Below are 72089 nucleotides of genomic sequence, written 5' to 3' on the forward strand. Positions count from 1 at the left end.
AATATGAGAAGTTGAGCTCCAATCTTTGAACTGCACAGTAGTTTGTATTATTGAGCGCTGGTATAGAGACACAGAAATCCAACACGTAGTATTATTATTGTATGAAAAGGCAAAATCATACTGCAGAACTACTTCAAGGGGTGCTGGATCATGCATTTATATCAGAGAAGGAACACAGTTCAAATCAAGACATGACCTCAGTACAGTAAGTGAAGACAAACGCTTTGAAATATTCGCTGTTGAATTAACAGGGCTTTATATCACCAACAAATTAATCATTTTGTGTGTGTATAGATCTCCCAGTAGTAGTGTGGACACTTTTTTCAATAAATTAACAAAAGTTCTAGATAAATTCTCAAGTACAAAGGTCGATATAATTCTGTATGGGGACATTAACATCAACGGTAATATCATAAATGAATCCAGCGGCACCTTCATAAACATCCTTCAAAGTTTAGGCATGTCACTATTGGTCAATAGTGCAACAAGGGTTACTACAACGACTGCATCAGTAATTGACCATATGGCCACAAATATGGACAGGGAAAAATGTGTCATAGCTGTAAAAGATCTCGGACTATCAGACCATCTAGGTCAAATAACAACAGTAAAATCAGGCATCGAATCATTCCCTAAACTACAAGCCTACAAACGACATCTATCAGAAATCAAAATAAAACATTTTTCAAAAGAGCTAGAAAAACAAAGCTGGGATGAACTGTATAAGGAAATCAATGCGAATATGAAATTCTCTAAATTCTCCACATTGTCTAAACTGAACTTAGAAAAGGCATCTCCAAAAGTATGCATGTCTGTATCAACAATCACAAAAACAGAAGGATAACAGCAGGTATTAAGAAGTACTCCAAAACGCTTAAACACCTCAGTTCCATGTAAAAGATTCGCAGTGATCAAGAATTCTTAAATTTCTATCATAGATACAAAAAGATCTATAGGCAGGTGACGATTGCTGAAAAAAATTCATTTAATGACAAAATAATATATATTGCAGAGAATAAAAGCAAAGCAGTCTGGGATGTTAAAAAAAAGGAAACGGGGAGAGGCAAACAAACGCAGAATAACATACTGCTAAGGGAGGGAGATAAAGTAATAAATGATCCACAACATTCAACAAGCTATGTAAACGAGCATTTTTCAGGTTACAGCAAAAATTCCCTAAAACATATATAACACCTGTAAATAACGTTGTACTAAAGACAATGATGTTACTTCCAACCACAGAGAACGAAGTCAATAAAACTGTTCAAAAACTAAAAAATTAAAAGTCAGTAGGCTTAGATGAAGTACCAACGTGTGTACTGAAACAGTGCATAGGGATTATACAAGGCCCCTTAATAAATATAATAAATGGATCGTTAAAACAGGCAAGAGTTGTACCTTTGCATAGGAAAGGTAATGCAGAAGACATAGAAAATTACCAGCCTATTACCCTGCAGTTAGCATTCTCGAAAATAATAGAACAATTATGAAAGACAGATTAATGAATTACCTGAAGAAATATAATCTTTTAAGCGAATTACAGTTTGCTTTCCGAAGTGGCAAAAACACGGAGTCAGCCATAGTAGAATTCACAAAAGTTGTACTTGATGCTCTTGATAAAGATGAGTGTGTCACAGGCATACTTTTGTGTCTTTCTAAGGCATTTGATTCAGTAGACCACAAGATTCTATAAAATAAATTAGAAGCATTAGGAATAAGAGGGGAAGCTAATGACTGGTTTCGATCATACGTAACAGATAGGGTAAAAAGAGTAGAGATAACACATACTTCAAATAGATCTAAACATTTAGTAAAACACTTATCAGAATTAAAATACATTAATATAGGGGTTCCATAAGGTAGCATATTAGGACCAATGCTATTACTGATATACATCAATGACTTTCCTAGTAGTGTTACTTATTGTGAAAAAATTCTCTTCGCTGATGACAGCAATATTATAGTCACACAGAAAACAAGAGAGCTCCTTGCTGAGAAAGCAAATGAAACTCTAAAGGAAGTTTATGATTGGTCAATAAGCAATAAAGTGATATTGAACATAAAGAAAACTAATGCCATGAATTTCAGTTTGAAGAGGAAAAATGACAATGTTAAATGAAATGTAGATGGCACATCTATAGAGTGTAACAAATGCAAAATTTCTAGGAATGAATATTGATTGTCAGCTGAAGTGGTGTGAACACACAAAGGTACTAGCAGACAGTATGTCATCAGCATGTTATGCTCTCAGAATCCTATCATCAGTGTGTAACATGCAGTGTCCTTTAGTTACATATTATTCATATGTACACTCAATTCTTAGCTATGGCATTCATTTTTCGGGAACAAACGCATGAAATATGAACACAATTTACAAACTCCAGATAAGAGCTGTGAGAATAATGTCCAAAAATAGTAGTAGAGCTCATTGTAAAGACCTGTTCAAAACACTGGGGATTTTAACTGCTCCATGTGAATACATTTACCAGTCAGTTGTACACGTCAAAAATAACATTGGTGATTACTGCACAAACAGCTCTGTCCATGACCATGCAACAAGAGACAGACTCAACTTACATTTACCAAAAAAAAAAAAACATACAACTGAAAACAGCATTTTCTACCAAGGAATAAAATTGTATAACAAATTAGCAAAGGGGATTAAAGAAATTGCAAAAATACACTTATTTAAAAAGGCAGCTAAAATGTACCTGTTACACAATACATTTTATACATTGAAGGATTACTTCTATAAAACAGAGTAGTAGTTTGATAAAAAATGTTATACAAATGAAAAATAATAATAATGATCATAAAACATCCAACATTCCACACAACACCTTCACTTTATGTTTTTTTCTCTTCTTTTTTTCCTTTCCCGAAATACTTATCCCCAAGCTAAACTTAGCACAATACCTTCTCCTTTTTCTGAGCTCAACATCTGATTCATTATGGAGCGATACTGACTCAGTTTTTCAGGATAGCAAATGGGAATGGTACAGAAAACGTTCCAGGGATCACCAGTGTGTGTGTGTATGTTTGTGTGTGTGTGTGTGTTTGTGTGTGTGTGTGTGTGTGTGTGTGAAGTGCTATGAAACAGTGTGTGTATAGTGTGTGCAGAGACTGATAGTGAGATATGAGTGAACAGTATGGCATTACATTATTAATAATTTATTTATAAAAAACGTTTTGTATACCAGGAGTAAATCTAATGATTGTCTCTAACTAGAAGTCTGTAAATACATGTGTGTACGAATTAGCTTATTTTAAATTGGTCTAAGCTTGTAAATACTTTGACATGTCCTATATCCTTGTGAAAAGAGATCTACGGTTGAATAAAGCTGCTACTACTACTACTACTAAGATCGAAAGTTCCCAACGCCAGTGAATGAATATGTGTGGACGCCACGGAGTGGGAAACATTTATGCTTGCCAGGTGATCCAGTGTCACGTGTTAGCTTGCCGGCCATGAACTCCCCGTGTGCACACGTCAGCATGAACGCCGACGCAACAGGGTGTACCGTCCAAACACGGACCCTTTCAGGCGGCGGCGTCGCTTTAAGGGGCGAACGTCCATCGATCACGTGTCTGACTGGATAAAGTGCCTTCACTGTCTCAATTGTTTGCCATAGCAACCATGTCTGTAGGGGCGGTACAAGTAGCTACTGCATGATTTTATACTACTTTGACAAAGAAAAGGACTGAATACCGATTATAGGTCATGGTTCCTCCGAATGCAATTTGTTTTATCCTCGAATATGCAACTTATGCTTATCAACGCTGATTAATATTAAGATAATTGCGAAGGTCGCACTCTAGCGATAGAAATACTACAGAGTGACAGATAAGTAACTTTTTCAAACCGAAAAATTCTCGATGGAAACTGTTTTATTGATACTAAATACCAGTTCAATGGTTCCATGTTGCTCGCTTATAGAACCTGGTGCTAAGAATACTAATTATAACTCGTGGTTCTTAGAAGTCATTTTCGCTGCGTAGCTTTGTTGCTCTCAGATGTATACGGCTCCTCATTTCAATTATTAAGACACCATCTGATCACTGTAAAAAAAGAAAAAAAAACATTGTACAAAAGTAAAGTATCTTTTGCAAAATGAAATATAAACAAAAAAATAAACTAAGCAATATCGCGCCCCTTCTGAGCAACAATAATTGAAACTATCACTGTGTGAAAATTGCCTAATATTTGTTGATGTAATCAATAAAGAATGTGTTTGCCCAATCCGACGTTCAGGTCTGTGTAGTAATTGGTGCTTCTTACTGTTACGATTGCCCACTTTTCTGTTTCAGTCTTTGCTTCTAACCGTAAGCGGCAAGTATGGCGGCACCGCTCCGTGCTTCATTTTACGAGACAATTCTGTTGCCTGCCTATTCTTGCTATGAACACTGACGGAATTTCAACGGTAAACAGTAAACAGCGTTGCATAAAACCTCTGTTGTAGCGTCTGCCACTGGGCCTTCGCCGGCCGGAGTGGCCGAGCGGTTCTAGGCGCTACAGTGTGGAACCGCGCGACCTCTACGATTTCAGGTTCGAATCCTGCCTCGGGCATGGGTGTGTGCGATGTCCTTAGGTTAGTTAGGTTTAAGTAGTTCTAAGTTCTAGGGGACTTATGACCTAAGATGTTGAGTCCCATAGTGCTCAGAGCCATTTGAACCATTTTTGAATGGAATTTATGTGTGTTGCTTGATGTAAACCCATCTCGATTCTATTTTTACATACCATAATTGCACTCCTTTAAGAACGACGTGCTGTTTTGGTACTAGGGTTTTCCGTACCCAGTCACTAACCTGGAACACTTATTTAGACGCCAATTTTCAATACGTCGATCTGCTGGTATCTTCGTCCTCGCTGATATTTTCTGTTGTCGTACCGTTGATCGGGCGGAAGGGACTTGATTAGGATGTTGGTCAGTCCTTCAGCCGTCCCTGGGTCGGGTTGCCATCCGATTATTTAGTCTGATCAATGGTGCAACGGTTCATTGACTCAGGCCCAAAGAGTCATATTTTGCATATAGATCTGACTCATTTCCGCAAAGCACTGATGGCCCATGCAAGATGACTTGGTCGCCTACGTAATTATTGGTAGCAGTAGAAATGTTGTCTATTCCTTTAAAAACTGTAAGATGCAAACGCGTACTCCTCCTAAAATAACGAGACATAGCTAATCTGAAAAAATGGTTCAAATGGCTCTGAGCACTATGGGACTTAACTTCTGAGGTCATCAGTCCCCTAGAACTTAGAACTACTTAAACCTAACCAACCTAAGGACATTACACACATCCATGCCCGAGGCAGGATTCGAACCCGCGACCGCAGCAGTCGCGCGGCTCCAGGCTGTAGCGCCTATAACCGCTCGGCCACAGCGGCCGGCAACTGATCTGAGACCTCGACGTTTGGCAAGATCAATGTGTAGTTTTTTTAATAGATAAGGATTAAGGATAAGGAAGGGAAGTTTATTTAATTTCTATAATAATTATTCAGATCACCAACGACTGCGATCTTTTTACTGTTGTCAGTACCTTTCACCCACAGTGAGATATATTCCGATTCATTTATTTTGCGATGATTCCTGGTCCTGAGAACCAAAGGCATAGTCGACATGTAATACGATGAACCGTTATCTCTGTTGTAAACTGCACAAATGTGAAATGTCCGACTTTGTTACGTAGACGCCAGTGCGATGGATCGACTGTGATCATCTCTGCAGGTTGTCGCCGGCAGCAGCCGCATAGAAGACGTCCCATGGCGCTACGATGTTATTAAGATTCCGTGTCACCGATGGCGGAGATTATCTCTTGCACGAATTCGAAATAGCAGTACCTGTGTTATTAAGAAGTACGAAGCAATATTCCATCGGATACGTATGCATGTCCAAAGGAAGAGGCACTGAGTAGCCATAGCCATCAAGAAATACATCAAATGTACTCTCAGATGCGAACATGAATCACCTTCAGCTCTGTATTCGAATAACGACCAATGAAAATTTGTTCCCGACCGGATGCTCAAAGCCGTTTTATGCGAGCGGTCGCCTTAACCGCTTCGGCCATCAGTGCGCGAATCACAGCCAGACTCAAACTTCCATACGTCATCGTCTACGTGTCGCAACCTGCGCTCGTATGTTACTTATATTCCCGTCCATGAAGGACATATTTATTGAGAGTCAAGGGCCTGGTATTGGCGAATAAATACTCAGTTGCAGTGTCTGTGGTATTAAGAAGTAGGATGCAAGTACGGGTTCCAAACTCCATCCTGCACAAATTTTCATTGTCGTCGTTCCAATATACAGCTGAAGGTCTTTCATATACGCAGCTGCGAATTCATTTCCCGTCATTCTTACACTCTCAGCCGGAAGTTGGTCTGATGCCTAACCCCAGACGACTTAACACGGCTGTTCTGAGTGTCGGCGAGTGTTAAGTGGTGCCGCAGGAGGTCACATACCTGCAAATTATGTAGTGACTATTTGGACTGAAGTTCCCCAAGTGTGTCAAATGTAGTGTTCAAGTTCTGGCGACAACTGCGTAATCTGTCCTAATTACAGTACAGCCATGTCTAGCTGGCGTGATTTGGTCTTTTATGTAGCAGGACTGCGGTCTAGCAGAGCGAAGAAAGTTGCGGTCGGCGCGAGGTATACCCGCGTCAGTGTGCATCGATTTGATGCTATTTACGATATGCGGCACCGAAATCGGTACGGGTGATGTACATGTAAAGACAAACAAATAATTACACCTTGAGAAAACCGGATGATTAACTCAAGAGAAAGAGCTCTACTAATTGAACAAGTCAATAACGCGTTGGTTCACCTCTGGCCCTTTCGCAAACAGTTATTCTCTTTAGTATTGACTGATAGAGTTGTTGGATACCACCCTGAGGAATATCCTGCCTAATTCTGTCCAATTGTTGCGTTGGAGGGTCCTGCCCATAATGCTCCATACTTTCTCAACTGGGGAGAGATTTGGCGACCCTAATGGCCAAGGTAGGGTTTGGCAAGCTCGAAGACGAACAGTAGAAACTCTAGCCGTGTGCGGGCGGCCATTATCTTGCTGAGATGCAAGCTCGCGATGGCTTGCCACGAACAGCAACATAACCGTACGAAGAATGTGTTGACGTATCGCTGTGCTGTAACGGTGCTACGGACAACACCCCAAGAGGTTGTAAGGTTCATTTTAAAAATATTTCTTTTGCTTGTTTTGAATGATAGTGTAACGTTCTTTAGTAAATAATATAATTCTTTAGATTATGTCGAATAAACTGAACACATAACAAATAAATGACTTTCTTTAAATAAATTTTTGAATGAATGTCTGAACTGTGGAATGGATACTAAACTCGAATGATCGTGTAGCGTGTTGTAGCTGCAAGCGGTGTGCTTACTGTTAGTAAAAACTTTATACGCGTTGATCGGGCAATGCAACTCCTAATAACCTTTAGGCATTGAACCCTCTGGGCCTTTTAAAAACTAATAACTTTGGTCCCTGTGCACATAACAAATAAATAAAATTGTCTTACCTCTGAAGCAGCAATGATGGAACGCGATATATTGTGGTCTCTCATTAGTGGCAGAAAGTGAGTGGATAGTGAATAACATGCTGAAAGATCTGAATGAAGCAAAGAAACACACCAAAACCAAAGATTATGGTCATCAGTACAAGACGCAGACTGTCCAATATTGAAATAGGACAATCTACCATTAGCGAAGTAAAAGCATTTAAATATCTCGGAAGCGCAATAACTGAAGACTTGAGATGTCACCAGGAGGTGAAAACTGGAATTGCCATAGCAAGGAGGTATTCAACAGAAAGAGGAGAGTCTTATCTGGCAAATTAGACAGAGGTCTAAGGAAAAGGCTTGCCAAATGTTTTGTCTGGAGTGTCGCACTGTATGGGGCAGAAACATGGACGCTGAGACGAGAGGATGAGGAAAGGTTAGAAGCATTTGAGATGTGGATGTGGAGGAGAATGGAGAGCATAAGGTGGGTGGAAAGAGTGAGTAATGAAAGAGTATTAGAAATGGTTGGTGAGAGAAGATGTCTGTTGAAGGGAAAAAGAACTGGTAATACTTGAAATGCACATGAAATTCATTCGGCTGATAAATGAAAACATTTGAGAAAAATCAACTTCTTAGAAAAACATATGACCTGGACAGGGAGGCGGTACTGATTGTGCTGAGTTACTAATTTTTCTTTGCGAAATTATATTGCAAGTGAAGTTTGGGTTTTCGAAAGCATTTGGCAACTGAAGTTACATTGGTCAAAACAATCATATTTAATAATTGATCCACAAGCAATGAGATTTCTACAGCAAGCATTATCTAACCTCACTAATCCAGCATAAATGCAAATCATCAAATTGCATATAGCTATGTTAACAAATCATAGAAAAATTACAAAAGTGAAATATCAAACTAGCCATTTTATCAAATCAGTTTACGTACATTCAGGGGTTACTCAACAATTACAAATTATCAGCCAACTCATCTATACTAACCCGCTGGCAAAACAAAAATCATAAGTATTTAACATCTTTACCTTACCTTGCTTACAAGAAGACTTCTGCTATCATGTTCAACAATGCTGACATACCTACATTAATCTATAACTGCCTACTCCATCCTCTTTCTCTCACAGACAGCTACCTACAACTGTGCACCCAGCGCTCTCTCACTCCAATACCACAGCCTCAGACCAGAAGCAGTATCCTTGGCTCTGCAGTCATGCACAGTCAGCGATCCGCTTTATAAAACCTATCAGAGACATACATCGTTTATGATATCAGTTTAGTTTAGATTAATATCCTTGTCATATTCGGGTGCCACATACAAGTGTACCCCAGCAGACTCCTTTCAAAGTCCTGCTATGAAAAGATATAACACCCCAGACCATCATTCTTGGCTGTCTGGCCGTATGGTGGGTGACAGTCAGGCTGGTATCCCACCACTCTCCCACGCATCTGCAGACACGCCTTGGACGTGGAATCTCATTGACTGGAGTATAATTGTCTTCAGTGACGATTACCGTCGAGTCCTGATGCCCGGCGAAGCTATGTCAGGAGACGCCTTGGACAGTGTGGGATACCGACCTGTCTGTCACATGCCATACGGCCAGACAACTAGGTATCCTCGCTAGCAGTTTCAAGAAGTTTTCCTTTATTCAATCCATAGTAGAAATTTAAATACGCCCAACGTCCTCAATTATTTTTTGGATGTATTCCAGTCTCTGACCCACAATTTTTGCCCTCAACAGTTCCCGCTAGTACCATAATGTCTTCATACACATCCTATCATCCTGCCCCTATTCTTGGCAGGATTATCCAAATGCTCGTTTCTTTGCCGATTCTGTGGAGATTCTCCTCATTTCTTGGATTACTCGTCCACTTAATTTTCAGCATTCTGGCTGACCTTGTGGTCTCGAAACGAAATCAGCTGGGTCCAGGGTCCATCCATGCGGTCCAAAGGTCAGCATGGCGGCGTCACAGTCCCGCTGAGATAGTTGTCCTTTTAGGACACTATCTGGGCAAGCACCCACGCCAGCAAAAAGTTGGCACGAGCGTAGCCAAGTAGAAATAATAAAATACTCGCCTTAGCAACACGATCGATATTTCGGTGTATAAGGGAGAGAAATTGTAGGTCCGAACGTATGTAGTAAAAACCTAAGAAAACCTCACGTTTTCGTCATTTGTTTTTGTATTGACGTAATGCCAGATCGTCACATTGGTCGCTTTTCTCTCGGAAACGTTTACATTTATCGTCTGAACATCTACGTCGCGTGCTGAGGCATGCAGTCGCACCACGGGAGAAAAGCGACCATTGTGACGATCTTTCATTACGTCATTACGAAGACAAATGACGAAAACGTGAGGTTTTCTTAGGTTTTTAATACTTATTGACACTTTTCGCGTTTTCCCGTGTGATGTGGCTGCCAGACCTCTGTTCATGCAAAATCTTAACGTCCTAGGTCAACTGCAAGGCACCAAAACCGGACAATAATTGAATTTACGATAGCTAAAACATGACTTGTACTACTTCTTACTTGTGTATTGCATCAACATAGAAGCTACTATGTTGTACTGAGTTTGGCAACTGCATATCTCAGCACGCGACATTGATTTTCAGACGATAAATGTAAACGTTTCCGAGAGAAAAGCGACCATTGTGACGATCTGGCATTACGTCATTACGAAGACAAATGACGAAAACATGAGGTTTCCTTAGGTTTTTCCTACATTCGTTCGGACCTACAATTTCTCTCCCTTATATACCGAAATACCTATCGTGTTGCTAAGGCGAGTTTTTTATTATTTCTGCTTGGCTACGCTCGTGCCAACTTTTTGCTGGCATGGGTGCTTGCCCAGATAGTGTCCTAAAAGGACAACTATCTCAGCGGGACAGTGACGCCGCCATGCTGACCTTTGGACCCTGGACGGACCCTGGACCCAGCTGACCTTGTGGTCTCATGAAACATGAAACATGGCACTGCGTTTCCCATGGTCAAACATTTACTACCATACAACTCCTCAGAAGTACATACCCAACAACATCTTCTTCAAATTAAGACCTATGTTTCATACCAGCAGACTTATTTTGGCTATTAACGTTCTATCTGTGCTAGTATGCTTCTAATGCCCTCCTTGCTTTGTCCTACATGCGTTAAGTTGCTTCCTTAACTTCGTCATCGCCAATTTTGATATTAAGCTCCTCACTTCTCTCATATCTTCAACTTTTAATTACGTTCATGTTTTTTCAGTTTACTCTCAGTCCATATTCTGTACTCATTAGTCTATTTACTACATTCAACAGCTCCTGTAACTCTTCTTCACCTTCACTAAGGATAGTAATTTTTTCAGTGAATTCCAGCATTGGTATTTTCTCATACCAGATTCTAATCCCACTCTTGATGGTTTTTTGTATTCCCGTCGTTGCTTCTTCGATGTATAGACTGGGTAAAAGAGGCGTTTCTTAGACCACTTCACTTCGTTCTTGGTTTTCCAATTTTATTGTCCACTCTTGCTTCTTATATGAGAAGCAGTCAATAAATAATGTAAGACATTTTTTCTGAAAACAGTTCTGTTTTATTTAGGATTCGAATAAATTAAATTATTCCTCATTATTTTGGCAACAAAACCGTATTTTTCAACGTAATCGCCGTTCAATGCCACTTTACTGGGGGGACCCGTATACCCGAATGGTACCATTCCACTGGTCGACGTTGGAGCCAACGTGTTGCTTCATCAACAACCTCCTCATCTTCTACGCGTTACGTCCTGTGACGTGCATTCTTCATTGGACCAAACAGAACGAAGATCTTTATGGTTTCTGTTAGGCAGTGAGGATCCCAGTGGCACACAGCACTGAATACCACAACTGGTGAAAGAGTGTTTGATTGTGATCCGTCGACCACCTTGAATGAGAGTGCCCAATGTTGCAGGAGTGACAGCTCTGGGGCGGTGGTGCGGGGGAGGGGGGGGGGGGCAGCCGGCACGCGGGAGTTTGAACCGGTTTGCGGGAACTTGTTGCAACAGGCGCCTCGCCAAACGACTCACCGTGCTTTTGTTCATTGCCAGGTCTTCATAGACATTGTGCAAGCGCCAAAAGAAACTCAATGACAGCGCTCTGCTTGAAACGCACCACCGTTACAGACGTCGTCTTCAAGCCTACAGATAGCGCTGCCATCCGTCAGAACTTAATGAAACTAGAGGGCCTCAAGCTGGAATATTTCACCATGTCCCACAACAAATTCTGTCATTTTTTCAACCTAAACCGACGGAGAAAAACAATATGTTGCATTACGTACTGAACGCCCTTCATACAACTTGTATGATACCCGTTGTTCTCTATAGTTTACTCCAATTTTCGCAGATATTCGAACATTTTGCACCATTTTACATTGTCAAAAGCTTATTCCGACAAATCCTTTGAACGAGTCTTACTTACATTGACAACTCATCGTCATCTAAAAGATTCTCATTTTTTTCCGTTCTTTTGTAAATTTTTCTTGTTAGAACTTGGATGCGTCAGCTATTAAGCTGACTGATTGTGCTCTTCCTGTCTTGAGAACTGAAGGGATGTTATTGTTCCCGAAGTCCGATCATTTGTCACCTGTGTCGTAGATTATACATACCAAATTGAACAGTCTCTTGGTAGTCACTTTCCCCAGTCATTTAAGAAAATTCCTGAGTAATGTTATCTATCCGTTCTGGCTTATTTCAAGCCAAGCCTTCCGTAGCTCTTTTAAATTCTGATTCTCTTATCAGATCATGTTCATATTTGAAGGGCTTATTTCAATAGTGGTACAAGTCCATTTTTGTTCATTGTGAGATACAGAGTCCTAAAGTTAAATGAACGCCGCAGAATCTGCAGTTGAGATACCAGAAATATTCAGATATATATACTTGAATATTTGTGGTATCTCAACTGCAGATTTTGCGGCGCTCATTTAACTTTAGGGCTCTGTATCTCAGAATGAACAAAAATTGACTTGTACCACTATTGAAATAAACGCTTCATTTGTTAGTACTGCAAATACATTTTTTGCTATTACGTTGTATGTCTCTACACTACAAATAACCATTAACCATTGGCATAAAATACCATTATTTTTTTCTAGAGACTGAAAAGCATATATATATATATATATATATATATATATATATATATATATATATATATATATATATGGTGTAAATTTTAACTTGACAAACCAGAATAAATCGAAAAATAGGCTTCACACGAAAAGATGGGTGGAATCCAAAGTTGATTATTTTCGAGGGGGTCATCTGGTGGCCCACCACCCCAGCCCCCGGGGGATGGGGCGAGAGCCAACTTTAAAATTTCAAATGGAAACCCCCATTTTTTATTGCAAAATGAGATTCTACATAAAAACTACATACATTTTGTCTTATACATTTGTTTTGATTCTTGGCAGTTGGCGCTGTAATTCAAGAAAATCTATGTTCTCATTTTTGCGTGGAAAATGGTTACGGATAAATAAAAAATACTTGCGTGGAAAATGGTTACGGATTAATAAAAAATACTTATTTACTTCTTAAATTTTGATTCGCTAAAACTAAAACTCTCCCTCTCTCCCCATATGGTGGGGTTTGACAGAGAGGAATTATTCTTACAAATGCTGACTCAAATATTAATTTATTCCGCAGTTTCGGATAAGTTTTGTTTGTTTCCTGGTCATGAGGCCACACAACTTTTAATTATCAAACAAATCATCTGACTAGCTAACTAACTAACCAAAGATCCTGCTTACTAACGAGTGAACTCATTAACTAAAAAACTAACTGACTCCATAACTATTTTTCACCCCCTCCTCCCCCCCCCCCCTCCTTCAACGTAATTATCCCTTACAGGCGCTGCGGACAATATTTAGAAAATAACAACTAACACAGAAGCCTACTAGCGGTAATTCCTTCCACACCCCATCCGTGAATGGAAAGAAACTTTATCATATGGTACCATAAAAAGTACCTTCTGCGAGGCACTTAGCCTCTCAACGGACACAGAGTAATAAGGCCACACGCTCTAAACGTAGACGAATGTCTCTTGCAGTGTTTAAATGCCGTTCACGTGTTGTAGTCCGTTCAAGCCTCGTGACCCGACAACGCCACGTCGCTCACAAAGACAGACGCCTACCGCCCGCTCTCATTTATGGCCTAGACTTCTCTTCAGCGGCTAGCCTGCGTCCGCTATAACCCACAAAGGAAAAACGCCTCTGACGTCACACGATTTGCATTATCAGGTCAATGGAGTGTCGCGCGGACGCAGAACGTAAGACGTGAGCGGTAATTCTACAGTGTTTGATTTGTGGTATCTATCGGTCTGCTGCAGCTATGCTTATTTTACAAGTTTTTTTTTAATTTTTTTTTTTATCGAGGGAACACAAACTAACCGATAGCCTATGACTAGGTTGTAAAGGCCACCGTGTGCCCAACTGTTGAATATATACCCAATGCGGGTAAGCATTTGAATATTTGAAAACCCGGAATTATACGTCGTTTTAGTTTGGCAGTTGCCGTTCCCTTTCGTGTCTGTCTGTGGTCTCTGGCCAGCTATGTTTCTTCCCCTGGTTCTGCGCATGCGCTGCTGTATTTTATTCCTAGTACAATGCCTGCTTACTCAGTCTATGTTGCATTCGTTGTGCTGGCCGCGGATCTTGAGAAGAGGTACCATATGTGTTCGCTACGCTCGATTACCTTGGGGACTGTTTTTCACGTCTTGTGATGCCGGTTCTTACCCGACGCTTTTAGTTTCTGGGATTACGTCCTTCTTAGTTCCACTGGCTGTTTCATTCATTACAGTTGCATACTTTATCAAGCCAATCTTTTGCGGTGAGATAGGGAACTTCTATTATTTACCGTTTCGGAAATTTTAAGGGCGTTACTGTTTGAAGGTCCGTATACCTCAGTTTTAATATAGTTCTGATTACGATTTTTGTATCTTCTTTGGAACAAAAGTTTGCCACCTGAAGATGTAACTACACTACTGGTCATTAAAATTGCTACACCAAGAAGAAATGCAGATGATAAACGGGTATTCATTGGACAGATATGTTATTCTAGAACTGGCATGTAATTACATTTTCACGCAATTTGGGTGCATAGATGCTGAGAAATCGGTACCCAGAACAACAACGCCTGGGCATTGAGTCAAACAGGGCTTGGATGGCGTATACAGGTACAGCTGGCCATGCAGCTTCAACACGATACCACAGTTCATCGAGAGTAGTGACTGGCGTATTGTGACGAGCCAGCTGCTCGGCCAACATTGACCAGACGTTTTCAATTGGTGAGACATCTGGAGAATATGCTGGCCAGGGCAGCAGTCGAATATTTTCTGTATCCAGAAAGGCCCGTACAGGACCTGCAATACGTGGTCGTGCATTATCCTGCTGAAATGTAGGGTTTCGCAGGTGCCGAATGAAGGATAGAGCCACGGGTCGTAACACATCTGAAATGTAACATCCACTGTTCAAACTGCCGTCAACGCGAACGAGAGGTGACCGACCGTGTAACCAATGGCACCCCATACCATCACGCCGGGTGATACGCCAGTATGGCGATGACGAATACACGCTTCCAATGTGCGTTCACCGCGATGTCGCCAAACACGGATGCGACCATCATGATGCTGTCAACAGAACTTGTATTCATCCGAAAAAATGACGTTTTGCCATTCGTGCACCCAGGTTCGTCGTTGAGTACACCATCGCAGGCGCTCCTGTCTGTGATGCAGCGTCAAGGGTAACCGCAGCCGTGGTCTCCGAGCTGATAGTCCATGCTGCTGCAAACGTCGTCAAACTGTTCGTACAGATGGTTGTTGTGTTGCAAACGTCCCCATCTGTTGACTTAGGGATCGAGACGTGGCTGCACGATCCGTTACAGCCATGCGGATAAGATGCCTGTCATCTCGACTGCTAGTGATACGAGGCCGTTGGGATCCAGCACAGCGTTCCGTATTACCGATTCCATATTCTGCTAACAGTCATTGGATCTCGACCAATGCGAGCAGCAATGTCGCGATACGATAAACCGCAATCGCGATAAGCTACAATCCGACCTTTACCAAAGTCGGAAATGTGATGGTACGCATTTCTCCTCCTTACACGAGGCTTCACAACATTTCAGCAGGCAACGCCGGTCAACTGCTGTTTGTGTACGAGAAATAGGTTGGAAACTTTCCTCATGTCAGCACGTTGTAGGTGTCGCCACTGGCGCCAACCTTGTGTGAATGCTCTGAAAAGCTAATCATTTGCATATCACAGCATCTGCTTCCTATCGGTTAAATTTCGCGTCTGTTTCACGTCATCTTCGTGGTGTAGCAATTTTAACAGTATGTTCGGTACGCTCGATTACCTTCGGGGCTGTTTTTCACGTTTTGTGATGTCGGTTCTTATTCAACACTTTTTGATTCTGGGGTTACGCCTTCCTTAGTTCGACTGGCTATTTCACTCAAGACTATAGCATACTTCGTCACGCCAACCTTTTGCGGTAAGATAGGGGACCTGTTATTTATCGTTTCGGAGATTTTAAGGGCATTATTGTTTGATGGTCCGTATACCTCACTTGATAGTTAACATTAAGTAGCTTCAGATTTAATATAGTTCTAATCACGATTTTTGTATCTTCTTCAAAAGTTTGCAATCTCAAGATGTAACTATGACGTCATGAAACTGGTCGCGATTAATAAGTGATTTTGGTGTAGCTGTTGTGAATTTCATCATTTTAAACGTATAATCACAACTGTGGTTGCCCAACACACCAAGTGATTTGTATTATGTATCTGTTATGACATAATAATGTATACAAACAGATTTTGTATTGTTACTCTTGTTCAGGTATTAGAAAAAACTATAACTACATGATGTAACGATGAGAAATTGATCTGAGATTAAACAGCCTTGGTCGTGAGAAACATCTTAGTCACGAGTGCTGGGTGCTCATGAAAGTAAGGAGAATCTATTGCAATAAGTTAGGCCTAGCTGACGTGGAAGAAGTAGCCTCAGATTCTGTGAGGCTATGCATACTTGTATTAAAGCCCGCAGAGAGACTGGAATCGGAGCATAGTTCTGAAGAAAATGACTCTATACGTACTGTGGGTAATATCAGTTACCCGGCGGTTATGGGCCAATTACAGGTACTTACGATGAGAGTTTTTAGGGGAACTGTGTGTGCTGTACTAGGACATGAACCACTGGGATTATTAAGTGTGTGAATGTGCTGCCTTCGATATTCTGGCCTTCAGCCCGAGGACTGGTTTGATGCATGTTTCCAGGCCAGTGTGTTCTGCGCAGAGCTCTTCATTACTGTAAGGCACTAAGATCGTTCAGTAACTAACACCTCCAAAATTTTTTTCCCTAAACATATTTACACTCAATAGTTAGAATTTAGAAACAAAATCATTCAACAGTTGTTTTACGTGTACTATATTTCTGCACAGTCTCCATCATGTTGTGCAGCCTTACGCTAGAGTTGTGTAAGATCAGCATTTCCTGCTGGTAAGAGCTGGTGTACTATTCTCATAGCCATGTGTTCATTGAATCACTTTCTCTCAGTATCTTCAAAATGTGCCATACGTTGAGAATCCTCAAGTGTTCCGAACAAATGGGAACCTGAGGGTTCCAGATCTCTGCTGCAGGGTGGATGAAGGAATAAGTCCAACCAAATTTGGAGATGTGCTCCCTCGTTCTGACATTGTGTGTGGCAGTGCACTGTCGTGTATGAACAAGAAAGTTTCGATTCTTGCCAGATCGAACACTTGGGAAATGGTTCTTTGTTGAGAGTCTTCACACAAGCCTCCGACTTAATGGTTGACCTCTTCGGCTACGCATCTATCGCAAAGACTGTCAGCATGACTGTTACGACCAGACGAAACTACAGTCTTCCAGCCATAACTGTAGACTCTGTGACTGCTCTGGAAGATGGTTCATTGAACTATAACATAGGAAATATTAGTCCAACTTCCTGGCAGATTAAAGCTGGGTGCCGGACCGAGACTCGCAGGCATGTGCTCTAGGTTCGCAGAAGAGCTCCTCTGAAGTTTGGAGGGTAGGAGACGAGATACTGGCGGAATTAAAGCTATGAGGACGGATCGTGAGTCGGATAGCTCAGATGGTAGGGCACTTGCCCGCAAACGTCAAAAGGTCCCCATTTCGAGTCTCGGTCTGGCACACAGATTTAACCTGCCAGGAAGTTTCATATCAGCGCACACTCCGCTGCAGAGTGAAAATCTCATTCGGGAATATTAGTCCAGTTAACATCATCAAAGACAAAAAGATTTATTTAACTTAACAGAATCCTTGATAATTTACAACTGTCATTGTGTCTTAAAGGGAAAAGGAGACTTGAGCGATTTCTCGACTTATCGCCCTATTCGACTTCTCTGCCATACTATAAAGATCTTTGAACGGGTACTTGATAGCAGATTCAGAAGTTTTGTCTCTGTAACACCAAACCAGTGTGGATTTGTTAAGGGATGTAGCACCATCGATGCTATGCATGCCACGCGCCTTGATGGGAAAACACAGAGAGAGAGACAGAAGAGTGTACACATGGCATTTCTAGACCTAGACAAGGCTTCCGATCGTATGCCACACAACCTTATTTGGCGAGCTCTTCGCTGCCATGACGTCCCTGAAGAGTATGTAAGCTTGGTGCAACTTCTGTACCGTGATACCACTAGTTCGGAGTCCTGCTGGAATTTCTCCGCCCTTCGAAGTGACTTTGGGTGTTCATCAGGTTTCTGCCCTTTCACCATTGCTAGACAACATTCCATTAGAACTACTGACGCCCTTGGGAGAGCCAGTCCTGACAAAACTCTACCATCTGGTGAGCAAGATGTATGAGACAGGCGAAATACCTTCAGACTTCAACAAGAATATAATAATTCCAATCCCAAAGAAAGCATCCTGATTTAGGTTTTCCGTGATTTCCCTAAATCGCTTCAGGCAAATGCCGGGATGGTTCCTTTGAAAGGGCACGGCCGATTTCCTTCCCCATCCACCCCTCACCCGACCTTGCGCTCCGTCTCTAATGACCTCGTTGTCGACGGGACGTTAAACACTAATCTCCTCCTCCCCAAAGAAAGCAGGTCTTGACAGATGTGAGAAATATCGAACTATCAGTTTAATAAGGCACAGATGCAAAATACTAACGCGAATTCTTTACAGACAAATGGAAAAAACTGGTAGAAGCCGACCTCGGGGGAGATCAGTTTGGATTCCGTAGAAACGTTGGAACACGTGAGGCAATACTGACCCTACGACTTATCTTAGAAGAAAGATTAAGGAAAGGCAAACCTACATTTCTAGCATTTGTATACTTAGAGAAAGCTTTTGAAAATGTTGACTGGAATACTCTCTTTAAAATTCTAAAGGTGGCAGGGGTAAAATACAGGGAGCGAAAGGCTATTTACAATTTGTACAGAATCCATATGGCAGTTATAAGAGTCGAGGGACATGAAAGGGAAGCAGTCATTGGGAAGGGAGTGAGACAGGGTTGTAGCCTACCCCAAATGTTATTCAATCTGTATATTGAGCCAGCAGTGAAGGAAACAAAAGAAAAATTCTGAGTAGGTATTAAAATCCATGGAGAAGAAATAAAAACTTTGAGGTTCGCCGATGACATTGTAATTCTGTTAGAGACGGCAAAGGACCTGGAAGAGCAGTTGAACGGAATGGATAGTGTCTTGAAAGGAGGATATAAGATGAACATCAACAAAAGCAAAACGAGGATAATGGAATGTAGTCAAATTAAGTCGGGTGATGCTGAGGGAATTAGATTAGGAAATGAGACACTTAGAGTAGCAAAGGTTTTGCTATTTTGGGAACAAAATAACTGATGATGGTTGAAGTAGAGAGGATATAAAATGTAGACTGGCAATGGCAAGGAAAGCGTTTCTGAAGAAGAGAAATTTGTTAACATCGAGTATAGATTTACGTGTCAGGAAGTCATTTCTGAATGTATTTGTATGGAGTGTAGCCATATATGGATGTGAAACATGGACGATAAATAGTTTAGACAAGAAGAGAATAGAAGCTTTTGAAATGCAGTGTTACAGAAGAATGCTGAAGATTAGATGGAAAGATCACATAACTAATGAGGAAGTATTGAATAGGATTGGGGAGAAGTATGTGACACAACTTGACTAGAAGAAGGGATCGGTTGGTAGGACATGTTCTGAGATATCAAGGGATCACCAATTTAGTATTGGAGGGCAGCGTGGAGGGTAAAAAGCGTAGAGGGAGACCAAGAGATGAATACACTAAGCAGATTCAGAAGGATGTAGGTTGCGGTAGGTACTGGGAGATAAGCTGGCACAGGATAGAGTGCATGGAGAGCTGCATCAAACCAGTCTCAGGACTGAAGACCACAACAACAAAAACATTCATCCTTTGCATGGATACGGTAACAACTTGCTACATATCCTCCATTTCTTCCTGGACCCTTGTTTATGTAGATGATGTGGTACTTGCCGACAGGAAGAAATGGAGGATATGTAGCAAGACAGCAGACCCCGCAAGTCGGGATTAATGCTTGGAAAGATTGTCTCTTAAAGTATCATATGGTGTACTAATTAACAAACCCTTCTCTTGAAGTAAGATGTTCAATATCTGCAAAAGCATATTTCCGTCTATAATTAAATGCACACCCTAGCTGCAAACAGGCGCTGATGTACTTCATTAGGGACATGCTGAAAGTGTGTGCCCCGACCGGGACTCGAATCCGGGACCTCCTGCTTACATGGCAGACGCTCTATCCATCTGAGCCACCGCGGGCACAGAGGATAGTGCGTCTGCAGGGACTTATCCCTTGCACGCTCCCCGTGAGATCCACATTCCGAACATGTCCACACCACTACATTCGTAGTGCGCCTAATAGATGTTTGCCCATCACACTCATTACTCGTGGCAGATTAATCTACCAAGTCCCGTACGAGTTCGGGCATAGCGTGTGCGATCGCACAAGAAGGTCAATGGCCGGGAAGCCATATTTTAACTATATATGACGGTATTATCTGTTCCAGAATGTAGTGGTGTGGACATGTTCGGAATGTGGATCTCACGGGGAGCGTGCAAGGGATAAGTCCCTGCAGACGCACTATCCTCTGTGCCCGCGGTGGCTCAGATGGATAGAGCGTCTGCCATGTGAGCAGGAGGTCGCGGATTCGAGTCCCGGTCGGGGCACACATTTTCAAGATGTCCCCAATGAAGTACATCAACGCCTGTTTGCAGCTAGGGTGTCCATTTAATTATCATTTCATTTCTAGCAAAGCTGCATGGTCATCCACAGTAACTGTTCTTTCTGGAACAGATACTACCGTCATATATTATATTTCCGTCTGCTACTTGGGTAACTCTTTAGTCCTACTCGATCATGTTTGCTACTTCGCCTGAGACCACGAACTAGGCAGAGCACTTCCATGTGCGGCTCTATATTGACCTCCGTGCGAGGGTCCTGCTGTGCTGAGAAAGAGGGCGTGGCTGCTTCAGCGTCTCCCTGTCGTCATCGCGAATTGCAGTGTGACATCATTAAAGCAGTGTAGTGTGACACCGCGAGCTTTGGACGACACCACAGTGACTTTGTCATCAGAGTGAGCTGCCTTGAATTTCTTCTGTTTCTGGTGATTAGCGGTGGCGCCACTCTGGTGACTGCCTTTAGGCTTCCAGATGAAAGCGAAGCGCCAAAGCTCCATCCTGTAACGATCCTTGACAGAAACGCCTCTCCAACGGTCTCAAACTCCTCCAACAGCTCAGATGAGATGTGATCTGTTGTGGGCTCTCTTGAGGCTCATCTGGACCACACTTTCGAACATCTAAGCCTCTATCATAGCACATGTCCTTCCAATGTTCCCTGACTGTAGAACTGTGATGCACCAGTCTGCATGAGTAACGATATGTACGGGATTTAGTGGCAGAGGCTGTGACAGAACTTTCCAAAGAGGCTGATCGTGGAGCTGAGTTTCTATACTCACTGATGATTTAATTCTCTGTACTCATCGCCCAACACTTCTCCTGTCAACTGCATCATTACCATATACAATACACGAACGTTTATGGATGTTCATACTGATTTGTTTTACCGTAACCAAGAATCCAATTGAAGCGCGTTGCTTGTAACGAGTGTCTTGCTTGGGCGCCATTTTCATCGTTACATCTCTACCATCCGTCTAAACTGTCCAAAACTTCGCATACGTGCGAAAGAAAACACAAATTTGAAGCGCGTCAATGGACGTTTTCCTATATACACTACTGAGCGAGGTGGCGCAGTGGTTAGACACTGGACTCGCATTCGGGAGGACGACGGTTCAATCCCGCCATCCTGATTTAGGTTTTTCGTGATTTCCCTAAATCGCTCCAGGCAAATGCCGTGATGGTTCCTTTGAGAGGGAACGGCCGACTTCATTTCCCATCCTGTGCTAATCCGATGAGACCGATGACCTCGCTGTCTCGTCTCCTTCCCCAAACAACACAACCCCAACCCTATATACACTGACGGAAAAAAATCCTAAAACCAAGGAGTTGCGCAACATAAATGAAAGCTGGTAGGCGCGTTGCTACATTCCTATTGAGATGTGGTGCCATTCGCAAAAAGGCTATCGCTAGTAGTGCCAGTATGAGCATGTAGATCAAATTTGCTTTAAATACACACACTGTAACGGTCGTGGGCGTTAGTTACCTTTGAGACTGCACGTGGTGAATCGATGTTAGTCACGAATACCTTTAAGGCGACGAAGTCGCCGTTGGCCACTGCGTCTTCCTTGGTGAAAGGCAGTGCTTGAAATCTGATGTTATCCGCGCGCTCTTGACTCTGTGGATCTCGGAATACTGAATTCCCCAAAGATTTTAGAAATGGAATGTCCCGTTCGCCTAGTTGCAACTACCATTCCGCATGCAAAGTATGTTAATTCCCTTAGTCCGCCCGTGATCACGTTTGAAGTCTATTCGCGTGAATCACAAATGACAGTTCCGCTAATGCACTGCCCTTTCATACAGTTTCTACGCGGTGCTGCTTCCATCTTTATATGTGCATTTAGCTATCCCGTGACTTCCGAGGAGATCAATTTGGGTTCGAGAGAAGTATAAGCGATACAACATTGACCATAAGTTTTGCCCTAGAGCTTGGTTTGAATATTTAGAGAAATATTTTCACAGTGTAGGCTGGATTACATGCTATCTGAGGTAGCAGGGATAAAACACACGGAGCATAAGCTTATCATCAGTTTGTACAAAAACTGAACTGCAGTTAGAAGTATCAAAAGGACACGACAAAGGAGCAGTAATTGAAGAATTACTTGTAGCGTGTCCTCTATTTATTGAATTTGTTCGTTGAGGAAATTGTTAAGGACACCAAAGACAAATTTGAAATGAAAATTAAAGTACAGGGAGAATTAATAAAAGTGATAAGGTTTTTTCGTGACATTGTAATTGTGTCGGAAAGAGCAAAGGAGAAGGGAGATGGACTGAACGAAATGGATAGTGTCTTGAAGAGAGATTACAAGGTGATGACGGAGACCAGCAGGCTGATTGAAGTGGATGTTGAATTCGGTAGCTACTCCTAAGTGAAGAACCTGGCGCAGTATGGACCCGTGTGGAACGCTACAGTCGCCGGGCTGAGTAGCGCAGCCAGTGTTTACTGAACAGGAGTCTCTAGAACGGATGGCGTTGTCCTGAAGAAAAGCTTTGGGAATAAATTGAAAGTTTTCTTAATTACGTTCAGAGCCTAAATTATGTCCAAATATTTTTCTATGTGTATAGTGAACTCCATTCTCAGCCCCTGACAAGTTTAGAAATGCGTGAAAAACGTCACTTTTTCATCCTGGTGCAGGTAGCTATGGACATAACTATAGTTATAGAATTGCAGCGGATTATTAAAGACAAATTTCCTCAGCAGATACACCACTGGCCATTAAAATTGCTACACCACGAAGATGACGTGCTACAGACGCGAAATTTAACCGACAGGAAGAAAATCCTGTGATATGCAAAGGATTAGATTTTCAGAGCATTCAGACAAGGTTGGCGTCGGTGGCGACACCTACAACGTGCTGACATGAGGAAAGTTTCCAAACAGCTGATGACCGGCGTTGCCTGGTGAAACGTTGTTGTGATGCCTCGTGTAAGGAGGAGAAATGCGTACCATCACGTTTCCGACTTTGATAAAGGTCAGATTGCAGCTTATCGCGATTGCGGTTTATCGTATCGCGATATCGCGACATTGCTGCTCGCGTTGGTCGAGATCCAATGACTGTTCGCAGAATATGGAATCGGTGGGTTCAGGAGGGTAATATGGAACGCCGTGCTGGATCCCAACGGCCTCGTATCACTAGCAGTCGAGATGTCAGGCATCTTATCCGCATGGCTCTAACGGATCGTGCAGCCACATCTCGATCCCTGAGTCAACAGGTGGGGACGTCTGTGAGACAACAACCATCTGCACGAACAGTTCGCCGACGTTTGTAGCATGGACTATCAGCTCGGAGACCATGGCTGCGGTTACCCTTGACGCTGCATCACAGACAGGAGCGCCTACGATAGTGTACTCAAAGGCGAACCGAAGTGCACGAATGGCAAAACGTCATTTTTTCGGACGAATCCATGTTCTGTGTAGAGCATCATGACGGTCGCATCCGTGTTTGGTGACATCGCGGTGAACGCACATTGGAAGCGTGTATTCGTCATCGCCATACTGGCGTATCACCCGGCGTCGTGGTTTGGGGTACCCTTGGTTACACGTCTCGGTCACGTCTTGTTCGCATTGACTACTCTTTGAACAGTGGACGTTACATTTCAATGGTGTTACGACCTGTGGCTCTACCCTTCATTCGATCCCTGCGAAACCCTACATTTCAGCAGTATAATGCACGACAGCATGTTGCAGGTCCTATGTGGGCCTTTCTGGATACAGAAAATGTTCGACTGCTGCCCTGGCCGAAACATTCTCGTGATCTCTCACCAGTTGAATACGTGTGGTCAATGGCGACCGAGCAACTGGCTCGTCACAATACGCCAGTCACCACTCTTGATGAACTGTGGTATCGTGTTGAAGCTGCATGGGCAGCTGTACCTGTACACGCCATCCAAGCTCTGTTTGACTCAATGCCCAGACGTATCAAGGCCGTTATTACGGCCAGAGGTGGTTGTTCTGGGTACAGATTTCGCAGGATCTATGCACCCAAATTGCGTAAAAATGTAATCACATGTCAGTTCTAGTATAATATATTTGTCCAATGAATACCCGTTTATCATCTGCATTTCTTCTTGGTGTAGCAATTTTAAGTGTCAGTAGTGTATATACACTGTGAAGGGTCATTTAGCAAGACTAACTCTTTGAAGATGCACGTACTAGATAACTATGGATGAACAATACGTGTTATTTTCATGGTTCACTTTTGTACAGTCAGTTCTTTTTTCGTATGTTTTGTGTTATCCTTCAATCCATTCCAACGAAAGTTTTTGTTGTCAGTTTACTGTGCTTTCATAATCGTTTATGAAATGACAAGTGAAGTAAGATTATTATTTTGTAGTAATAAAAATATCAAGTTTTGTTTCTCTTCTGTTCATCAATCTTTCTATAGGCATTTCGTAAGTAGTGGTTAACCAATAACCCCCAATACCACAAAGACTGATTCCTTGAAGAATCGAACCCCCATGTATAATGCAACTTTGAACTTCTACGTTACAGACGAGTATAGTCTCCGTAATTTGAGCTCCATTTTACGAAAAACAGATTTCTCACTTCCTGAACTATGTGTTCCACAATGGTGCCACTTTGCTATTCATTTGCATCCTATGGATGCTATCTGGAAAATATGTTGCAAGTTGACTGAGGAGTAAATAAGTCATGAATTGGTACATCATGTCTGATGCTACAGTTTAACTGCATAAACGTTGAAAATGTGGTAAGCGATAAACTTTTTCCCCCATTGTTTTGTATTCCAGTGCTCGAGAGGCAAAGTTTCGAAAAGGTTCGAAATTACGTTTAAAAGTTGTTGCAAGTCGTTCTGTGCTCTCATTCTTAAATATGGGATGAGTACAGCCTGGGTAATTTGCACACAGTTAGGATGTCTCAATACATACATGCAGTTTATCGCTTTTATGCTTGAGTTGTTGTGATGAGCAGGCTATGACATGATTTTACGTTTTTAACTGCGGTTAATGATTCTATGAAATATCGTAAAACATATTTTTGGTGTCCCTGAAAGCCGTTAAATAGACATATGCAAGTGAGAATGGGTAACCATTTTAGCTGGTTGGCAATAGAGATATGTGTACGGTTACAGATCCAAGGTTCTAAGTTGGGACCAAATAAATAAAGCGTCATTTATATTCACTCAGTATTTATTTTTTTTATTTTATTATGTAGATCGACGAAGCAGTACATTTATGCGTTGATTGTGGGACGTATGAGGTGAAATTACGAAGACTGGCGAGCGTGGATTGATGCTTGTGATGTCGGTTGTTAAGATGAAGGGGCAGTTGCGTTTCCACCTGCAACAAGAAAGAGCATAAGTGAGTTTGTAAATTTAAAAAAAAAATAGTGTGATTTTTTAACTGTAGCTTTTGAATAAGAGTAACTACTATACGTGGGGTGTACCACAAATACTTTTACAACATCTGGAGGCGAATTACTCAATCTTCAGTCTAAAAGCAGAAGAATATTTTGCAGAGAGGTCAGAATAGGAAAAAAAAAAACATCTCCTGCCCTTAAGTACGCGTGGTTGTATTTAACCCTCGTTCTGCGTCCGCATGATATCGCACCACGTCTTGCAGGTGCTGTGTTCCATAACAAAGGAAAATCCGGAAGTATCTCCCCAGTTTCACATCATGAGTGCGTCAGTGATGCTGGCAAACGACGGAGGCTGAACGAAACTGCAGGGACTGATCGAAGTCCTATCTATACCGAATCTGCGGCTAGGCTAGCCTACGCCTGCAATCGCTTGATTTATCAACCCCGGATAGGGCTTCGGACACCCTGGACATTTGGGGCAAATTGTATTATTTTTTCGGAAACGTACGGTCCGTGGACGATAGACTGGCTAATGGCCACAGTGGAGCGAGAGAGGGAAGCTTTGTTTTTCTGTGCTGTGTGCGATTACCTCATACCGCTCAGCAGCTACGACAAAAATTGCCCACGAAAGTAACAAAGGTTTTCTAAAACGCAATACAGAGACGTTCATGTTCAAATGTAGTACTTACTTGTGGTAGTGAATATGAACGTAAACTAAGACGTTTGCAATACAACTGAATGAGTAGAAGACAGATGACGTTTAAAACATTGTATTGCTTTTTGCAGTACAGACGTATGGAGTGAAAACCACAGTTGCAAAATCGGCTTGCCTGCACGCAGCTGTCACTCTGAACTTTGATCCTGCTACAGGGTCTTTCCTTTTAATGCCACCACTTCATCTTCTATGTACAGGTTAACAGTAGGGGCGAAAGACTGGCCCTTGTTTATACTATTTATAATGTAAGCACCTCTTGATCTTTCAGCCTTATTTTTCCCTTTTGATTCATTTACATGCGATATATTATACTTCTTTTCGTGTAGCTGAGACCTATCTTCCTGAGAATTTTAAATATATTGCACAATTTTACGTCGCCAGACGCTTGTACTAGATCGACAAAGCGTATGAATGTGTGGTGATTTTTGTTAAGTCTTGCTTCCGTTATGTAACCATCACCTTTCCTAAAGCCGAACTGATAGTCGTTTAACAAATCCCAAATTTTATTTTCCATTATTCTGTCTTCTGTCAGTAACTTCTATGCATGAGAATTTTTCTCTGATTGTGTGATAGCGGGTGGAAATTAAGCCAGAACATGCTGATTTGCTTCGCCAATAGCGTTTAAACGAGGTAATCCTAGTTAAAGTGAGAAAATTTGTCAATTTTACAATCCATTTTTGCCATTATAACCACATAGCCGCACGTAATGTTATACTGGACTAGTCTTCGGTGGAATATTCGTGCACAATCGGCCCAACCAGTGTGTTGCTTGCTTTTTCTCTGCGTCTAACAGTCTTTTAGAAGAAAATGGCTTATTTTACTACCTGATGTTTGCTGCATGGTTGTAACTGCACCACGATATGGATTTAGTCTATCGGTACCGGCTACCCATTTTGCGTCTTTGCGTCCACTCTTCAGTAACTGATTTGCTGCCAAGGCGAAAATAAAGATTAATGGCTTGCTTGAGCAATGCATACTTGAAGGTACTAACCTACATTAAAAACATACTACTTGTGATAAATAAATACTGATGTAGCGTTGGTCTGTAAGCTGCCTTCAATCATCAATAATTATCAATAGAAGTGTCTGCATTTATACACCCAACATCGTGCATATACTTCGCAAGTCACTGTGGAGTATGGGGTAAGTGGTGGGAAGATTTACCTCTGTTCTTTCCTGTTTCATTCACGTATTGAGCAGATCAAAAAACTACTATTGCATGCTTCTGTGCGTCCCCTAATTTAATTTATCGTATTTTCGTGGTCTCTGCACGAAGTATACGATGGTGCCAACAAAATTTTAGTACAGACTTCTTCGAATACAGCTTCTCTACATTTTCACACCAAAGGTTCCCGAGGTCTACATTGTTTTTCCTCCAAGGATCAACATTTGATTTCCTCGACCATATCTATCACACTTTTGTGTGGGGTACACGGACCTATGGTGATCATAGCAGTTATGATCGCAACAGGTTTTCTTTTCTGGCCTGCTGTCATATCAGCTTGATATTATGTCTGTATCAATAAGTAGACATCCCAGCCTGAAATACCTCCAACAGCACACTCTGCTGCACTAGATATTTTGGTCAACAAATAAAATGAGTGGAGTGGGGGAGGATGTTATGCATAACTAATGTAGAGTTAAGACTTGGGGGAGGATGTTATGCATAACTAATGTAGAGTTAAGACTAAGATACACTGTAAATATTCCAGAACTAACTAAAAGGGAGCACAATCAGAACATATTTATTTTGCAAACAAAGCCGCAAATTCAACTAAATAACTAGGTATAACAATTACGGACAACTTAAATTGGAAGGAACACATAGAAAATGTTGTGGGAGTCTAACCAAAGACTGCGTTTCATTCGCACGACACTTGGAAAATGTAACAGATCTACTAAAGAGACTGCCTACACTACGCTTGTCCGTCCTCTTTTAGAATACTGCTGCGCGGCATGGGATCCTTTCCAGATAGGACTGACGGAGTACATCGGAAAGTTCAAAGAAAGGCAGCACGTTTTGTATTATCGCGAAGTATGAGACTGTCACAGGAATGATACAGGATTTGGACTGGACATCATTAAAAGAAAGACGTTTTTCGTTGCGACGGAATCCCCTCACGAAATTCCAATCACCAACTTTCTCCTTCGAATGCGAAAATATTTTGTTGACACTGACCTACATAGGGAGGAACGATCACCACGATAAAATAAGGGATATCAGTGCTCGTACAGAAAGATATAGGTGTTCGCTCTTTCCCCGCGCTATACGAGATTGGAATAATAGAGAACTGTGAAGGTGGTTCGATGAACCCTCTTCCAGGCACTTTAATGTGATTTTCAAGTATTTATGTAGATATAGGTGTAGATGTAGTTACTTAACAGACTCTTTCAAAACGGGATTTATTGCAACACTGTATAAGTGCGTATCCAAAAGACGCAAAATCAAACAGGTTGACGAATTCGTCTAGCAGTAGCGTAGGTTATCAGTTTGGCAACAGTCTCTCAGTTTTTATGCAGTGCAGCAGCGATTTGTAGCCCAGGACAGTGGCTAGAGTGCGAGAGATGGCGTTGGTTGGGTGGGAAACCTGCGTCGATCAGAAGACACATGCAGACTGAATGAACTATCGAGACACTGATGTTGGACTATTGAGGAGTAGTTGGTGAAGTAGGATGTAGTAAGCTGAATGAACCGTCGTGATGGACTGCTGAAGGGCAGTCTCTCTTACCAGAGATGGTGTTCAGTGCAGCAGCGACTTGTAGCCCAGGCCGATGGCTGGAGCTGCGGCAATGGCGGGCACCGCCGTCTTGATCACCGCCGGTGTCTGCAACAATACGACATGTAATGAGCTCCCTGTGATGAGTTATCGCGCTTGCATCGGGGGGATGCGTTATGGATTGTGGCTGGTGTCCAGTTTACAAACAAAGTGTATCCACTGGTCGGGTTACGTATGTTTATATCTACGTGCACATCTAGCAGTAGCGGCTCTGACTAGTCATGAACAACAGTCTTGCTCCCGGCTTCAGTCACAGACACTTCTTGAATGTATAGAAGTCACCTACAATGGTGGTCAAAGACTGCTCATGTAAGTTACTCTCGTTCTGCTAACGGCATAGTAGACGTCAGCAGAAGTGTCGCAATCGGTTCCCTAAATCTGATCAAGAGGATTTTATGAAGGCAGTGTCGTATTTTACACTCGGTGAGAACACCTGTTCATTGGATGGGCTGTAAAGATGATGATGATGATTAGAGTTTTAGGGCGCACAACAACGAGGTTATCAGCGCCCGTTCCCAAAAGGAATGTTGACGAGTGCAGCCAAGATATGTTAAACAAGGATCAATTCAGAGTCGATCTTCGCGAGAATTGGAAATGTTCAAATTGCAAGATTGGACACAGCACATCAAAACAGCTAGATAAAACTAAAAATAAAATAGCAGTGCAAAATAGGTAAAAATAATTAACGGTCGCTGAGTGACCACTTACAAATAATGGGTGACCAAACCACTTTACAGCACATTAAGATCTCGAACCCAATATTTTGGGAAGAAGTCCAGACATCACACAAAAACGTAAAACTCTAGCGACACTCGCCTCATTATTAGTTAAAATAGAGGGCAGGTCTGGTGGGAAACTGAAATCTTCCCTCAAACCCGCATATAAAACACACTCAGTTAAAATATGTCTTATCGACAGCTGTGTCCCACATGTCTGACACGTTAGTGGCTCCTTACGACGTAACAGAAAACCATTTGTCAATGGACAATGTCGTACTCGAAGCCGTGTAAGGGCTACTTCCTCAGCTCGTCGTTGTCGGTAGGAGGTGAGCCACGGTCGGACAGAATCCTTCACCGCTCGCAACTTATTATCCCTCACTTCCAGCCACTGAGCCTCCCACCAACGCATGACCTTCCGAGTCACGAATGATGTTATGGAGACTCAGCCACCTGATAAGAATTCCAAACACTAGAGCTGTGTTCTGCTTGCGTTACAGATCTACTGGACTTTTGGAGAGCTGACTCGAAAATCTGTCGTCCATTTCTCTTCTACTCATGTGCCGTTGGTGTTCCATTTCATATCCCTCGTTAGTATTGCCCCTACATAACTAGATAATACAATGGGCTCCAGATATTTGGAACAGGTGTTGTTACTGGATAGTATCAGGTGTTATCGAGAGCTCTCGGAGCTAGTAATGTCAAATGTATTAGGACGCTGTAAAATGTTTCTGGATTGTAGACTATGTTATCTAAATGCAGCCAAGGAGATTTGTTTTATTACATTGGCTCTCGTCACAACAGTATATCTCGTTTGAAATCCTCGTTTGTCCTACTTATTCAGTGCACGTTTCCTTTAACTCCATTGCTTTGTGCACACAGCGACACATGGCCCCATTTGTGCAGCTGGTGACCCATAGGAAGCGGGTAGGAGGAAAAATAATTACTTTGCGAGGCATGAAATATTGCCTACTACTGCATCAATAGATGTTCGTGACAGAGACCAAGCAATGTTGGGGAAGTTGACTGAAACTGATTACTCACCTGCTCGTGGATGACCTGGGGAGGTCCCTGGACCAGCTGGGCAGGGGGCTGGATGAGGCGGGTCTGCACGATGGGGGGAGGCTGGATCACCTGCCTCTGCAGCACTGGAGGCGGCTGCACCAGCTGCGTCGGTCCGGGCACCACGCGGGTGCGCAGCACAGTGGCTGGAGCGGCGGCGATGCCGATGGCGGGGGCGGCGGCGATGGCGGGGGCGGCGGCGATGGCGGGGGCGGCGAAGCCCAGGCCTCCAAAGCCGCCTCCCAAGCCGCCTCCGTAGCCGCCACCGTAGCCGCCGAAGCCGCCTCCGTAGCCTCCCAGGCCGGCAGAGAAGCCTCCCAGGTAGCCTGGGGCAGCCTTGGCCTTGGCTTCAGGCTCTGGGACTGGGCCACACTGGGCTGCAGCCACCAGGGCGACGGTCAGCTGCCATCAGGACATCACAGTGTGAACACCTACGTAGCAGGCAGTCATCTGAGAAAATACAAGTTTACTACCATGGATTGGGACAACAGCAAAATGTTATTGTTCGGACAGGGGTCCATTTTGGCAACTCGTGATCTACAGCTACATCTACGTCCATTCTCTGTGAACCAGTATGAAGTACATGGCAGAGGGTGTAGATACGAAGGCATCACAAACCTTAGCTATAGCTGAGGCTTCTGCATGTGCTGAACAAGGACCCGCACCTCAGTCTCCTAAACGCGGCTGTATCTTTCATCAAACCACAGCGATAAAGTAATGCCCTCCTAGATCAAAACAAGACTGTGACAGGCACTGAGTACTTCCCGAATCTGAATACTTAGAGCATACAAAGTGGATCCATTACATCATTTTGCTCTTGAGCAATCTTCCATGTTGAATGAGGACAGTATTTTGTAAGCAGTCACCTTTGTACAATGTAGTTTTTCCACAATCTCATCAGTGAACCGAATTCCTCCATTTACTTAACCTACACTACTGGCCATTAAATTGCTACACCAAGAAGAAATGCAGATGATAAACGGGTATTCATTGGACAAATATATTATACTAGAACTGACATGTGATTACATTTTCACGAAATTTGGGTGCATAGATGCTGAGAAATCAGTACCCAGAACAACCACCTCTAGCCGTTACAACGGCCTTGATACGCCTGGGCATTGAGTCAAACAGAGGTTGGATGGCGTGTAAAGGTACAGCTGCCCATGCAGCTTCAACACGATACCACAGTACATCAAGAGTAGTGACTGGCGTATTGTGACGAGCCAGTTGCTCCGCCACCATTGACCAGACGTTTTCAATTGTTGAGAGATTTGGAGAATGTGCTGGCCAGGGCAGCAGTAGAACATTTTCTGTATCCAGAAAGGCCGGTACAGGACTAGCAACATGCGGTCGTCCATTATCCTGCTGAAATGTAGGGTTTCGCACGGATCGAATGAAGGGTAGAGCCGCGGGTCGTAACATATCTGAAATGTAACGTCCACTGTTCAGTGCCGTCAATGCGAACAAGAGGTGACCGAGACGTGTAACGTGTGACGAATACACGCTTCCAATGTGCGTTCACCGCGATGTCCCCAAAGACGGATGCGACCATCATGATCCTGTAAACAGAACCTGTATTCATCCGAAAAAATGACTATTGCCATTCGTGCACCCAGGTTCGTCGTTGACTACACCATCGCAGGCGCTCCTGTCTGTGATGCAGCGTCAAGGATAACCGCAGCCATGGTCTCCGAGCTGATAGTCCATGCTGCTGCAAACGTTGTCGAACTATTCGTGCAGATGGTTGTTGTCTTTCAAACGTCCCCATCTGTTGACTCAGGGATCGAGACGTGGCTGCCCGATCCGTTACAGCCATGCGCATAAGATGCCTGTCATCTGGACTGCTAGTGATACGAGGCCGTTGGGATCCTGTAAGGCATTCCGTACTGCCCTCCTGAACCCACCGATTCCATATTCTGCTAACAGTCATTGGATCTCGATCAACGCGAGCAGCAATGTCGCGATACGATAAACCGCAATCGCGATAGGCTACAATCCGACCTTTATCAAAGTCGGAGTCGCGCTGGTACGCATTTCTCCTCCTCACACGAGGCATCACAGCAACGTTTCACCAGGCAACGCCGGTCAACTGCTGTTTGTGTATGAGAAATCGGTTGGAAACTTTCCTCATGTCAGCACGTTGTAGGTGTCGCCACCGGCGCCAACCTTGTGTGAATGCTCTGAAAAGCTAATCATTTGCATATCACAGAATCTTCTTCCTGTCGGTTAAATTGCGCGTCTGTAGCACGTCATCTTGGTGGTGTAGCAATTTTAATGGCCAGTAGTGTACGTCTCAACCTACACAGATTGTTACTCCCAGATATTTGTGTGCCATGACCGATTCCAGTTGTGAGTCACTGATGTTACAGTCTTAAGATTCAACGTTTTTTTTTTTTTTTTTTTTTTTTTTTTTTTGTAAAGCGCACAGTTTTACATTTGTGGCACTGCGAACATGGCGCTGATATTCGTTCCGCATTTAAACTGTAGTATCGTCCAGAGATCACGTTGCCACACCACACTCGGCAAGGCATATCAATAACACATACGTTAGCAAGGGCTCGCTGAACCCACGACGACATATTGGAGGCACTCCAGAGGACCACGCCTACCTCTCAGCAACAGCAGCGCCCTCACGCTGAGGTCAATATAGTGCCGAGGACGCAAGTCTCGAAACCTCATCTACAGCAGTGAACGTCCTCATGTGGGACAGTGGCAGCTGTCACAGTTTCAGATGAACTTGTACTGTTGTAAAAGTTGAACAGTTTATTACTTTGTGCTGCAAGTGATGCTTTCATACTTGTAAACTGTGCATTACTCGGTGGCAAAAAAAGTGCGTCATAAGTTAAGCAAGTCTTTTAATCTCAAGATTTTAAACATGGCTGCAGCAGCAACTGTTAAAATTCTTCACATGTTAGGTAAAAATGGGGAAAACGTATATAATTCCACCTTTGCTGAACATCTATGGCTCTTACAGCACACGTCATGTGAACTGGACAACGTAGAGCTGCTTCATGAAGCTAATAAAGGTTACAAACTAGACTTGCTTGAAGAACTAGAGATTTTCAAGCATCTGTCTCTAAAAAATGGTTTTGTTCTTAACGAACAGGTGCAGCTTCGAAACAAAAATTTTTTAGACAGTTTCAAACCCCTCATTGCCTTAATGTAATATAGTCTGGCTGACTAGTGTTATTTTCTTGCTTGTTAATGCCGGTGAAATGTGCTTTTCCTGTCTTCTTGGGATTCTACGTATTTTGATGTTTGTTAGTTATGAATTTCAATGTGTATATGTGGTTAAACGACTACTATGTTTTATTCATAATGACAGATGGTTTCGTTTTATTATAACATTTTGGTTGTTTCGCTAGTATGTGTTTCACTGCCTACGTTACGCGAGACTCTCGCGCATTACACTAGTGCCCTCTCTCGTTAGATGTTCCAAGCGCAAGCTTTATCCGTTTGACACTAGGACACAGGTAAATTGGTTTTATATTTCTATTTTACATAAATGTCTTTAATTGGCCTGATACGTTTTATTTATTTAGACAGAGTTTGAATTAACACAACCTTTAATAATTTTTGATGCGCTTATGTATGTATTCATGGGTTTTTAGTATGCGCGAGTCTGGCACATGCAAGTGCCCTCTATCGGCGAAACCATCTGCCCTAGTGCTTTCACACTCGTGTCTCAATAGTTCATAAGCGAAGTAATGGTGCTAAACTGTTGGCTTTGACCCTGTGCCCATTACACATGTTGTACAAATGGAGATGTCTTAATTACTGACGACGCCTTTGGCATAATTGTTTTATTATTCTCCATTGCATGATGTAATTTTAGTAAGTACTAAAGATTTTGTGCCTGTATTACTTTGGTAATTTCACCGTTGCTTAAGCTTCTGTTTCTCACTTTCGTTGATATGGCTTTTCTAATGAATGTGTCTTTCTGTTCAGGATGTTTTACGTCTGATGAAGGTATATTTATATGTACCGAAACCTTGGTCAAGAATTTTAATAAAAAATTTTATCCTGCAACTGTTTTGGCTGTCGTCCTTTTAATGTGGAGTCTTGTAATCGTTAATAATCTGAACTTATGTTTCATATGTTCTAGTCAGAGCAATCAAAGAACACACAGTTACGGCTCGACGAAAATAGTTTCATCTGCTAACAACAGAAATTACACCAATATCTGACTGAATTTTCGTATTGCTATTTTTTCAGATACATATTCGTTACTGATAACGAAATCGTCTGCAAAAAGTATAAGGTACAATTAATATTGTTAGTCAAATCATGAACGGGAAAGGTCACAAGACACTTTCAAGGGCTACTACTGAAGTTGCTTCTTTCATTCACTGTCCATCCAAGATAACATGTTGCGTCCTCCCTATCAAGACGGGTGATAACAGAAACACTTAATGCACGATCCTTCTGTGATCTCCAGTGAAATGTGAGGTACTGTGCTGATTTATTGGATGAATTTGTATGAGTGTTCTCTGTTTTCCCACCGCCAAGTCAGCCGCTCTGCCTTAAACGCAGAACGTGTACGCCTCTGGCTCACAACGGAATTGTATCACAGTCTGAGATTATCAGAAGCAGACAAGCTATCCAGCCATAAATATGTTTTACTTTAGATTGCCTTTTCAGTTTCTTCGAGGCAGTCTTCACGATTTAATCACATTGGTTATTGTTGCAAACAGCACAATGACTCACGTTGTTAGATTCTAGGGTCACATATCAAAGGTCACAATTTTGAACAGCATTGCATGTATGTTTCGTTCAAGCCTCGTTGATGCGTTGACATCTGGTGAAGCATCAGCTGATGTTGAGCGCCAGTATGCTTTATGTTTCTGGTTAACGATGCGCTAATTGTGTCTTGCGAGGTACAATGGGTTCTATTTTCGACCTTCCCAAATCAAAAAAATCGGCTATCAAGAACTGAACCTCTACGTTGGTAGCCAGCTGTGTTGGTGACAACTAAGGCGGGCAACATCCTGCTGTGGCGATGAAGGTGAGAGTCCCACTTCCCACCATCTACGAGGTCACTGGAAATACGAGGTCAGTGGAAACAGCTCAGTTGGATCGTACATCCGAGTCCGAGGTCGCTAACGCTAGTTTGACCCTGACGTAGGTGGTCAGAGAGGTGGCCGTGAAGAACTCATTACCAGAGAAGAGGTGGTGGCTTTTATTTCACGACTATTAGTTACCGCGGGTGTCCCATCTGTATCCAAAGTATTTCGGCAAAGATGTGTGGAGTGAAAGGATAAGACATACTGTTCAAAGTGGTCTATCGAGCAATAATGTCTTCGGAAGACATTGATTCTGATTTAACGCTTCTCCTTACACTCCGTACAACTCTACATGATGAAGCAAAGTGTGAGGATCAATGTTGTGCAGGCAGTAGTGGACTGTAAGCAGGATATTTTGATTTAAGTAAACAGTGGTTGGAAAAGAGCATTTAAGGCACTAGTACGGAATACTGAGTGAGCTAAGAAACTGAAGCGCTAATGTTTCGTAAACGACAAATGGCTGCCGCATTCAAGTTGTTGTCGCTAAGTCGAAAAACAATGCACTGTCATCCGTGAAGCGTCTACCATTACCAAAGTTCGTAATTGGTTGACGAGATAGAGAATTCCTCATTATAGACATCTGCAGACGTACACGGTGTCCCAAAAAAGTGTGTCCCGTATTCTCACAGGGGAAAGTACTGCTCTAAGCTAAATAAAAGACTTAGCAACATATGCTGGGAAACAAATGCTCCACTTGACAAAAAACATGTGAAGCCCCCCAGAAGGGAAGTAGGAAATACATTTGAGGGGTTGAGAGGTTATGTGATGCTGTTTCAGCGGTAACAAAATCGAGTCAGATTAAAAAAAATGGATTGGCATGTGAGGCCACTTGTCAATATGACGTTACGCCCCCTCTGGCGAGGATGCATGTAATGAATCGCTTGAGAAGGGTGTTATGAAGGCGTTGTATCCTCTCCAGAGTCGATCCACAAACGTTGTAACAGTCCCTTCGTAACCAGACTCTAGCACTGGGCATGGGAACCTCTGAACTGATCCCAGACATCTTCTATTGGGGACAGATCTAGAGATCTTACTAGTGACGGTAGCACTTCACCACCACGAGGACAGTTCACAGAGACACTTGCCATTTGTGTACCTCTGAACTGAAAAGTGGCGCCGCAACAACTGTAACATCAGAGGTAACACGTGAGGCTGCCGTGCACATTTCCCTCAGTCACAACGGACCATGCCTTAAAGTCAAACCCAATGGCACCTAAAACCATTATGCCTGATGCAACACTACTATGACTCTCCAAAGCACTGGAAGATTGGCACATCTCTCCAGTTCGCCACCACACTCCCAGACTATGCTCATGTGGGGCAGTATAGATCTGCAATTCGTCAATGAACACAATGGGCCACCATACGTCAGGAGTCCATGCTTTCTGATCACGGCACCATTCCTGATGCAGCCGTTTGAATGGTCTGTAAAGTCCTAATCCGACAGCTGCTGGTCACCGACGATTGGTTCAGTATGAAACAGGATATTGTAGGGAGTCCATTGATTATTCACTGGCGCGGATTTGAGGGTTTGTGATGCCCTTTGTGCACGATACGGCGGTTCTTTCTTGTCATGGTCAATCGAATCCTTGACAGCGAGTATGTCTGCCCTCACGTTTCCATGCAGTCCAGCGTCTGGCCAGTCTCACATCCGAAGGTGCCACAAATCCGGAGACTGCATGGTTCAACTAGCCAGCCAAATGGAGAACCAGAATACAGCCTCTTTAAAACTCTGCCAGATGCTGATTACGATGTCTCACACGAGTATGTATCATTTCATGCCCTTCACAATGATCACGCAATATATAACGTAGCTCATCTACCTCAGACACCCTACCAGGCCTTGGCAGGAAAGCTGAACACGAGTGGCACTAACACACTCTGAAGGCCGTTCTTCCTGTCACAGAAAATTGTAATTGTAATCATTTGCATACCCGCCGATGTTGTGTACATTGACGAAGAAGATACAGTGAATTCTCCTCTGTGTCTTCACTTGTGGGACAGCGAATATATAAAGGGTCTTTTTACCCGACTCGAGGATAGTAGTCAGCTGTTGCAGGTTGTCTTTCTGATGACGTCCATTGCACATTTCTTATTGATTCTGTTTGTCTTTGTGTTAAGTCCTCCGACTATATAGTTGTTGTCTGGCGTAGCACTAACAACCGACTTACACACAAAGCAATTAGTTCCTTTTATTTTATTGTGACAGCTTTCATGGGGCCCGCCACGAATTCCTCTCCTGTGCCATTTTTTCTTCTCAGAGTAACAGGTGCAGTCTACGTCCTCACTTTGCTGAACTCATTCCTGTCTTTCTCCACAGTATTTACCCTCTACAGCTTCCTGATGTTTTAATAGATGCCCTATCATCCTGTCTCTTCTTCTAGTCAGTGAATCTGCAGAGAACGTCCTCATTCCTTACTTTACCAGTGCACATAGTTTTCAACAGTCGTCTGTAGCACCACATCTCAAATTCTTCGACTTTCTACCGTTCTGGTTTTCCCAAAGCAACCCTGTTTCACTACCGTACAGAAATGTACATTCTCAGAAATTTCTGCCTCAAATTAAGGCCTATGTTTGCTACCAGTAGACTTCTTTTGGCCGTGAATGCCCTTTCTGCCAGTAGTCTTTTTATGCTCCGTGCGTCATAGATTATCTTACTGCCTAGATAGGGGAATTCCTTATCTACTTCGTGATCACCACTCTTTAAGTTTCTTGCTGTTCTCATTTCTACTGCTGCTTGTTACTATCGTCTTTCTTTGCCTTAGTCTCAGTCCATACGTATTCATTACACTGTTCACTCCGTTCAACAGATCCTGTAGCTCTTCTTCAGTTTGACTGAGGATAGGAATATCATCAGCGAGTCTTACCATTGATGTTACTTCATCTGGAATATCAGTCCCACTCTTGAAACTTTGTTTTATTTCCGCCATTGCTACTTCGATGTGTAGATTGAAAAGTAGGGACGGAAGACTACATACGTGTCTTACACCCTTTTTCATCCGAGCAATTAGTTCTTGCTATTCGAATCTTATTGTTCCCTGTCACTTCTTGTAAATATTGTGCGTTGCCAGTCTTTCCCCATAGCTTACCTCTATTTTTATTAGCGTTAGGAACATTTTGCACATTTTACTTGTCGATCGTTTTTTCGAGGTCGACCGTATGAACGTGTCCTGATTTTTCTTCATTCTTGGTTCCAGTATGAACCGCAATAACTGCTTCTCTGCTGCTTTTATCTTTCCTAAAGCTAAACTGATCATCATCTAAAAGATCCTGAGTTTTCTTTTCCATTCTTCTGTATATCATCCTTGTCATGAACTTGGATGTACAAACTGTTAAGCTGACTCTGTCATAATTCTCCCACATGTCGGATCTTACTGTCATCAGAACCGCGTGGATGATGTCTGATGGTATATCGCCAGTCTCATACATTGTACATGTCATCGCGAATAGACACATTGTTGGCACTTCCCGGACCATGGTTTTAGAAATTCCGATGAAATGTTATCCATCCGTTCTTCCTTATTTCATCTTAAGCCGTCCAAAGCTCTTTCATATTCTAACACTGGAGCCTCTGTTTCTTCGATGTCGACTCCTGTTTCTTCTTCCATCACGTCATCGGACCTCGTCATAGAGGCAAATTCGTACGTATCGTCTTGGAGTTGTGCTGACACCAGAACGTGGTACGAGATTACGCGGAGTGGGCACAATGTAAATCAAGATATGAAATACTGGTGTTCCGTGCGGGAGATGGCAGGTACGGTGTTCTACTGTTGTTCGGCCAACGGCGTTGATCCCCAGGCACGTGTTGCATACGTCTCTTACGGCAGTAGCTAATACACACGGTTAATGTGTGGCGCGTTAGTCGTGAAGGTTCAGCAGCGTGGCCTCCCCCTTCACCTGACCGGAATTCCCGCCATCAGCCAAGCCGTCAAACTAGCATCTGGTATCACCCCTGGCTGATTTCTCCTTTTTTGCACTGGAAACGTCATAAATAATTGTCGCTTAGAGGCGTCGTATGAGGCGAGGTGGATGTGGAACACGTACAGCGGTTGAGTCTGGCCTCATTCTGGCAGTACGAGAGCCGAGTTACTTCAGTCTACTTCACGGCGGCCGCTCTTAAATAACTGCCAAGCAGGAGCAGAAAAACCGCGTGGGTGAGACCAGTTCGCATGTGAGCTGCTCATGAACTGTAATAACTCCGGTGGGATATCTGAGACCAGATGCGATCGGCTGGCAGCCGGTAAATCGCGCCCCTTTCTGGGCAGCTGGTCGGATGTGTAAAGAGCTAGGCGGTCTGCCTGTTGCAACGAACGGCTGACCAAGGCGGGTGCACGCAGCCTGGAGTCTCGTGTTCGACACCATAGCGCCGGAGAGAGAGATCGCACGTGTCTGGCACGCGTATGGCTGGATGGGGACGCCCTGGCCGAAGCACACAAGGGCGACACGAATTATTAGGAACTCAGACAAGGACTAGTTTTGAAAAACATCTAAATGATTTTATTGTTTATCAAAATATTCCCAATTAAAATCAATTCAATTTGGCATTGGGTGAAACCAGTCCATAAAGCCATGATCCTATTATTCCTCAAACACTTCCCAGATAAGGTATTTACAATGCACTACTGCACTCATGAAAAAGTGAATCCAAGAATTTTATCTTTTAATTTTTAGAAATAAAAAAAAAATCAGGATGTGCTGTATGGTGCGAGGACAAGGATCTGACTATTATTGCATGCAAATATTCAGTTCCTAGTTTCGTTGTATGCATTTGACGCATTGTCGTGATGGAAAATTGTATTTTTCCACGATATTTTTCATAATTTTGCTATAAACAGACATTTGTGTAGCGATCGGCAGTAAAGATAGATCTATCTTCTAACGCTATTGCAGCAATGCGGCACCTTTCAGAAAAAAAACCTAGCCCCCATCTTCTTAACTGCACTGCGAATCCGTCGGGCTGTTGTACCCTTAGATTTTGTTCGAAAGAGCCTTTAAGCGGACTGACTTTTCTTTTCAACATTATCACCAGTAACGATTTTCCAAACCCAATTTTATGTTTAATTAACTGCCACTGTCAGTTTGCAGTTGTTGTTGTTGTTGTTGTGGTCTTCAGTCCTGTGGTTTGATGCAGCTCTCCATGCTACTCTATCCTGTGCAAGCTTCTTCATCTCCCAGTACCTACTGCAACCTACATCCTTCTGAATCTGCTTAGTGTAGTCATCTCTTGGTCTCCCTCTACGATTTTTACCCTCCACGCTGCCCTCCAATACTAAATTGGTGATCCCTTGATGCCTCAGAACATGTCCTACTAACCGATCCCTTCTTCTGATCAAGTTGTGCCACAAACTTCTCTTCTCCCCAATCCTATTCAATACTTCCTCATTAGTTATGTGATCTACCCATCTAATCTTCAGCATTCTTCTGTAGCATCACATTTCGAAAGCTTGTATTCTCTTCTTGTCCAAACTATTTATCGTCCATGTTTCACTTCCATACATGGCTACACTCCATACAAATAATTTCAGAAACGACTTCCTGACACTTAAATCTATACTCGATGTTAACAAATTTAAATTAACGGTTTGCAGTAGGGCTTCTTAAATATAGTGCTGCAATCTTATTTTGGAAATCTTTTCATTTTCCAAGATTGAAGGAAGGATACAACTATTAGTACTTTCCACAAGTTACATTACCTTCTTTAGATGACACGACATCGGTTATTAAAGCAAGCCGCTTTGTCACAATCATATGACAACTTCAGTTTTTGACTGAGTACTGTAAGCAGGATTGCAACAACGTGTGTCGCTTTACTATCCGATATAGACACTATTGTGCGATCTGAACATGGACATTTGTTGTGGTCGTTGTTGTGGTCTTCAGTCCAAAGACTCGGTTTGATGGAGCTCTGCATGCTACTGTGTTCGGTGCCTCTTCATCTCCGAGTAACTACTGTAACCCACAGCCTTCTGAATTTGCTTGATGTATTCATCTGTTGGTCCCCTTCTACGATTTTTACCCCCCACGCTTCCCTCCAGTACTATTGCTGATCCCTTGATGCCTCAGAATGTGTCCTACCAACCGATTCCTTCTATACTTGAAAAAAGAGACAGCATTGGTCGTATATTTTTTACTATTGCAAAATCGATTTTCTGTCACTGAGTGACCATCTTCAGTGCTATATTGTATAACTTAAATTGGGATGCACTGTTGTCACTAAGCTTACGGCAATCACAGTCTGTGATTGCCGTAAGCTTAGTGACAACAGTGCATCCCAATTTAAGTTATACAATATAGCACTGAAGATGGTCACTCAGTGACAGAAAATCGATTTTGCAATAGTAAAAAATATACGACCAATGCTGTCTCTTTTTTCAAGTATACCTGTTATCTGGTCGTAGTGCTCAAGACAACATGGAGTCGCCAATCAATCGATTCCTTCTAGTCAGACTGTGCCACTAATTTCTCTCCTCCACAATTCTAGTCAGTATCTCCTCATTAGTTAAGTGATCTACACAACTAATCTTGAGCATTCTTTTGTGGCATTTCAAACGCTTCTATTCAATTCTTGTCTAAACTGTGCCGGCCGGAGTGGCCGAGCAGTTCTAGGTGCTTCAGTCTAGAACCGCGCGACCGCTACGGTCGCAGGTTCGAATCCTGCCTCGGGCATGGATGTGTGTGATGTCCTTAGGTTACTAAGGTTTAAGTAGTTCCACGTTCTAGGGGACTGATGACCTCAGAAGTTAAGTTCCATAGTGCTCAGAGCCGTTTGAACCATTTGAACCATCAATTCATTTCCTAGGCTTCCATCATTACATAATGATGAGAATTAAATGTCTTGGGGAAAATTAATCATAACATCTATAATCTCTGTACGTGTGTAGTACCTTCCTGCCTTCGTTCACTTGTATGAGTTATGTGTTTTATGTACGCGTAGAGTATCGCAGCCGTTGCCACATTTAATAAAATTCTTCTGGGTGGCTGGCCACATCGTCCGTGTGTAAAATTCTTCGACACTTCGGCCATTGCTCTTGCAAAAACACCCAGAGGGTGTCCAAAACGACAGAAGATTTGCGCTTGGACGAAGCGGTCATATAACCGGAAGAACTGTATTGATAATTTATTTTAGTACAGCAAACCGTAGGAGTTGTCTCTATCAACGTTGCCAGCGTTTCGTAGAACCTAGTTCCCTATTCCAATGCAAAAGTTTCCAATCAAGTGGCCAGTTTGTGATTGGGACGGATCCCAAATTCACTGTCACAGAACTACCGCCAGCCGGAGTGGCCGTGCGGTTCTAGGCGCTACAGTCTGGAACCGAGCGACCGCTACGGTCGCAGGTTCGAATCCTGCCTCGGACATGGGTGTGTGTGATGTCCTTAGGTTAGTTAGGTTGAATTAGTTCTATGTTCTAGGCGACTGATGACCTCAGAAGTTAAGTCCCAAAGTGCTCAGAGCCGTTTGAACCATTTGAACCATGACTTCATTTCTTGGGCTTCCATCGTTACATAATGATGAGAGCCGGCCGCGGTGGTCTAGCGGTTCTAGGCGCTCAGTCCGGAGCCGCGCGACTGCTACGGTCGCAGGTTCGAATCCTGCCTCGGGCATGGATGTGTGTGATGTCCTTAGGTTAGTTAGGTTTAAGTAGTTCTAGGGGACTGATGACCATAGATGTTAAGTCCCATAGTGCTCAGAGCCATTTGAACCATAATGATGAGAAATAAATGTCTCGGGGAAAATTAATCATAACATCTATAATCTCTGGACGTGTGTAGTTTCTTCCTGCCTTCGTTCACTTGTAACAGTTACGTGTTCTATGTACTCGTAGGGTATCGCAGTCATTGCGACAGTTAATAAACTTCTTCTCGGTGTGCAGCGACATCGTCCGTGTGTAAAATTGTCTGACGTTTCGGCCATTGCTCTTGCAAAAACCACCCAGAGGAAGGCCGTTGGCAACAGTGTGTAATAAGACGGAAATTTTACACTTGGACGATGCGGTCATATAACCGGAAGAATTGTACTGATAATTTTTTTAGTACAGCAAGCCCGAGGAGTTGTCTCTATTAACGTTGCCATCGTTCCGTAGCAACCTAGTTCCCTATTCCAATGGAAAAGTTCCCAAACGAGTGGCCAGTTTGTGATTGGGACGGCTCCCAAATTCACTGTCACAGAACTACCAGACCGCTCGCTCGACTTGACATCGTGTCACAAGTGACCTTCCTGAGGAACACCTCGTATGATCCCCACATTATCTTCAATTGTTCCTACAGTCTAAAAGTTTTAATATATGTTGTGTACATAGTTCTGCGTAGTCAGCGTGTACACAACTTTCCCACTAGAGCGCGCCCCACAAAGCAGAACAGCGTAGGCGCAGCGCTCGTCCGTCTCCGCACTACGAGATGGCGCTGCCATAGAGACGGACCAAATTCTGCTTCCGCCGATCCGCGTTTTAATATGTAACGCAGCCAATGAGATTGCTGCTAATGTAGAACCTTTTCTCCTCGCGGATCACACTCACGCAGTGATAGATGAACGTGCGAGGTATTATAACGAGTGTACAGACCTCCAATTAGTATGTACCAGTCTGCATTTGTCTGCAACAGTCTGTACCAGTCTGCATTAGTCTGTGCCAGTCTGTACGAGTTCTACATTTGTCTGTACCAGTATATAGTCAAGTTTCATACTGCGCCTAATAAGATTACCATATTCCAGCACATAGCAATGAAGATAAATGTATAGTCACTTTTGGCAAGTATCAGAGATATATGTGAGGATAAGATGAACGTACCAATACCAAAGGAACTTTAGATTGTCAATTGTAAATAGCATCCAGAGCCAAGTTAAGTTATTTTTATGCTTGTTATTATTTTACTAAATGTGTGTGAAAATTAATCAAGTTCTGTTTAAAGTTGGTCACCGTCCATCGGCTACTCTAGGCGTGCAAGTGGCATTTCTATCGTCTGACCTAACGGCAGAAGATAAACACGCCACGATAAGACCACACTGGCCTCGGTGGTCTCGCGGTTCTAGGCGCGCACTCTGTAACCGCGCGACTGCTGCGGTCGCAGGTTCGAATCCTGCCTCGGGCATGGATGTGTGTGATGTCCTTAGGTTAGTTAGGTTTAAGTAGTTCTAAGTTCTAGGGCACTGATGACCACAACTGTTAAGCCCCATAGTGCTCAGAGCCATTTGAACCATTTGATAAGACCACGAGACATATTGCTGACACTCGCCTACTCCGTTAGAGCGACAAGTCAAATAATCTGATGGTGTGTGTACTGAAGGTCTTACAGTACGCACACCACAATATACTGCAGTGGGCCGTATACTCACTATGATGATCTTCATGGTCTCGGAGCTACACTGCTGTGCGAGGACGCGGTGGAACTGTTGCTCCAGCGGCCGGGTGGGCCCCCCTTTATAGCCGGAGAGACGGGGTGGCTCGTGCAGCCAGAGTGCCACCCCGCAGTCCCTGATTAGCATCGCGCTCCGGTCACGTCGCGCACCGCCCGCTCACACACCGTCGGCGGCCGCGGCTTCGCTCGCTGCCACGCGGCCCTGCCCTACCCTACCTTGCCCTGTCCGTTCCTGTACGGTCTCTCTCTCTCTCCCTCTCTCTCTCTATTTTCTCCTTTTTTTCCCCGTCCCCTCGCAGTCGGCGGGGCTGCCTTACGCGCCTCTGGCCGGAGAAAGGAAAGCGGCAGCCGGCGCGACGAGCTATTGCGTTACGGCATTTCGTAATTGTCTCCGCGCGAAATACCGATCACCCATATCGCCGCTCATTCACTTCGCGGAAGGGAACAAGCTCACTCTAAAGCCGTCGGCACACGGACCGTGCTGTCGAACGTCAACGTTGAGCGTGCCAAGTTCGACGTGTTGCTGAACGCTCAGGAACGATGCGACTTGTGCATACGGTACGTGGGGCCCCAACGTGATACACGCGATCGCAACGCACTCCGGCGGCAGTTGCGGAAAGTTTCTAGTTCGCAAATCACACTGTTTACTAAACGGGCGCGCTTAAAATCCCCACGTTAGCTCTATTAAAACGCAAATTTCCTCCATCGTCTACGAAAAGGAAAGCACCATGTCCAATCAACAAGGACACAGGGTTATAAAAGTTCCATTACAAACAGTGCGGTACAAATTTGGAATACTTCTCCGCATAAGATAAACATTATTTCATCACTCCCACATTTTAGTAAAACTCCAAGGTCAGTCTTACTTGATCGCTGTTCCTGCCCAGTTGCAGAATCTTTGCAACATGTGAATTACGAAGCGTAATAGAAAAAGGAGAAAAATATCATTATACAAATAGCGCAAGCTGTCCTATAGATTAAGCCAATCGAACAGTCACCCCTCAAAAAGAGGTGAACTTATATTTACATAACATCAAATACTATAGTATATACTTGTATTAAACTAATAATAAAGTATCAGAACCTAATAAAAACGCCAATGGTAGGAAAAAAAATTGACAATGTCAAAACGCGAACCACCACCGTAACTGATATTTAATTGACGAACAGTGACGCTGCTCACTACGCTTTTTTTTTTTTAATCTCATTTTGTTCGCTTTTGTTCGTTGCATCTACTCCAGGCGGACGTCGTAAGACATCCATTGAAGTTCGTTGTTTATCGATGAACTCAGTATTTTTTTTTTTTTATTACAGAGGACACGTAACCCTCTGACCGAACACGCTCAACTACCGTGCCGGCAGGCTAAACCAACATCAAACCCCAGGTACTACTGCTATTATGGTACCCATGCTGGAAACCTTAATCGTAGATATGTTACCAATTGAAATTTAATTATAACAAATTGTACCAAGAACAATGCGTTTTTGGTGGATCTTCAGTTTGTGGCTACCTTCAAATAGCCCACTCTCATAATACATGCAGCTTTACTGTATGATTAACTGATGATGGCGTCCTCTTGGGTAAAATATTCCGGAGGTAAAATAGTCTCCCATTCGGATCTCCGGGCGGGGACTACTCAAGAGGACGTCGTTATCAGGAGAAAGAAAACTGGCATTCTACGGATCGGAGCGTGTAATGTCAGATCCCTTAATCGGGCAGATAGGTTAGAAAATTTAAAAAGGGAAATGGATAGGTTAAAGTTAGATATAGTGGGAATTAGTGAAGTTCGGTGGCAGGAGGAACAAGACTTTTGGTCAGGTGATTACAGGGTTATAAATACAAAATCAAAAAGGGGTAATGCAGGAGTAGGTTTAATAATGAATAAAAAAATAGGAGTGCGGGTTAGCTACTACAAACAGCATGGTGAACGCATTATTGTGGCCAAGATAGACACAAAGCCCATGCCTACTACAGTAGTACAAGTTTATATGCCAACTAGCTCTGCAGATGATGAAGAAATAGATGAAATGTATGACGAGATAAAAGAAATTATTCAGGTAGTGAAGGGAGACGAAAATTTAATAGTCATGGGTGACTGGAATTCGTCAGTAGGAAAAGGGAGAGAAGGAAACATTGTAGGTGAATATGGATTGGGGGGAAAAAATGAAAGAGGAAGCCGCCTAGTAGAATTTTGCACAGACCATAACTTAATCATAGCTAACACTTGGTTCAAGAATCATGAAAGAAGGTTGTATACCTGGAAGAATCCTGGAGATACTAAAAGGTATCAGATAGATTACATAATGGTAACACAGAGATTTAGAAACCAGATTTTAAATTGTAAGACATTTCCAGGGGCAGATGTGGATTCTGACCACAATCTATGGGTTATGAACTGCAGATTAAAACTGAAGAAACTGCAAAAAGGCGGGAATTTAAGGAGATGGGACCTGGGTAAACTGAAAGAACCAGAGGTTGTACAGAGTTTCAGGGAGAGCATAAGGGAACAATTGACAGGAATGGGGGAAAGAAATACAGTAGAAGAAGAATGGGTAGCTCTGAGGGATGAAGTAGTGAAGGCAGCAGAGGATCAAGTAGGTAGAAAGACGAGGGCTAATAGAAATCCTTGGGTAACAGAAGAAATATTGAATGTAATTGATGAAAGGGGAAAATATAAAAATGCAGTAAATGAAGCAGGCAAAAAGGAATACAAACGTCTCAAAACTGAGATCGACAGGAAGTGTAAAATGGCTAAGCAGGGATGGCTAGAGGACAAATGTAAGGATGTAGAGGCTTGTCTCACTAGGGGTAAGATAGATACTGCCTACAGGAAAATTAAAGAGACATTTGGCGAGAAGAGAACCACTTGTATGAATATCAAGAGCTCAGATGGCAACCCAGTTCTAAGCAAAGAAGGGAAGGCAGAAAGGTGGAAGGAGTATATAGAGGGTTTATACAAGGGCGATGTACTTGAGGAAAATATTATGGAAATGGAAGAGGATGTAGATGAAGATGAAATGGGAGATAAGATACTGCGTGAAGAGTTTGACAGAGCACTGAAAGACCTGAGTCGAAACAAGGCCCCGGGAGTAGACAACATTCCATTAGAACTACTGATGGCCTTGGGAGAGCCAGTCCTGACAAAACTCTACCATCTGGTGAGCAAGATGTATGAGACAGGCGAAATACCCTCAGACTTCAAGAAGAATATAATAATTCCAATCCCAAAGAAAGCAGGTGTTGACAGATGTGAAAATTACCGAACTATCAGTTTAATAAGTCACAGCTGCAAAATACTAACGCGAATTCTTTACAGACGAATGGAAAAACTGGTAGAAGCGGACCTCGGGGAAGATCAGTTTGGATTCCGTAGAAATGTTGGAACACGTGAGGCAATACTGACCTTACGACTTATCTTAGAAGAAAGATTAAGAAAAGGCAAACCTACGTTTCTAGCATTTGTAGACTTAGAGAAAGCTTTTGACAACGTTAACTGGAATACTCTCTTTCAAATTCTGAAGGAAGCGAAAGGCTATTTACAATTTGTACAGAAACCAGATGGCAGTTATAAGAGTCGAGGGGCATGAAAGGGTAGCAGTGGTTGGGAAAGGAGTGAGACAGGGTTGTAGCCTCTCCCCGATGTTATTCAATCTGTATATTGAGCAAGCAGTAAAGGAAACAAAAGAAAAATTCGGAGTAGGTATTAAAATCCATGGAGAAGAAATAAAAACTTTGAGGTTCGCCGATGACATTGTAATTCTGTCAGAGACGGCAAAGGACTTGGAAGAGCAGTTGAACGGAATGGACAGTTTCTTGAAAGGAGGATATAAGATGAACATCAACAAAAACAAAACGAGGATAATGGAATGTAGTCAAATTAAATCGGGTGATGCTGAGGGGATTAGATTAGGAAATGAGACACTTAAAGTAGTAAAGGAGTTTTGCTATTTAGGGAGTAAAATATCTGATGATGGTCGAAGTAGAGAGGATATAAAATGTAGACTGGCAATGGCAAGGAAAGCGTTCTGAAGAAGAGAAATTTGTTAACATCGAGTATAGATTTAAGTGCCAGGAAGTCGTTTCTGAAAGTATTTGTATGGAGTGTAGCCGTGTATGGAAGTGAAACATGGACGATAACCAGTTAGGACAAGAAGAGAATAGAAGCTTTCGAAATGTGGTGCTACAGAAGAATGCTGAAGATAAGGTGGGTAGATCACGTAACTAATGAGGAGGTATTGAATAGGATTGGGGAGAAAAGAAGTTTGTGGCACAACTTGACGAGAAGAAGGGATCGGTTGGTAGGACATGTTTTGAGGCATCAAGGGATCACAAATTTAGCATTGGAGGGCAGCGTGGAGGGTAAATATCGTAGAGGGAGACCAAGAGATCAATACACTAAGCAGATTCGAAGGATGTAGGTTGCAGTAGGTACTGGGAGATGAAGAAGCTTGCACGGGATAGAGTAGCATGGAGAGCTGCTTCAAACCAGTCTCAGGACTGTAGACCACAACAACAACAACATAATACGCAAGTTACAGTAACTCTTTTGCCACGAATATGATGTTTCTCATTATTTTATTAGAACGAATCACACAGTTAACAACGGCTTTTCCAGTGATTCTCAATTTTCTGGTGCTCAGAAACGGCTTATACGCATGTAGGCTTGAAATGAATGCTAATATGGCGCCCCACTACTGAAGAGGAGACGGCGTGCGTGTGACGTAGGTGGCACTGTGCCACCTCATTGGTCAACGCTCAGACGCAGGCTCAGAATGTCCGACATACCAGATATTGCTCTGCACGTTCAGAAAGACTCCCGAACGTGCTGTTCCACGCTATGACGTCAGAAATTCGGCACGCTCAACGCTGAACGTTCGGATGCACGGTCCGTGTGCTGACGGCTTAACAACACTCACCCATCGCACACATGTACAACACTAGTCACATCCAAAGTAGCACCCTGCAACATCTGCGCTCCTCTCCCAACGCTGCTGGATGCGTCGCTTGAAACATCTTTTATAAAACACTCGCACGATGCAAACTGTCCATTATTACCTGGGTCGTTCAATAAGTAATACCCCACATTTTTTTCCTCACAACATACACACATAAAAAAAAATTGCATCACTCCGGTTCCCAGAACTCTTGACTGTGGATATTGTATCACAGACACCGTCCCTTTGACTGTTCAGAGAGCCCCGCAGCGTAGACTTGCGGTCTACGGCGCCTTAACACGTTCTGCGCGGCTCCCTCCATTGGAGGTTCGACTCCTCCGTCGGCCATGCGTGTGCGTAAGTTAGATTAAGTAGTGGGTAAGCTTAAGGGCCAATGACCTCAGCCGTTTGGTCCCATAAGTCCCACAAATTTCCTATTTCGAAACAGTTCAGAGATGTCACTAAACCCGCCCAAAAATGCAAACAATCATACATGAGCAGCGCCTATTAGACGGAGGCGGTCCGACAGCCGATGTTCCAGTCTTTCTACCAGGATGGAGGTACACGGCTAGTGTGGTCTGTAGTTCAACCACGCCTGGACGGTCCATACCGCGGTTCGATCGCGTCCGCGTTGTTACTTTGTGCCAGGAAGGGCTCTCAATAAAGGTAGTGTCCAGGCGTCTCGGAGTGAACCAAAGCGATGTTGTTCGGACGCGGAGGAGATACAGAGAGACAGGAACTGTTTATGACATGCCTCGCTCAGGCCGCCCAAGGGCTACTACTGCAGTGGATGACCGCGACCTACGGATTATGGTTCGGAGGAACCCTGACAGCAACGCCACCATGTTGAATAATGCTCTTCGTGCAGCCACAGGACGTCGTGTTACGACTCAAACTGCGCAATAGGCTGCATGATGCGCAATTTCAGCCCCGACGTCCAGGGCGAAGTCCATCTTTGCAACCACGACACACTGTAGCGCGATACAGATGGGCCCAAAAACATGCCGAATGGACCGCTCAGGATTGGCTTCACGTTCACCGATTAGTGCTGCATATGCCTTCTGTGGTGTCACCGCCAGACACCACACTTGCTAGGTGGTAGCTTTAAATCGGCCGCGGTCCATTAGTACATGTTGGACCCGCGTGTCGCCACTATCAGTGATAGCAGACCGAGCGCCACCACACGGCAGGTCTAGAGAGACGTACTAGCACTCGCCCCAGTTGTACGGACGACGTAGCTAGCGATGCACACTGACGAAGCCTCGCTCATTTGCAGAGCAGATAGTTAGAATAGCCTTCAGCTAAGTCAATGGCTACGACCTAGCAAGGCGCCATTAGCAGTATATTGTCTGAAACTATAGAGTCTCACTTGTATCGTCAATAGCAATGTACCAAGGATGGATTAAAGTTAAGTATTCCAGAAGCTACGTACTTTTCTTTATAGCATTCATTACGTATCCTGTTTCAGGCCCTACGCTATCCTGCGTGAGCTTATAGCGCGTGCCTTTCGGCTTCCTCTCATTGTGTCTAGGTTGTCTTGTCTAGACACAACACCTTCAACCAGACAATCGTCGCAGACGTGTTCGGAGACAACGCGGTCAGACTGGATGCCTTAGACATACTGTCCAGCGAGTGCACCAAGGTGGTTCCCTGCTGTTTTGGGGTGGCATATGTGGGTCCGACGTACGCCGCTGGCGGTCATAGAAGGCGCCGTAACGGCTATACAATAAATGAATGCCATCCTTGGAGCGATAGTGCAACCATATAGGGAGCATGTTGGCGAGGCATTCGCCTTCATGGAAGACAATTCGCGCCCCCATCGTGGACATCTTGTGAATGACTTCTTTCAGGATAACGACATCCCTCCACTACAGTGGCCAGCACGTTCTCCAGGCATGAACCCTATCGAACATGCCTGGGCTAGGTTGAAAAGGGTTGTTTATGGACGACGTGACCCACCAACTACTCTGAGGGATCTACGCCGTATCGCCGTTGAGGACAAGCTGGACCAACAGTGCCACGACGAATACAGGCATGCATCAATGCAAGAGGACGTGCTACTGGGTATTAGAGGTACCGGTATGTACAGCAATTCTGGACCACCACTTCTGAAGGTCTCGCTGTATGGTGGTACAAAATGCAATGTGTGGTTTTCATGAACAATAAGAAGGGCGGATGTTTATGTTGATCTCTATTCACATTTTTTGTACAGGTTCCGGAACTCTCGGAAGCGAGGTGATGCAAACCTTTTTTTGATGCGTGTTTTTATTGCTGTCTGAATTTGGTAACAATATTCATCAACATGTCTTGTCCATGTCCTATTTTTCTACGTAGTCTCCATCACGTTCTATGGCCGTACGCCAATTTTGTGGAAGATAATGTATTCCCTGCTGGTAAAGGCTCTTGTCCTGCAGGCGTAGCCATGTTTTGACTGCATGACTGACACTCTCGTCATCTTCAAAGTGTGTTCCCCCAGGTCTCTCCGTCGGTCTCAAAAGGCTCCAACAATTCCGTTGAAATGGCCTTCCTCTGAATCTTGTGGTCTGTTGTGAGCATTCGTGGATCCCATTGTGAGAACCTCTTTGAATATCCGAGTGTCTCGATCATTGCAGACGCAATTCCAATACTGACCGACAACTGTAGAGCCAATTGTCGATTTGTGATGCCCTGGTCGGCACGAATAATGGAATCCATACGGTTCAGCATGTGTGGAGCAGTGGCTGTGACAGGACGTCCAGAGCTTAGCTGATCGTGGAGCTCTGTTTCTGCATTTCCTGAGGCTGCGACTTTCTCGCCCAACTGTACTCCTATGAATGCAGCATCGCCATACACAGCACCCAAAAGTTTCTGGATGTACACCATGGTTTCTTTTTCTGCACATAAGAATTCAACAACAGCACGCTGCTTGTAACATGAGTCGTATATGGACGTCACTTTGACGCTGTCCTACGGCCCTGCCATCTGCCAGAACGGTTCGGAAGATCACAGGCCCACAGAACAATCATCAAATGTGAAGCACCAACAAAGACGTTTGTCTTTGTGTATTAATAGTTTGTTTTTTTTTTTTTTTTTTAATGTGGGGCATTACTTATTGAACGACCCTCGAACCTCAACAACAACGCGTTTCGCCGGTACAAGGCATCGTCAGATTACGTTTGCATTATGTGCCTGTGGGGCCGTTGTAGTGTACAGCTGTGTTTGCGGTTTTCGCGCGAGGTCCTGTTCTGAGCTGCTATGCCTACCGTCACCTCCATGGTGTTGCCTTTTAGTACGTTTTATTCGGTGTCATACCTTCTTGACGGACGCTTTTTGGGGAAAATATTTCTAATTTTTCACGTAATCTTTTGGTGCTCTATCCTGGCGAAAGGCGTCGTTCTTGATTTAATAAAGAACATCGTCCAACCTACAACTGTTTTTTTAGGTAATAGTAATACAAGGTTGCTGTAGAACCACGCTAAGATGGAATGGAATGAATGCTAGAAAGTTTTGGTATGACGTGCGGCTCCTCTGTCGAATTCTTCCCTGCTCTGGAATCTGACCCCTTTCAGAGACTTTTTCACTTTAAGGGTAAATGGTTCAAATGGCTCTGAGCACTATGGGAATTAACATCTGTGGCCATCAGTCCCCTAGAACTTAGAACTACTTAAACCTAACTAACCTAAGGACATCACACACATCCATGCCCGAGGCAGGATTCGAACCTGCGACCGTGGCGGTCACGCGTTTAGGGGTAAGCCAGAAGTCACTCGGTGCTACGTTAAGAGGATAGGGAGCCTGACCTAAAAATTCTGGATTGAGAACGACAATTCTTTGCGTTATCGTGCTGCAGATGCCAATCGCCCACTGCCCACATGCCTGGTCGTTTGCGTCTCACTGCTTACGACGACGACGCATAACTTTTGGTAGTATTCCTTACTGATATTACTATCTCCTGGGGCACACTCGAGATGCACCAGGCCATTGGAGTCAAAAACGACTGGCAACAATTTTTCAAATTGCTGCGGACCTGCCTCACATTTTTAGGTCCCGGGGGTGATGGATGCTTCGATTGTAATGACTGTACCTTGGTTTCTGGATCATAGCCACAATTCCAGGCCTCATCACCGGTGATCACTGCGTTAAGGAAGTTGGTACTGCTGCTCACAGTACACAGCATATCCTGAGCGATATCGCAACGAAATTGCTTCTGATCAGTTGCTAGCAACATCGGCACAAATTTTGCTGACATCCTCCCGAGGTCTAATTGTTCCGTTGAAATGGAATTAATGGATCCAGTGCTAACTTCAGCCTCGTCTGCAACTCCTCTGATCGTGATCAGTGATCACTAATAATCTCGTTTGCGGATCTTGAGAGCCTACCTGAACGTGCTTCACTCTTCACCGACGCGCGGTCATCCTTCAAGCGGTTACACCGCTCTTTTATCTCTGTGGTACCCCAAACACTTTGTCGGATCTTGACGATTGTTTCTACTTGCGGATTGGCAAGCTTAAAACAAAATTTGAAGAACGAACGTTTTCCACTTTTCTGTTATTTTAACGCATCCGCCCCCGGCAGCTGAGACATCAGCGCGGCAGAATGTCAATCCTAAGGGCCCGGGTTCGATTCTCGCCTGGGTCGGAGATTTTCTCCGCTCAGGGAATGGATGTTGTGTTGTCCTAATCAGGCCGGCCGGTGTGGCTGTGCGGTTCTAGGCGCTTCAGTCTGGAACCGCGTGACCACTACGGTCGCAGGTTTGAATCCTGCCTCGGGCATGGATGTGTGTGATGTCCTTCGGTTTAGTTAGTTCTAAGTTCTAGGGGACTGATGACCACAGATGTTAAGTCCCATAGTGCTCAGAGCCATTGTCCTAATCATCATCATTTCATCCCCATCGATGCGCAGGTCGCCGAAGTGGCGTCAAATCGAAAGACTTGCACTCAGCGAACGGTCTACCCGACGGGAGGCCCCAGTCACACGACATTCACATTTTACCACAACACAAAATCCTATGACTACCATTTTTATATGTTCACCTGTCAACAGCTAGACATCGACAGGTTGTTCCCGCAGCCGTGAAAAAAACCGAGCACGAGCACTACATATACCTACAAACGTAGAGAGCACACGCACACAAATACCACTGCTCATTTCAACAATATAAAATAAAAAGTTACTTTTTGAACAGTCTTCGTAAAGTGGAGAGTGATGAAAGAGAGATACCGACGTCAGCTGCATCAGGGCACTGAAATAATTCAGTCGCTACAAGGGAAAATTTGTGCTGGACCGCTATTCTAACGCGGATATCGCGTTACGCGAGCGGTCGCCTTGATCGCTTCGGCTGTCCGAGCACACTTCCTGCCCAACCCAAATTCCCACCTTGTCGCAACACGACTTCCACAACGCCCTCATGTCCGCCACCCTTAATTGCTCACAGAATTTAGCATGAGTCCCGCAAGGGACGGGAACTAGGGCGCTTCCACACTCAGGACATCACGAAATGTCAGAAATGCGCATATATACATGTCCGAAAGAACAGACACACATATAACAGCAATAGTGCCTTGTACCTAGAAATACATTTCAGTCTTTCGCTCCAGCCAGTCGTGCAATGGAAGTTTAATTGTCTTCCTCCGACCGTAATGAAGAAGAATGGTGATGATGAAGGCGAAACAACAACACCCAGTCATTTCGATTCAGAGCCGGGAATCGAACGCGGGACCCCGTGCTCCTGACGCGAGAACGCTACCGCGAGACCACGAGCTGCGGACTGTTTAATATTACGGGTGTTTATAAATTAGTTATACAAAACGAACCTATGACTTTGATAAGGATAAACAACTTACAAAAGTTTTGGTACGGCACTGAATGTAGTATAACTTCAAGTTTTATTCCCACCTAACACAGTAATGACGTTCCCCTAGGTGGTGTGTACGAATGAGTTATTCCATCATGGAGACATACAACGGTGCAGAGCGTGCGTAATGTAGTTTACAGTTCCGTGAATGGAAATCCGCTTTACAGTTACGAGACAATTCACAACCAAATATCGCATGCAGTGTTCGGAGAAGAGGTGAGCATAAACCAGATCACGTAATCGAAAATGTACGGGAGTCGCGTAAGGTAAATGTTTTTCATGCTGTAGGTTGTAACTAGATTTACGGTCCATTCTTTTTTGCCAAGTTATCTGTAACTGGCATATTGCAACTGGACTGCTTGGATGTTATGTAATGCCTCAGTTACAACAGGATATGGGCACAAAATTTATTTTCCAGCAACCATCACATTATCATCGTGAAATAGTCGCGTATCTCCGTAGAAATGCGCCGACTTGGATTGGATTCGGTGCAACAATATGCAGGCCAGCACGATCACCTGATTTAACCCCACAAGACTTCTTTGCATGGGGTGACATTATAGACACAGTGATCGTTCCTACACTTTTGGGGGACGTCGATGAGCAGGTTACACAGGATTTAGCTTCACTATGTAGAGGCTTTACTAAGGAAGATACCGTGGTTATTGTGGTTGGGCTGGGCAACAGTGTTGACAGAGATCAGGGGTACAGCATAGAGTGTGACTTGGCAAAGATTGCATCAACATAGAGTCATACCGGTGTTGGGTTTGTGTCGGTTCTGGAGCGCCACGACCGACCTCATTTGAGCTCTTCTGTCAGGAGAGTTAATTTGGAGTTGGAACGGCTACTTGGGTCTGGTGCAGGGTCACACATTGGTGTGGTTCCTGTTGATTCACTCTGTAGGTGGGAGTATACTAGACGTGGCCTACACTTCAACAAGAAAGGGAAGGGTAAACTGGCTGGGCTGATAGCAGGAAATTTAAAGGGGGGAGGAATTACATCTCATGGTGGAAACTCTTTTTTAGTGTAAGATCAGTGTGCAGTGGGAAACTCAGCCAGCCAAGTACTTAAGATGTTAAAAAAGTTCAAGATACTCACAAAAGTAAAGTGAAAAATAATTTACTATATTTCATCAAAATATTGGGGGATTGAAGAATAAAACTGATGAGCTTCTGCTTTGTTTAGAATATATAGAAACTGAGAATGTAATAGATGTACTATGCCTGTCTGAGCATCACGTTGTCACTGATATGCAATGGGTACAAATTAGCTACACATGTAAGTAGAGATAATATGATGAGAGGAGGAGTTGCCATATATGTCAAAAGCTTTCACAGGGTAAAAAATTTAGAAACTAAAAAATTTTGTGTAGAGCTACATATGGAAGCATGTGCCACTGAACTAAAACTAAATGATGGCACTTTCATAATTGTAACAGTGTATAGGTCCCCCTCAGGGAATCTCCAGCTCATTCTAGAAAACTTGGATGCTTTGTTGTGCTATCTGTCAGACAGCGGGAAGCAAATTATCATTTGTGGGGCTTTCAATGTTGATTCCCTGAAAGAGTGTAATAGGAAGCATGACCTTGTAGTAATACTCAGTTCTTTCAATTTGAACTCCGTCATCGATTTTCCTACTCGGATAACAAAGATCAGCAGTACATTGATAGATAACTTTTTTATAGACCAAAATAAGTTTAGGGACATAAATGCTTATCCTGTTGAGAATTTTCTCCAGAAAATTGTTGTTGTTGTTGTTGTGGTCTTCAGTCCTGAGACTGGTTTGATGCAGCTCTCCATGCTACTCTATCTTGTGCAAGCTTCTTCATCTCCCAGTACCTACTGCAACCTACATCCTTCTGAATCTGCTTAGTGTATTCATCTCTTGGTCTCCCCCTACGATTTTTACCCTCCACGCTGCCCTCCAATACTAAATTGGTGATCCCTTGATGCCTCAGAACATGTCCTACCAACCGATCCCTTCTTCTGGTCAAGTTGTGCCACAAACTTCTCTTCTCCCCAATCCTATTCAATACTTCCTCATTAGTTATGTGATCTACCCATCTAATCTTCAGCATTCTTCTGTAGCACCACATTTTAAAAGCTTCTATTCTCTTCTTGTCCAAACTATTTACCGTCCATGTTTCACTTCCATACATGGCTACACTCCATACAAATACTTTCAGAAATAACTTCCTGACACTTAAATCTATACTCGATGTTAACAAATTTCTCTTCTTCAGAAACGCTTTCCTTGCCATTGCCAGTCTACATTTTATATCCTCTCTACTTCGTCCATCATCAGTTATTTTGCTCCCCAAATAGCAAAACTCCTTTACTACTTTAAGTGTCTCATTTCCTAATCTAATACCCTCAACATCACCCGACTTAGTTCGACTACATTCCATTATCCTCGTTTTGCTTTTGTTGATGTTCATCTTATATCCTCCCTTCAAGACACCATCCATTCCGTTCAACTGCTTTGGAAGAGCAGTTGAACGGAATGGATGGTGTCTTGAAGGGAGGATATAAGATGAACATCAACAAAAGCAAAACGAGGATAATGGAATGTAGTCGAACTAAGTCGGGTGATGTTGAGGGTATTAGATTAGGAAATGAGACACTTAAAGTAGTAAAGGAGTTTTGCTATTTGGGGAGCAAAATAACTGATGATGGACGAAGTAGAGAGGATATAAAATGTAGACTGGCAATGGCAAGGAAAGCGTTTCTGAAGAAGAGAAATTTGTTAACATCGAGTATAGATTTAAGTGTCAGGAAGTTATTTCTGAAAGTATTTGTATGGAGTGTAGCCATGTATGGAAGTGAAACATGGACGGTAAATAGTTTGGACAAGAAGAGAATAGAAGCTTTTAAAATGTGGTGCTACAGAAGAATGCTGAAGATTAGATGGGTAGATCACATCTCTGCAAGAATTACAATGTCATCGGCGAACCTCAAAGTTTTTATTTCTTCTCCATGGATTTTAATACCTACTCCAAATTTTTCTTTTGTTTCCTTTACTGCTTGCTCAATATAGAGATTGAATAACATCGGGGAGAGGCTACAACCCTGTCTTACTCCCTTCCCAACCACTGCTTACCTTTCATGTCCCTCAACTCTTATAACTGCCATCTGGTTTCTGTACAAGTTGTAAATAGCCTTTCGCTCCCTGTATTTTACCCGTGCCACCTTTAGAATTTGTCAAAAGCTTTCTCTAAGTCTACAAAGGCTAGAAATGTAGGTTTGCCTTTCCTTAATCTTTCTTCTAAGATAAGTCGTAAGGTCAGTATTGCCTCACGTGTTCCAGTATTTCTACGGAATCTAAACTAATCTTCCCCGAGGTCGGCTTCTACTACTTTTTCCATTCGTCTGTAAAGAATTCGTGTTAGTATTTTGCAGCTGTGACTTATTAAACTGATTGTTCGGTAATTTTCACATCTGTCAACACCTGCTTTCTTTGGGATTGGAATTATTATTTTCTTCTTGAAGTCTGAGGGTATTTCGCCTGTTTCATACATCTTGCTCACCAGATGGTAGAGTTTTGTCAGGACTGGCTCTCCCAAGGCCGTTAGTAGTTCCAATGGAATGTTGTCTACCCCGGGGGCCTTGTTTCGACTCAGGTCCTTCAGTGCTCTGTCAAACTCTTCACGCAGTATCGTATCTCCCATTTCATCTTCATCTACATCCTCTTCCATTTCCATAATATTGTCCTCAAGTGCATCGCCCTTGTATAGACCCTCTATATACTCCTTCCACCTTTCTGCTTTCCCTTCTTTGCTTAGAACTGGGTTTCCATCTGAGCTCTTGATGTTCATACATGTGGTTCTCTTATCTCCAAAGGTCTCTTTAATTTTCCTGTAGGCAGTAACTATCTTACCCCTAGTGAGATAAGCCTCTACATCCTTACATTTGTCCTCTAGCCATCCCTGCTTAGCCATTTTGCACTTCCTGTCGATCTCATTTTTGAGACGTTTGTATTCCTTTTTGCCTGCTTCATTTACTGCATTTTTATATTTTCTCCTTTCATCAATTAAATTCAATATTTCTTCTGTTACCCAAGGATTTCTACTAACCCTCTTCTTTTTACCTACTTGATCCTCTGCTGCCTTCACTACATCATCCCTCAGAGCTACCCATTCTTCTTCTACTGTATTTCTTTCCCCCATTCCTCTTAATTGTTCCCTTATGCTCTCCCTAAAACTCTGTACAACCTCTGGTTCTTTCAGTTTATCCAGGTCCCATCTCCTTAAATTCCCACCTTTTTGAAGTTTCTTCCGTTTTAATCTACAGGTCATAACAATAGATTGTGGTCAGAGTCCACATCTGCCCCTGGAAATGTCTTACAATTTAAAACCTGGTTCCTAAATCTCTGTCTTACCATTATACAATATATCTGATACCTTTTAGTATCTCCAGGGTTCTTCCATGTACACAACCTTTACACTCGAATTCCAGTCACCCATGACTATTAAATTTTCTTCTCCCTTCACTATCTGAGTAATTTCTTTTATTTCATCATACATTTCATCAATTTCTTCGTCATCTGCAGAGCTAGTTGGCATATAAACTTGTACTACTGTTGTAGGTGTGGGCTTGGTATCTATCTTGGCCACAATAATGCGTTCACTATGCTGTTTGTAGTAGCTTACCCACATTCCTATTTTCCTATTCATTATTAAACCTACTCCTGCATTACCCCTATTTGACTTTGTGTTTATAACCCTGTAGTCACCTGACCAGAAGTCTTGTTCCTCCTGCCACCGAACTTCACTAATTCCCACTATATCTAACTTTAACCTATCCATTTCCGTTTTTAAATTTTCTAACCTACCTGCCCGATTAAGGGATCTGACATTCCACGCTCCGATCCATAGAACGCCAGTTTTCTTTCTTCTGATATCGACATCCTCTTGAGTAGTCCCCGCCCGGAGATCCGAATGGGGGACTATTTTACCTCCGGAATATTTTACCCAAGAGGACGCCATCATCATTTAATCATACAGTAAAGCTGCATGCCCTCGGGAAAAATTACGGCCGTAGTTTCCCCTTGCTTTCAGCCATTCGCAGTACCAGCACAGCAAAGCCGTTTTGGTTATTGTTACAAGGCCAGATCAGTCAATCATCCAGACTGTTGCCCTTGCAACTACTGAAAAGGCTGCTGCCCCTCTTCAGGAACCACACGTTTGTCTGGCCTCTCAACAGATATCCCTCCGTTGTGGTTGTACCTACGGTGCGGCTATCTGTATCGCTGAGGCACGCAAGCCTCCCTACCAACGGCAAGGTCCATGGTTCATGGGGGGGAGGCTCCAGAAAATAGTTAAACATAATTCCAAGAAATATAAAAACCTTGGCTAACTAAAGGAATAAGAATATATTGCAACTGTAAAAGAGAACTGTATCTAACAGCAAGAGGGAGTACTGACTCCGAAATTGTTCAATATTATAAAAACTATTGTGCAGTACTAAGAAAAGTTATTAAAAAGTGCAGAAGCATGTGTATCATGTCTGAGATCAGTAACTCTGACAATAAAATTAAAGCTATTTGGAATATTATTGAAAGGGAAACAGGGCAACCAAGAGCACAGGAAGACTTTAGTGTCATAAAACTGAATGACAAGTGTTCTAACAAACAATCAGATATTGATAATATTTTCAATAATCATTTTTTAAATGTTGTGGAGAAAACAGGATCTAGATCTTCACTAGAAGAGGCAAGGCTACTAATAGAAGAGGCCATACCTGTTCAGTTTGAAACAACTGTAATTCCACCAACCTCTCCCTCTGGAATCAGTAAAATAATAAACTCACTGAAAAGTAGAAGCTCTTACGGAATTGATGGCATTTCCAGCAAGGTACTTAAAGCTTGTTCCCCACAGATAAGTAGGATTCTCAGCCAGATATGTAATAGCTTTTTGGAGCAGGGTGTTTTCCCCAATAGACTGAAATATGCCATTGTAAATCGATTGCATAAAAAGGGGAATACGTCGGATGTGAACAACTACCACCCAATCTCTGTTCTGACAGCTCTATCAAAAATTTTTGAGAAAGTAATGTATTCAAGAGTAGCTTCCCATATTTGTAAAAATAAAGTACTAACAAAATATCAGTTTGGTTTTCAGAAAGGCTTTTCAACATAAAATGCTATATACGCTTTCACTGATCAAATATTAAATGCTCTGAATAACCAGACATCACCCATTGGTATTTTTTGTGATCTCTCAAAGGCCTTTGATTGTGTAAATCACGGAATTCTTTTAGATAAGCTAAATCACTATGGTTTGAGTGGGGCAGTGCACAAATGGTTTAACTCATACCTAACTGGAACAATGCAGGAAGTTGAAATACGTGGTTCATGTAATGTTAAAACAACAGCTGATTCCTCAAACTGGGGGGCTATCAAGTATGGGGTCGCACAGGGTTAGGTCTTAGGTTCTTTACTGTTCTTGATATACAACGCTATTACAAATGATTGAAGCGATTTCATAAATTCACTGTAGCTCCATTCATTGACATATGGTCACGACACACTACAGATACGTAGAAAAACTCATAAAGTTTTGTTCGGCTGTAGCCGCACTTCAGGTTTCTGCCGCCAGAGCGCTCGAGAGTACAGTGAGACAAAATGGCGACAGGAGCCGAGAAAGCGTATGTCGTGCTTGAAATGCACTCACATCAGTCAGTCATAACAGTGCAACGACACTTCAGGACGAAGTTCAACAAAGATCCACCAACTGCTAACTCCATTCGGCGATGGTATGCGCAGTTTAAAGCTTCTGGATGCCTCTGTAAGGGGAAATCAACGGGTCGGCCTGCAGTGAGCGAAGAAACGGTTGAACGCGTGCGGGCAAGTTTCACGCGTAGCCCGCGGAAGTCGACGAATAAAGCAAGCAGGGAGCTAAACGTACCACAGCCGATGGTTTGGAAAATCTTACGGAAAAGGCTAAAGCAGAAGCATTTCTTAAACAGGAGATTGGAAAACCGATGGATCGGTCGTGGTGGAGATCATGATCAACAATTCATGTCATGGCCTCCACGCTCTCCCGACTTTTTTTCTGTGGGGTTATGTGAAAGATTCAGTGTTTAAACCTCCTCTACCAAGAAACGTGCCAGAACTGCGAGCTCGCATCAACGATGCTTTCGAACTCATTGATGGGGACATGCTGCGCCAAGTGTGGGAGGAACTTGATTATTGGCTTGATGTCTGCCGAATCACTAAAGGGGCACATATCGAACATTTGTGAATGCCTAAAAAAACTTTTTGAGTTTTTGTATGTGTGTGCAAAGCATTGTGAAAATATCTCAAATAATAAAGTTATTGTAGAGCTGTGAAATCGCTTCATTCATTTGTAATAACCCTGTACATTAATGACTTACCACTACACATTGATGAAGATGCAAAGTTAGTTCTTTTTGCTGATGATACAAGTATAGTAATAACATCCAAAAACCAAGAACTAAGTGATGTAATTGAAAAAGATGTTTTTCACAAAATTATTAAGTGTTTCTCAGCAAACGGACTCTCTTTAAATTTTGATAAAACACAGTACATACAGTTCCATACAGTAAATGGCACAACTCCAGTACTAAATATAGACTTTGAACAGAAGTCTGAAGCTAAGGTAGAATTTTCAAAATTTTTAGGTGTGTCCATTGATGAGAGGTTAAACTGCAAGCAACACATTGATGGTCTGCTGAAACGTCTGAGTTCAGCTACGTATGCTATTAGGGTTATTGCAAATTTTGTTGATAAGAATCTCAGTAAATTAGCTTACTATGCCTACTTTCATTCACTGCTTTCGTATGGCATCATATTCTGGGGTAATTCATCGTTGAGTAGAAAAGTAATCATTGCTCGAAAACGTGTAATCAGAATAATTGCTGGAGCCCACCCACGGTCATCCTGCAAACATCTATTTAAGAATCTAGGGATCCTCACAGTAACCTCACAGAATATATGAAATTTGTTGTTAATAATCCAACCCAGTTCAAAAGTAATAGCAGTGTGCGTAGCTATAACACCAAGAGAAAGGATGATCTTCACTATGCAGGGTTAAATCTGGCTTCGGCACAGAAAGGGGTAAATTATGCTGCCACAAAAGTCTTTGGTCACCTACCAAACAGCATCAAAAGCCTGACAGATAGCCAACTAACAATTAAAAATAAATTAAAAGAATTTCTAGATGACAACTCCTTCTACTCATTGGCTGAATTTTTAGATATAAATTAAGGGGGGGGGGGGAACCAACAACAACTTAAACATTAGTGTCATGCAATATTTTGTGTAATGTAATATCTTGTAAAGACATCTTTTATTAATCTGACACGTTCGACAACATTACGAAGTGTCGTATTCATCATCTATGGAACAAGTATTAATCTAATCTAATCTAATCCGACAACGGATAACGTAAGCGGTTGCCACCACTCCTCAAGACTTGCTTCACAGGATTTGGCAAGAAAATATTTACTGATGGGACATTTGTCGTGTTGTGAAAGGTAGCCACAAGGAACGTTTTTAATAATAGTTGAAGATATGGTGCATACAGTGCTGTATCAAACATTTATGTAAGTCATTTACCTTTGACATAGTTAAGGTTACTTTTCTGTAACTAATTTATGGACAAAATTTTCAACATGGCTGAAACAGCAACTGTAAAATATCTTCACGGTAAATGATAACAGCCAAACAGTTGCAAGATAAAGATTTATTGAAATCCTTGACCACGGTTTCGGTATATCTAAATATACCTTCATCAGAAGTAAAAATACACTAAAATCACATCCTACAGTGAAGGTGCATAAAACAATCGTGCGAAAGACGTCTCCAGTAGTTAAAATTAAAATATCACCTCCGTGTTCGCATCGACCATGTCTTCATAAGCATGCTTCAGTGATGGAGGTGATATTTTAATTTTAACTACTGGCGACGCCTTTGGCACGATTGTTTTATGCACATTCATTGCAGGATGTGATTTTAGTGTATTTTTATTTCTTATAAAGGTATATTTTGATATGTCCATTATAATTATCCGGGCTGTTATGCCGTGGTCGGTTGATGAATTCTGTGTCGATTCCCAACGTTTCGTCACCGACTGCGGGAGACATCTTCAAGGGGGTCCGTAGCTCAATGGAAGGTCCAACACACACACTGGCTCGCTACTGACTGCCGCTAAATTCCGTGTCCGCGCGCTCCCACGCCGCGGCGTGACGTCACGTGTTTTGAAAACGTCATGCAATTGGTCGCTGTCCGTCGCCGTCGATCGCCGTTGCCATCACCCAGTGGTGGACGGGTGGTACACATCTTCTTTAACACCGGCATCCATATACCGTTTAATTTGACGCCCTCCTCCTTTCGGTTGAAATTATTTGGGTGTTTAGCGATTTCGATTGCCTCCCTGTAGAGCCTTTCGTAATATCCGCTTGTGGCCGCTAGTACTTGCGTCTCCTCGAAACGAATATTGTGGTTCCCTGGCTGGAAAGCATGCTCCGCAACAGCTGATCGTTCCGTTTCTCCTCTTCTGCAATTTCCCTTATGCTCTTCCAAACGTTTAGAAACAGTTCTTTTTGTGGTAGCCACATAAACATCACCACAGCTGCATGGGACCCTATACACTCCAGCTTTTTCCAGTGGTTTGCGAGCGTCCTTGGAAGGCTTAAGGTATTCCTGTATCTTCCTGATGGGCTTGTAAATTACGGTAATATTCCGCTTCGTCAAGATCCTCCCTATTCTTTCCGTTACATTTTTAACAAACGGCAGGAAAACCTTAGATTTTGCAGTAGCCTGTACGTCAGTATGATTTCTGCGTGGGTGCCTCAACGCACGTTTTATTTCGGCGGACGAATATCCGTTCTTCGTTAGTGCATTGTGGAGATGTTCAATCTCAGCGTCGAGCAACTGAGGTTCACAAATATTTCTAGCTCTGTCCGCTAACGTCTTCATAACACCCCGCTTCTGTTGTGGGTGGTGGTTCGAATCCCGGTGCAAATAACGGTCCGTGTGCGTGGGTTTGCGGTACACTGAGTGGCCCAAACTACCATTTTCGTTTCTAAAAACAAGCACATCGAGGAAATGTAACTTGCCGTCTACCTCCTCCTCCATTGTAAACTGAATTCCCGAGTTTATACTGTTCAGATGGTCGTGGAACCGGCTTAGTTCCTCCCTACCATGTCTCCACAGCACAAACGTGTCATCCACGTATCGGAACCATACACTTGCTTTTTTGCTGGCAGTACGTAAGGCCTGTTCTTCGAATTTCTCAATAAATAAATGTGCGATTACGGGACTTAGGGGGCTTCCCATAGCCACGCCACACGTTTTCTCATAAAACTGTTCATTCCACTTGAAGTATGTGGTCGTCAAGCAACACTTAAACGGTTCTGAAATATCGGCAGGAAAAATTCGATCCAGCTGTTCCAATACACCATGGTAAACAGCGATACCACATCGAAGCTGACCAATATGTCCTCCGGCTGGACCACTATGCCATTCAATCTGCTGATGAAATGTGTCGAATTATTTATATAAGAGTCCGAACGGCCCACATGTGGTTTTAGCAGCGTAATCAAAACCTTGGCTAACGGGTAGGTGGGCGAACCAATGGCACTTAGTATCGGTCTTAACGGCACATTTTCTTTATGAATTTTGGGCAATCCATAAAGCCACGGTGGTAGAGCAACCGAATTACAGAGACCTTTCTGTACACTCTCTTCAATGGAGGACTTTTTTTATTAACCGCGACACAGTTCTGAGAATGCTGTTAGTGGGGTCCTTATTCAGCTTCCTATGTGCTTGCGGATCCAGTAGATCAGTAATTTTACTCCGATAGTCGGCCACATCCATAAACACCGTTGCGCTTCCTTTGTCAGCTGGGAGAACCAAAATACTATCGTCGTCATTCAGGAGTTTTAAAGCTCTTCTCTCACCCACAGTTACATTACTTTTCGACGGTTTTGCATTGGCTAATATTTTTACTGTTTCTATACGGATTTCTTCAGCTGTTACAGAATCCACACTGCGAATTCCTGCTTCTACACTGACTATAATTTCTTCCATGGGCACAAAACGCGGACTAACAGCAAAATTTCCTCCCTTGGCGAGCACAGATGTCTCATCGTCAGATAACGAACGTTTGGACAAATTGATAACGGTACGGGAAACGTATAAATGCCGAACAGTCTGATTAGGTAGCAAACTATCAAACTTCTTCTTCTGTCTACTAGACGTTGTCAACATACGCTTCCCCATGGTATCATGCAGTAGTCTATCAATTTTATCCCAGTCACCGCTGCACAGTTTATTACTGATCGTAATATGGAGAGACATTAACTTACAGTCTGTGCTTGCCAAGTCCCGTCGGGTCTGCTGAATGCGCTCTCGTAGTAAGGCCTCCTCGTGTTGTTGTGGTCTTCAGTCCCGAGACTGGTTTGATGCAGCTCTCCATGCTACTCTATCCTGTGCAAGCTGCTTCATCTCCCAGTACCTACTGCAACCTACATCCTTCGGAATCTGCTTACTGTATTCATCTCTTGGTCTCCCTCTACGATTTGTACCCTCCACGCTGCCCTCCAATACTAAATTGGTGATCCCTAGATGCCTCAGAACTTGTCCTACCATCCGACCCCTTCTTCTAGTCAAGTTGTGCCACAAACTTCTCTTCTCCCCAATCCTATTCAATACTTCCTCATTAGTTATGTGATCTACCCATCTAATCTTCAGCATTCTTCTGTAGCACCACATTTCGAAAGCTTCTATTCTCTTCTTGTCCAAACTATATACCGTCCATGTTTCACTTCCATACATGGCTACACTCCATACAAATACTTTCAGAAGTGACTTCCTGACACTTAAATCCATACTCGATGTTAACAAATTTCTCTTCTTCAGAAACGCTTTCCTTGCCATTGCCAGTCTACATTTTATATCCTCTCTACTTCGACCATCATCAGTTATTTTGCCCCCCAAATAGCAAAACTCATTTACTACTTTAAGTGTCTCATTTCCTAATCTAATTCCCTCAGCATCACCCGACTTAGTTCGACTACATTCCATTACCCTCGTTTTGCTTTTGTTGATGTTCATCTTATATCCTCTCTTCAAGACACCGTCCATTCCGTTCAACTGCTCTTCCAAGTCCTTTGCCTTCTCTGACAGAATTACAATGTCATCGGCGAACCTCAAAGCTTTTATTTCTTCTCCATGGATTTTAATACCTACTCCGAACTTTTCTTTTGTTTCCTTTACTGCTTGCTCAATATACAGATTGAATAACATCGGGGAGAGGCTACAACCCTGTCTCACTCCCTTCCCAACCACTGCTTCCCTTTCATGTCCCTCGACTCTTATAACTGCCATCTGGTTTCTGTACAAATTCTAAATAGCCTTTCGCTCCCTGTATTTTACCCCTACCACCTATAGAATTTGAAAGAGAGTATTCCAGTCAACATTATCAAAAGCTTGCTAGAAACGTAGGTTTGCCTTTCCTTAATCTTTCTTCTAAGATAAGTCGTAAGGTCAGTATTGCCTCACGTGTTCCAGTATTTCTACGGAATCCAAAACTGATCTTCCCCGAGGTTGGCTTCTACCAGTTTTTCCATTCGTCTGTAAAGAATTCGTGTTAGTATTTTGCAGCTGTCGCTTATTAAACTGATTGTTCGGTAATTTTCACATCTGTCAACACCTGCTTTCTTTGGGATTGGAATTATTATATTCTTCTTGAAGTCTGAGGGTATTTCCCCTGTTTCATACATCTTGCTCACCAGATGGTAGAGTTTTGTCAGGACTGGCGCTCCCAAGGCCGTCAGTAGTTCCAATGGAATGTTGTCTACTCCGGGGGCCTTGTTTCGACTCAGGTCTTTCAGTGCTCTGTCAAACTCTTCACGCAGTATCGTATCTCCCATTTCATCTTCATCTACATCCTCTCCCATTTCCATAATATTGTCCTCAAGTACATCGCCCTTGTATAGACCCTCTATATACTCCTTCCACCTTTCTGCTTTTCCTTCTTTGCTTAGAACTGGGTTTCCATCTGAGCTCTTGATGCTCATACAAGTGTTTCTCTTATCTCCAAAGGTCTCTTTAATTTTCCTGTAGGCAGTATCTATCTTACCCCTAGTGAGATAAGCCTCTACATCCTTACATTTGTCCTCTAGCCATCCCTGCTTAGCCATTTTGCACTTCCTGGTGATCTCATTTTTGAGACGTTTGTATTCCTTTTTGCCTGCTTCATTTACTGCATTTTTATATTTTCTCCTTTCATCAATTAAATTCAATATTTCTTCTGTTACCCAAGGATTTCTACTAGGCCTCGTCTTTTTACCTAATTGATCCACTGCTGCCTTCACTAATTCATCCCTGAAAGCTACCCATTCTTCTTCTACTATATTTCTTTCCCCCATTCCTGTCAATTGTTCTCTTATGCTCTCGCTGGAACTCTGTACAACCCCTGGTTCTTTCAGTTTATCCAGGTCCCATCTCCTTAAATTCCCACCTTTTTGAAGTTTCTTCAGTTTTAATCTACAGGTCATAACAATAGATTGTGGTCAGAGTCCACATCTGCCCCTGGAAATGTCTTACAATTTAAAACCTGGTTCCTAAATCTCTGTCTTACCATTATACAATATATCTGATACCTTTTAGTATCTCCAGGGTTCTTCCATGTACACAACCTTCTATCATGATTCTTAAACCAAGTGTTAGCTATGATTAAGTTGTGCTCTGTGCAAAATTCTACCAGGCGGCTTCCTCTTTCATTTCTTAGCCCCAATCCATATTCACCTACTACGTTTCCTTCTCTCCCTTTTCCTACACTCGAATTCCAGTCACCCATGACTATTAAATTTTCTTCTCCCTTCACTATCTGAGTAATTTCTTTTATTTCATCATACATTTCATCAATTTCTTCGTCATCTGCAGAGCTAGTTGGCATATACTCTTGTACTACTGTAGTAGGTGTGGGCTTGGTATCTATCTTGGCCACAATAATGCGTTCACTATGCTGTTTGTAGTAGCTTACCCGCATTCCTATTTTCCTATTCATTATTAAACCTACTCCTGCATTACCCCTATTTGACTTTGTGTTTATAACCCTGTAGTCACCTGACCAGAAGTCTTGTTCCTCCTGCCACCGAACTTCACTAATTCCCACTATATCTAACTTTAACCTATCCATTTCCCTTTTTAAATTTTCTAACCTACCTGCCCGATTAAGGGATCTGACATTCCACGCTCCGATCCATAGAACGCCAGTTTTCTTTCTCCTGATAACGACATCCTCTTGAGTAGTCCCCGCCCGGAGATCCGAATGGGGGACTATTTTACCTCCGGAATATTTTACCCAAGAGGACGCCATCATCATTTAATCATACAGTAAAGCTGCATGCCCTCGGGAAAAATTACGGCCGTAGTTTCCCCTTGCTTTCAGCCGTTCGCAGTACCAGCACAGCAAGGCCGTTTTGGTTATTGTTACAAGGCCAGATCAGTCAATCATCCAGACTGTTGCCCCTGCAACTACTGAAAAGGCTGCTGCCCCTCTTCAGGAACCACACGTTTGTCTGGCCTCTCAACAGATACCCCTCCGTTGTGGTTGTACCTACGGTACGGCTATCTGTATCGCTGAGGCACGCAAGCCTCCCCACCAACGGCAAGGTCCATGGTTCATGGGGGGGGAAGGGCTCCTCAGTCCGTTTGAAAATGCGTTGTGCCTTTCCCAAATAGGACAGTCGCTTTATCTTCAGAAACTTCGGTATAACGCCGACGGCTCTGCAACGAGACAGGAATGTGAGGGAACACAAAAGCTGCACTCTCTTCTTCTGGAGTTCTTCCAGACGTCGCACTTCTCTTGACATCTCCTCCCCGTAGAGGCGTCTGATATTAAAATGTAGACTTTCACGGCCGGAAATATCATGTCCATTATAATTATGCCGTGGTCGGTTGATGAATGTTTAGAATCGACACGGAATTCATCAACCGACCACGCCATAATTATAATGGACATGATATTTCCGGCCGTGAAAGTCTACATTTTAGTATATTTAGGTATACCGAAACCGTGGCCAAGGATTTCAATAAACCTTTATCCTGCAACTATTTGGCTGTTATCATTTACCGTGAAGAATTTATGGAGACACTATTTTCTAATTCTGTTTTTAAATGATTGCATTCACTTTTTATGTGCTGCAGTCTGCTATCTGCTGTCGACAGGGGATGTCAAACTGATTCCATATTTTTAGGTTTCCAGAAGGCTTTTGACAGCGTTCCTGACAAGCGACTTCTAGTCAGGCTACGTACGCACGGAGTATTGTCTCAGTTGTGCGAGTGGATTCATGGTTTCGTCTCAGTAATATCACAGTTCGTAATAAATGACCGAAAACCACCGAGGAAAACAGGAATACTTTATGACGTTCCCCAATGAAGCGTCACGTGTGCTATGCTGTTCCTAATCTACATAAGCAATTTAGGAGACAGAGCGGCCCTCTTAGACTGTTTGCAGGCAGTCTTGTAAAGTCATCAGATAATCAAAAACAATTACAAAATGATTAAGACAAGATATCTGTATAGTGCGACAAGTCGTAATTGACTCTAAAGAAAAAGGTGTGAAGTTATTCAGACGGGTA

General features: G+C 43.1%; 1 protein-coding gene and 1 non-coding gene across 2 annotated transcripts; both read right to left on the minus strand.

Annotated features, from left to right (window-relative positions):
* Positions 1–20219: 20219 nt before the first annotated feature.
* Trnat-ugu lies at positions 20220–20294 on the minus strand. Its single transcript has one exon. It is a non-coding gene; the product is annotated as a tRNA-Thr (tRNA).
* Positions 20295–25872: 5578 nt separating this feature from the next.
* Positions 25873–45748, minus strand: LOC124717367 (cuticle protein 79-like). Its single transcript, XM_047244203.1, has 4 exons — positions 45688–45748; positions 31277–31696; positions 29469–29564; positions 25873–26005 (listed from the first exon to the last, which is right to left on the minus strand). The coding sequence occupies exons 1-3, from the start codon at positions 45700–45702 to the stop codon at positions 29481–29483; spliced, it is 519 nt and encodes a 172-aa protein (XP_047100159.1). The 5' UTR covers positions 45703–45748; the 3' UTR covers positions 25873–26005; positions 29469–29480.
* Between the last annotated feature and the right edge of the window lie 26341 nt (positions 45749–72089).

The sequence above is a fragment of the Schistocerca piceifrons genome, chromosome 9 (genome assembly GCF_021461385.2).
Source record: "Schistocerca piceifrons isolate TAMUIC-IGC-003096 chromosome 9, iqSchPice1.1, whole genome shotgun sequence".
NCBI classification, from domain to species: domain Eukaryota; kingdom Metazoa; phylum Arthropoda; class Insecta; order Orthoptera; family Acrididae; genus Schistocerca; species Schistocerca piceifrons.

Bases quoted from the DNA above. Each gene is read 5' to 3' on its own strand.
- LOC124717367 (XM_047244203.1), bottom strand. The intron at 29,565-31,276 runs GTGAGTAATCAG...GTATTGTTGCAG, and splicing joins CCCAGGTCATCCACGAGCAG to ACACCGGCGGTGATCAAGAC.